This window comes from Solanum dulcamara, chromosome 4 (assembly GCF_947179165.1).
Source record: "Solanum dulcamara chromosome 4, daSolDulc1.2, whole genome shotgun sequence".
In the NCBI taxonomy this organism is placed as follows: domain Eukaryota; kingdom Viridiplantae; phylum Streptophyta; class Magnoliopsida; order Solanales; family Solanaceae; genus Solanum; species Solanum dulcamara.
This window is the reverse complement of record NC_077240.1, coordinates 27,655,036-27,727,124: the sequence shown is the minus strand read 5'-3', so window position 1 is coordinate 27,727,124 and position 72,089 is coordinate 27,655,036. Positions and strand designations below refer to the sequence as shown.

Here is a 72,089-nt window from a genome sequence, read left to right as displayed (position 1 = left end):
CCCCAACTGAGGATGTCACACTGATGCAAATGAGTAGTCTACATGTCCCACACAAAGGAGAAACAACTTTTCCATTCATGGAGTCAACCAATAAATCAATTGCAATCAACAGGAAAAAAACAAGCACCCTAAATTTTTGCCCCAAGATCATTTAGTTGGAGTGTAACATGTACCATCAACAAGGAGATGATGTTGATTACATAGCAAATGAATATGAAATGGAACAACTAGATGATTTTATTGATGAGTTCTAAGGTGTAGACTTGGGTGGCTTTGATTCGGATGTAGATGAGTTGCAAGGAATAGACTTTGATGATTTTAATTTGGATGTAGATGAGTTCCTAGACGTAGACTTAGGTGGCTTTGATGCGGATGTAGATGAGTATGACTACATGAATAAAGAATGCAAGATATTTTGGCTGTTGAGGTAAGGAGTGGCAAAGATATTCATGGGATCCTCTGGAAAAGGGTTACCATAACTAGGGAGACAACTAGGCAAAGACGATAGCAACACTATCAGAACTATGAAAATATTCCTCAATTTGGTCAGACATCATAAAAGGAGTATATGCAAACCCACAAAGAAAGACGGTATATACTATGATTTTTTTGTTTGCTGGTCTGTGCAGATACACCACACTACACATCCTGGAATTTTTCTACATCAGTAACAACAAGAGGAGCCACAAGGGAAGTGCTTCTTTGTTTTGGGGTTACAGAATTGTTTCCAGACTTTGCTTTTTGTTTTTGCTTCTGTGCAGGTTACAAACTACAGCAGGAACAACATTCCATCCTCTTCCAAGATTACAGCAGTTACAACAATCCAAAAGCCTTCATCAGGAACACCTCTCAACAACTCCTACCAACCTGAAATTGCACCTCTTGAGCCATCTGTGTTTGTTTGTTTATCATTACAGATTCACAACACACTCCAGCTGTGATAATTTGAACAACTTGCAGACATGCAGCTCTACAGATTCAGCAAGATCCCAAGATCAAAAACAAGAGGAGCTGTTCCTTGCAACAAGTTGTCCAAACTAAGGAGAAGCAGATGCCAGAAACAACACATCACCTCAGCAACAGCCATCAGCCCTCAACAACATGCATCATGCAACATCCAAAATCCTCCAAATTTTGTAGGATAATAGCATCCCCAAAGATGGTTGAGCCCAAGAAATTTCAGCTCAAACGGATAACCGGAGACGTTAGTCGAGCGACATTGAAAAAGACAGCCGATGTTGCAGGCAGAACAGTTACTTTCAAGAGGAACAACAGTATACATCATCAAAAATGCTCCAAATTTTGCAGGAATACAGCAACTCCAACAATTGTAGAGCCCAAGAAATTTCAGCCCGAACGGAGAATCGGAGACGTTAGTCGAGCGACCTTACCCCTTTGTTTCTTCTTCTTTGGCAAAATCCGAATTTTAACAACTTTCAACAACTTGTATGTTAGCTATTATATGGACCCAAGAATTTAAAGCCCGAATGGATTCTCGGAAACGTTAGTCGAGCATCACAGAAGATATGACCGATCTTGACCCATGCAAAGGAAATTGGGTATACTTGATTTTCTTCAATTTAGCTAGGTTCTGTACCTTAGTTGAATAGAACTAGTTTCCTATACTTGATCTTCCTAGTCGAGAGGAGTCCTCTCATTAGATATCTTCCATTTTATTTTCGGAGGTAAGGCCTTTCACGTCCCCCTCCTTGTACTTGTAAGCTTACTTTTATATATATAAGATGAAAATTTTGATTAAAAAAAAATAAAATATATACTATGATTTCAGATGGAATGTAAGATACGTTGCATTAACGTCCTCTCGCCCCCAACTGAGGAATTTGGTTTGGGCACCTTCTAGGCATGACGTGTACTTAATCTCTCATTTTTATTCTCAAGTGGTGCTAGATGCCTTGATAAATTGAGAATTTCAGTTTTTGCTCAGGTCAATGATGACCAATGAAGGACAAAAAAACGAGACATTAGGTACACGTCATGCTTAGAAGGTGCCCATACCAAATTCCTCAACCGGGGGCGAGAGGACGTTGACGTAACGGATCTTGCATTCCATCGGAAATCATAGTATATACCGTCTTTCTTTGTGGTTTTGCACTTCTTTTCTGATGTCTCACCAGATTGAGAAATATTTTCATAGTTCTGATAGTGTTGCTTCTTTGCTTAGTTGTCTCCCTGGTTATGGTGACCCTTTCCCAAGGGATCTCTTGAATATTTTTGCCACTCCTTACCTCAACAGCCGAAATATCTTGCATTCTTTTATTCATGTATCATACATCCGAACCAAGTCTATGCTTAGGAACTCATCAAAGTCGTCCAAGTCTATGCCTTGCAACTCATCTACATCCGAATCAAAGCCACCCAAGTCTACGGCTTGGAACTCACCAATAAAATCATCTAGTTCTTCATTTCATATTCATCTGTTATGTAATCAGCATCATCTCCTTGTTGATGGGACATGTTACACTCCAACTAACTAATTTAGGGTGCTTGTTTTTTTCCTTTTGATCGCGATAGGTTTTTTGGTTGACTCTAGGAATGAAAAGGTTGTTTCTCCTTTGTGTGGACTACTCATTTGCATCAGCGTGGCATCCTGATGGCCTAACGTTTGCAACTGGGAACCAGGATAAAGCATGCAGAATATGGGATATTCAAAACTTGTACAAGTCAGTCACTGCTTTGAAGGGTAACCTTGGAGCTATTTGGTCAATCCGCTACACATCTGATGGCAGATTTATGGCTATGGCATAGCCTGCAGATTTTGTCCACATTTTTTAATGTAAAAAGTGGATATGAGGTGGAGCAAAATGTTGATTTCTTCGGTGAGATATCAAGAGTGTCTTTTAGTCCCAATACGGAGTCCCTTATCATTGGTATGTGGAATCGCACATTTAGTAGCCTCCTTGAGTTTGGACGATGACACAACTATTCATAGCTTGATGTAGTAATATGAGTACTCTGAAGGTAGAAGTGGGTTATATTTAGGTTAATATTTGTTGTATCGTGCTATTTGTATGCTAGATGATCTCCGTTCATTTGAACGATAAAACTGAATGTGGTCTCTTTTATAGCACAGGCCAACCAGTCTAAGCTTGTAGGAACTTTCCATGTTGGTTGGTGGCCTATTTTGCATAGACATAAACTGTGTTACTAATTTTTGGACAGACCTGTGAAATTAATTCCAATTGTAGTGTGCAATCTTCTATATATTATGATGAGTTGTGGGGGTTTTAGTTGTAGAAGTTAGTATTTCTTATTTGCAAAACAAGGTGCAAGTCAATAGGACTATTCTTGTTCCTATTCCTATTCTAACAAATACAATGAAGATGTTACCTAAATGTTTACTCCTGAACATGGAAGATTTTGCTTACTGCTGTTTACAGATATCATTGCTAAACAAGGTGAAGATGAGGTCACAATTTGCATGGAGGACCAGTTAAGATCCTTAGGTATAATTAGAACTGATTATGATATCTCACCTAGCTAAATCTTTATCCTACATTTATTAAAGAAATAAGTGTTGATGCTAGTATGCCACCAAAGAAGGTCCGTACCTCTTGGATACTGAGGATACTTTTTAGTTTGATTTGGTCTATTTTTGTTACCATATGGAATAAATTTGTTTTGACTGCATTCATGTAATGCAAATCAAAGCAACTTTTTTTATCTATGGAACTGCCTTATTCTTTCAACGAAAGCCTTAGTGGTAGCATGGCAGTCCAGGTAAGCTTTTCAAACTTTGAAGGAGATTGCTTACTTTGACTCCGTTTTGTACCTCAAGAGTGGAGATGCACTTCATCCTCCCACTTAAGGAGAGAAAAGAAATACACTACAGATTGTTCTTGGACATTAACCATTTGAATTTTTGAGATTTTGAGACTACCTGAAAATAATACCAACAAGTAGCCCCAAGACATTGGTCTAGTGGTAAGAGCATGATGTTTAAGTTAGGCGCACATCACGTGTTTCAACCCTGCCGCAATAAAAAACCTGGTATTTAAATGGGGAAGGGTAGAGGGGGTGTATTTTTTGCCTACTATTGAATAGTACACCACTGGTCCTCAGGATATCTCAACAACAACATATCCACTACCCAATGTAATCTCACAAGTTGGGGCTGGGGAGGATAGTGTTTACGCATACCTTATCTCTGTCCAAGAAGGTGTAGAGGTTGTTTACGAAAAAGTAGAGTAGGATTTGGGAATTCATATTAGAAATTTTTCTCTCTCCTGTAACTCTTTGAAAAATATATTATTGAGGGAGTATCATTGAACACAATTTCGCAGAGCTAATCATTTCCCCAATTTGATATAGATTCTTAAATTCATATTAGAACTGCACACTCCCGTAACTCTGCAAAAAGGCTAGCTTTTGTAGGGAGGGAGTATCATTAAACACAATTTGGCAGAACGAATTTGGATGCTAATATATGCATATCTTAATTGTTTTTTGGTTTTACGTGTATTTTCTTTTTTCCAGATCAAGCATGGGAAGACATGTACTTTCATGGATATGTTGTATAATGATGTTCCACAACAAATTTGTCACATCGCAGGAACCACTGACGCCACTTCTGGATTCTTTAAACAAGGTAGGATATGCTGCTACATTGCTATTGTTGTTGACTTGTTGCACAATTATCATTTTTTGGGGTGCCAAGTTGTCTATGGTTTCATGTTTTCTATAATATCGTTTCTGATAGACTTTTTTGATAAGCTACATGTTTGTTTATGCACACTACTCTTTTCTGATGTATCTTTTCTGTAAGTTTCGTTTTCTGAACTTCATGGGATGAGTGTTACTGCGTTACATTTCAAAGATACATTTTTCCTGATGGTATGTTACGAAGGAGGAAGGTTTCAGAGCTATGCTGAGTTATGAACAAAATTTTTCAATGAAGAAGATAATAACTAATCTTTCATTGGGAGGTTGAATGACCATTCCTTGCCAATAATCATAGTATACATATATCTATACAAAGAGTATTGTGTGTATGGCAATAGTAAGTACTGTGATGATGACGAGATCATGTTGTTCTTCATCTATTTTACATGTCTTGGGGATGAGTATTGGATTCAGTTATAGATCTAACAGAGGCATGTTAACTTCCTGCAAGAATTTACTATTTAGTATGTTTTGAAGGATCGAAATGCTCACACCCAGCACTCAAGGGTGTGAATTATTTGTCGTTGAAGTGGGTGCAAACCAGGAGACTAGGTCCAAATCTTAGCAGGGACCAAAAACACTAAGTGGCTTCTTGCCATCTACCTAAGCATGGGTAGATAGAGTTATCCGGTACCGCTAGAGGTAGCGGGTACTCAGTGGTATAGTTATGTGCGCAAGCTGATCCAAATCCACCATTATTTTTAGAAAAGAAAAGCAAAGTGCTCACACCCATGTGACCTATCAGTATATCTAGGCAAAAAGTCCATGTAATACGCTTCCTTTTGTAGTGCCATTTTTTCCAAATACTGCATTTTATTGTTGCAAGGAACCATATTCTCTCCATTGAATAATCGAGAAAGTGTCTTTTGTAAATCACTTATTTCACCCATATTTTGTTACTTAAGTCGAAGTCATTTTTGCAGTAATCTTAAAAAGTTCCCTCTCTCCTTTCTCCAAGGAGATTACTGAGCTCTGGCTTCTGGAACAACGGGTCTGAAATACCTGTTTTACGACTATTCTGAAGAATTTGTCACCACAATTAGTTGTCTGTCGATAGTTGAAGATATTCTACTTTTTTGGGATAAGTGAAGATTTTCTTGTTTGTTCGTGATGGTTTTCTTCACTGTTGTTCTGTTCATAAAAAAGTTTTAACTATTGCTCTGTTGTTAGACTGTGAAAACCATGAATGGTGTTAAGATTTTTATTTCTTCAGCTTATAGCAGGTTAAAGGTGGCAGCCCTTAGCAGTTTGTTGCAGTTATCTGGTCGTTTGCAACTTGTATGGCATAGGTTGTTTACTTCAATCGTATAAGAAACTCGGCAGTCCTCTCAGTTATTTCTTTTTGACAGATCAACAAGGCTGACAATAAAAGAAAGGCCCTGCATTGACACTCGAGGTGCAGATGGATGAAAGTGAGAATGACGAGGTGTTGTGGGGCTGACTGAATTCATTAATCTCTTGTTGCACACACACATAATGTTTTTTGCAGATTCTGTTTGATCCTTCTGCTTACACTTGATTGTAGTTATCCATAAACTATCTTGCTCGGACGAAGCCACGTGTCGGATCAAAAAATATACTATTTTTAAAAGAGTCCAAACAACATAGATCATAATCACATAGTCATCATCGGTGCAAGCGGTTACTTGAATGTTTGTTAATTTGAAATTTCTTTTTTCCACTGATGACAGTAGTGTACAAGCTAGCTTGCGAACACCTCAACTATTCCACTGGATACGTGTTATCTCTGACCAACATGGTTATTTTGAGATATTATATTAATCCAAGTATCAGTTTACGGGGGAGTATCAGCTGCCAGGTGTGGCTGGTTGGATTTGTATCTATGTGAGCTATTCATAATTATGGTTCAAACTATAACTATTTATGAAAAAAAAAAACCTATTTTTTTTAATCAATCACGTGATTATATTTTGGTGATTTCAATTCAATAGAAAAAATAATAATTTTGAAACCAAAAAAAAAAAATCGATTTTGAAACAATTCATCCCATTTCTTGTAGATTTTCTAGATAAATCCACTTTATTATTCAATAACAATCTACTCGTCACTATGTAATAAAATATTTATATATTTTATCTAAAAATTATTATCTTTATACAAAATACAAATTAAACGACTCTGAAAGGATTAAATGGCTGATGGACAATGACAAAAGTGGACTAAATACTCCTGTATTATAATGGAAGGATTCTTAGTGGGAAGATTATGGACAATTACTTATTATATGCTGTTGGGTGTGGAAATTGTAAGTGGGAAGGGTAATAAAATTAAAATAAATTTTGTTAGGTCAGTGAATTAGATGTGAAGTTGTGTGGAAGATTCATTTTTGACAACTATATAAATTCAATTGAAAACAAAAGTGAAATAAAAAAGGTAAATTTTTTCAAGGATGTTATTAGACTAATAGAGGATTATGGACGTAGTGATTGGCGGGGAGCCTTTGTCCTTTTTATCATCACCAATATAATGTTGTTAAAATTATATAATATACCAGAATTAATAAAATATAATAATATAGAATAATATTAAATATTGTATTGCCAAGTGGAATGAAAATCAGGTGGGACAAAAATTTAAATTTCAGCAGGATACAGAATTAGAGATTTTTTCCCTCTAAATTCTGTCGTACAAGAAACTACTATGTTGATGAAGAAATAGCAAGTACTGATATAATAATGTCAAAGGAGATTACAATTGCCTAATATCATTTCTATTTATACTTGTCTATAAGACTGTTCAAATTGAACCATAATTAATAAGCCAATCGCAAAAATGATATATTGGCTTATTCATATTGAATTATCGAGTTAATGGATTAAAAATTTATAATTAACGACTTATTGGTGCAGGACGGATTGCTCAATTCTCTTATTGGGTATAGTGTTAATTTATTAACAATTATCATAGTTACAATTTTATCATAAGTATATTTGTTAAATAAATGCATGCGCTCTCAAAATTTAGACTTTCATGTATTTCTCATTGTGATTTACAATTTCAGAATTACCAGCTTAAGTAGGGTAGAAAAATTATTTTGTTTGATAGGAGATCAATATATTGGTGAATGAAAGCGTGAAAGAATGGAGTATGAAATGATTGAGCCAATATACTAACTGATAATCGTCCGTTAATTACTAATTTGATACTGAACCAACCGATAGCTTATTGGTTGGCTTGCGAATTAGTATGTTTAAAAATTCGATATCCGATAAATTAAATTATTAAGCATAATTATCTGCTCGATCCATTCAATGAGCAACCCAACTTGTCTAGGGATGCTTCTAGAAATTATTCTCAGAATGTCCATATAGGCTAAGACCTTATTCACACGGCGAAGAAAGGTCGAGTGGAAAGCGACAGTCAGCTGGCTACTTCTTTGCCATGCGTTTCGCTTCATTTTATTTTATAGAATAGATGTGACCCTCAGATGTAAATAGTGAATTGAGGCTAAGTCATGTGGTAAAAACAGGCTTAAGATGTGTATCTGAGATAGTATAAAATTATATGAGGCTCTAATTTTATGAGTTGCTTTGGGTGACTAGTTAATATCCTTTAGTTGCTAATGTGGAGAAGGCTAGATGTGAGTATGTCTTTCTATTTACTATCCATAAGAATTGTGTCAAAGGGAGTTGTATATAGATAATGATGAGTCTCCTGTTATAGTTCAAGTTTCCTTCAACTAAGTTAGGAATATGTGAACTTAGAAGGTAAGTGTTAGCAGGCTAAAGAAAAGAGGTTAGATCAAAAGAGTTAGAGAAAGTGGATGTGTATGCAAATAAGAGCATCAAGTATAGAAGGATGCCTAAAAAATACAAGGAAGTTAAGGGAAATATCTTAGAATGAGGCCTTAGTAGCAGTTTGGTATCTTCGGATATAGTATAACCGGAGAGTTTAAGTGTTCTTATGAATAATGATACTCTATCGTGTGGAGTAGTGTGCTTATAACTAAGTGTAGAGAATCGATTCGCAGACTTAAGGAGGTGACCTTTGAGCTAAGGGAGAGATGATAAGGTAATGAACCAAAGTAAGTCTTGATCTTTCGATAGTGATGAGTTGATCAGGATGAGACATCGATGTTTTTCCATCTCGCATATTCCTAACACTTCAGTGAGGTGATAGTCTATTTCTGCCGAGTGTATGAGCACCATGCCCATGGCCTAGACCCATGCACCCCCCATGTTGATGCATATCTATGATGAGTTCGAGGATGAGAATTGATAATTTCATTCAGCAATCCTAATTTATCTCATGAATCTAAGACTTTTTAACCCTATGTTACATGAGATATGACTTGAGTTTCACAATATGTACAGTTCCATGAACTCATGATAAGCCCTGAATGACTAGAGAGATCATATTAGTTATGGATGTTCCCAGATCAGACTTTCTTGAATGAATCGTGCTTATGACTTTTTGTTCTAAACTTTTTCAGTGATTCTTCCTTTCCAGTCCTAATAGCAATATTAATGATAGTAGACTGAGTTGAGTGAGAGTAGATGGGGGAGAGTAATTGTTTCCTGATTGTGATAGTTGTGTTATACTTGTTTAGTTAAGGATAGAGGTGTGGAAGATGAGCGAGATGAGACCCTATGATGTGCAATAGATAAGTAAGAGTATGTTAGTGTGTCTTTGGGTAAGAGCTCATGCAATAATGGAGGTAGAAGTGTTAAAGTAGGCTTGCCAATTCTTAGATGTGGTTGAGGTGGTTAAAATGATAGGCTTGAGTGTATGGTTGTCACTATGAGAGTAATGGTAGTAGGCTATTGATGACTTTTGGATGATGATTGTGAGTGTTTGTATGAGGTGGTGAGGAGGAGGAGTATTATATAAGTAAAAGGACCATATGAAGGTATAGAGTAAGAATTCAAAAGTTAGATTTGTATAACTATGATCATCTTAGGACTAGGACCCTTGGGACTTAGAGTTAGGATTGAACTTGGTAAGAGGAATGTTGATGGGAGTATTCGAGGTTGTAGCTCTTCTCTCATCCCTGGTATGATGTCTTCTAGCGAGTGAGTTCCCTATCTTTGAGTGGATTGGACTAGACTTAGTTCACCAAGTTATAGGAAAAGTGAAAACCATTCCAGAGAGTGAAAATTGAGGTGATGGGAAAAGACTTAGAGTTTGAGGTGAATGATTAGATGTACGTGAAGGGTGTTATGAGGCTTAGAAAGAAGGAAAAGCTTGGGCACTGATATATTGGCCTTACCAAATTGTGAAGAGGATTGGATATGCACTCATGAATTGGAGTTACCTTTTGAGTTAGCCGACATTCGTCCGGTGCTTCATGTCTCGATGATCGAAGGAGTGCTTAGGTGATCCTTTGTTAGTAATTTCCATTGATAGTGCTGAAATCAAGGATAGTCTGCCATATGAGGATGATGTGAATACCAAATATTCACTTCTATTCGTGACATCAACGATGATATTGAAAGTAACTTCCTATTATTGATTCGAGTTGATGTCTTCTTTCTTGAGTTCGAGGTTGATGATCTAAATATTTGAATGATCGATTGATAGAGTTTTGATGTTCTATTCGTGCCTAATAATGAGAATGTTGAAGGAAATATCTTTATTCTTAACTTGAACCGAACTATTCTTGAGTCTGAATAGTTGATTGTCTAGATTGCTTGATTTGGTTGATTGGTTGATTTAATTGAGTTTCGATTGTTACTCATGCCTCGAGTCAACCCCTAGTTGCTCTTCATTTGAGGATGATTGATTCCAAGAAAGAGATAATATTACACCCGGTAAAATTATCAAAATACCCCTAGACGAAATAATGTTCGCACAATGCATCATCCTAACTTTTTTGGAAAATTTGAGGTAGGAATATCAATCAAAGAAAAAATCATATGGAAAAGTGGTCTCAATTGAATTTTAGGCTAATCGGATCAAAAGATAATTTTTCAAAAAAAAACAGTCTAACTAGAAGAGTGTGCGATAGGTCTGCCCCCACTTAGCTCATTTTCTCACTTTGTTCATAAAACGCATTTGACAAGTGTGTTTTATGTGTTGCGCAACTTTTGTATATAAATCGCATTTGACGAATGCGATTTATTTGTAATTTTTTCGTACGTTTTTCAACTTCAGTGGGGGCATTCTGATCTTTTCTCTACTCCTCATATACTTAACCTACAACTGATATAGGCCATTTTCAATCTTATAAGGGTTTTAAAACCCATTTCTTAGACTTTTAACGCATTCAAGCAAAAGAAACTAGGGCTAAGGAGAGGAGAAAGGGCTAGGGTTCAAGGATTTCAAGTCAGAATCTTGTCAGATTGATTGTGTTGTACTCACTCCAGTTATGTAACTCTAAACTAAAGCTTGGATATTGTTCTTCCATGTGTCCCATGATTGTGATAGGTTGATTTGCGAATGAATTGAGTCCCCATGATTGTGTTTCTTGAGAATTTCCTTAAATTTAACATATTTTTGCATAATATTGCGTAATTGATGATTTCTATGAACTTGTTCTTGAACAAATGATTTTTGACTATTTACTTCATAAACACTCATGATATTTTGACTAATATTGAATGAATATGATTAAGGATTGAGTCTAAAGTCTTGAACTTGTGAATGTATGATTGTGATTGAGATGTAAGTATACTTCATGAAACTTATAGTCTTTGCATTTTCCTTATTGAACTCAATTGAATAGTCTCAACTAAATGTTGTCATAAATGATTGTCTCAACTGCTCATAAATGAATAATTTGGGAATGATTGGAAGATTGATTATCCGAAAGGACTGATTGGATAGAACCGATGAACTGATAAAAGTCCATCTAAGACTTGTTCATTGTTTGATTGGGATTGATTGTCTTATAAGCATTGAGTCTTGGGAGGAGTATCAAGCATCAAATTGGGTAAGAGTAAGTAATAACTCAAACCTAATAACTACGTAGCCAGTGTAGGAGAGGATTGAACTGTTAAAGTCACATGTTTCCCTTTATTTTAATGCCCTGAAAAGACAAGACTTGATTGCTTAATTGGATCCTGATTGGATGATTTTTTCTTTACCCATGCAAAGTACTAGACGGTTGTGGCAACAACAACGGGCTTATTGTATGGTCACTCCTCATAAGAGATTATTCTCTGATAAGAGAAACTTTCATATAGGTCTTGATAGGACTCTGATTTGATTGGATTGGATTAGATCGGATTATATTGGAGTGGATCAGATTGGATTGGATTGGATGGTATATGATTGAGCTTTGTCTAAACCTTACTCTTGCTTTAGACTTATGACATCCTGATTGAATTTCTTGTCTTTTTGATTGAGATATCTTAACTAGTAATATTCTACCTTATACATGCTTCATTCTGCCATATTATATACTCGTATATTCCACGTACTGACTTCCATTGGGCTTGCATCATTTTATGAAGTAGAGATAGGTACTAGAGATCATGAACAGGCTCGTCGTTGAGAATCTAATCGTATCCAGCTGATTGGTGAGTCCTCCCTACTTTCGTAGGATGCTACTCTTTTATCATCTAGATTTAGAGTTTAGAATTTTACCATTATTTGATTTGAGGTAGCCATGAATCAGTCATTGGCACCACTTAGACAGTTGATTGAGGCTTCATAGACTAGATTGTTGACTTGTTGAGTAGAAATTATCTTTTGGCTAGTTTCATTCATACTAGTCTTGTTGATTAGATTAGACAGATTGTTGTTCTTTGGCCTTATTCCATAAGTATTTATTTGATCATCTTGATGAGTTAAGTCTTTCGCTGATATAGAGTTGATTGAATAATTGTGTGAATAGGCCAAGTGGTTCGTTTGGGGATTAGCAATAGTTTCTAAGTGCCGGCCAAGTCTAGGATACCCTCCCGGAGCGTGATAAAATGAGAGTAAAAGGCAAGGGCAAGTGATATAAAGGATATACATCTACAAGAAATATCTAAATACCTTTATCTCATACTCTTAACAAGAATTTAGAACTTCTAAATCTATCTTTAAGATAAATATATAAGATTTTTTATTTTAAAAAAATAAAAAAGTATTTTGTAGTTTTAAAAAATAACTTTAGTTTTTTTCACACTCCCCCTTAAAGTTATTTTTTTAGAAGCTATCCTAAACTTATCGCAAAATTTTTTTCTAACTCCTCTTATTTCTTCAAATGCTGAAGACTTTCTGTTATCGATTAGTCCTACAAAGAAACAAGAATACGTATTAACACAATCTTCATCTCTATAGCAGACTGACTTGATAATATTTATGTCTGGCCTTTTTCGAATCATGTAAATTATTTTCTTGTTGAGTTCTTGAACCCTCCTTTTTCTTAGCTTTCCCATAGTTGTACTATCTGAAAAATATTTATGACGAACAAGTTTGAAATTCAATGTTCAGAAATTTAGAGCATGATCCTTCCAATGCAACTCCATAACACAATGAAATTTCAATAGGATTAGTCTCTTTATTTGAGTTGGTGACGAACTAATCATCAATATCCTTCAAAACCCAGGACCAATGCACATTAACCATCAATTTTCTTTTTCAACTCTTCAATAAATTTTTTGGCAGCTTTATAGCTTTCGAACATTATGTTGTTTGTCTCTCACTTAAAATTTGCACTCCAAGGTCGGCTTTTTAATTTATCTGATCTTCATCTTTTTCATTTGCTTCAAAAATTTGCTCTAAGTCAGTGACATTGACTAGAGGATGATAGATCGCAGATTTCAGCTTTTACTATATCTCCTTCAATGCTTTCTTCAAAAAGATCATTATTGGTATATATATAGTTTCATACCCTGCATGTTCAAAATCTACTGCAAGATTCTTCATGTTCAAATTTTTTTGTCAGTTTCAGAATCTACTTCTTTGATTTTCTTCAAAAGCAGCTATCATGTCACCCATCTGAATATCTTGAGAATTTTCTTGCTTCTTGTTAATGACATTAGTGCCTTCCTTCTCCATATGATCGATTATATTACATCCTGAATTCACGATCTAGTCTCTTTTCAAAATTGATGAAAGTCATAATATATGTTGCTCGAGTTTAGGCTATGAAGAATCTTTCCAAATTATGTCTTCTTTTTTAGTAGCTTTCTCAATTTAAACCATATTACTCTCTTTTGCTGAATAATATTTTTTGTGTTCTATTTTATCAAACAGTAGTATTTGAGAGACTTCTTATTATAATTGTTAGAAGACTCTTTTTCTTTTCAGGCAACTTTGAACCACCCGAGGATCTAGAGTGATGTATATTTCTTATTTTTCCTTTAAAGTTCTTCTTGTCAGCTAAAGAGTATTTTCTTTCCCTTCTTTAAAAAATACATCAATTATTTTTTTTGGCTAGAAACTCATGTGATGATAACAAATTCTCAAATGGTTGTAGAGCCCATCTTTGAATTGATGTCACAAATGTAATATATTTAGGTTTAAAGTTATGAATAATATTTTCTTATTTGTGCTTCATATTCTCGTCCAGTTCAATAAAAATATATTAGAACATATATTTTTAATCTTCAAAAGATATTTGACAATAGAAAGATTATCTTGAGTGGTGTTAGCCAATTCATTCTCTAATATTTGTAGTCGAGCTTCATTCTTTTTGTTGAAAAATTGATCTAGTGTCATCCATATTTCATGAGAGGAGATGGACCTCTCCAGGATGAACTCCGCCTTTGCATTAATCTGCTTCCACTTTTTGTATGCGATACAATTTTCTGACCCATCGACAAGAGCATTTGTGTTACTCCCGTTAACAACATCCCATAAATTATCATCCTAAGATATGATTTCATACATGTCTTTCATACCTTGTAATTGGATTGGCTCAACTACTCCATTTCTAGTCCATTAGCACGATCGTTGATATCCATATAGAGAAATCGGTTGAATTTACCACTAACTCAATTTTGCAATAAAATTCAGAAGCTAACGTATGGTTATGGCTTGAAACCATTTAGAAATAGCAGAAGAAAAGTATAATTGAGAGACATACTGCTAGCCCAAAATCATTAACGAAAATCGAATAATTCAACTAAAGAATAGAAAGGTATGAAATAAAAATTGATTATGGAAAGAAGAGTTCTTGAATTGGAATGATTTAGGTTGATTAAAATTGCATTATGTCACCCCTGTTAGTACTTGTCTATAGATACTTCTAGAAATTATTCTAGATATAATTACAAGAAAAATCTAGATAACTTTGTTCTAGCTAACAAGAACCAAAACTTCTAGATCTATCTTTAAGATAAATATCTAAGATATACAATAGATTATTCTAGAAGCTTTCCTAAAAAATCTAAGTTTTTTATAGTTTCAAAAAATTAACTTTATTTTATTTACAATATCATTGCTAATAAAATAGAGTATTAAAATCTAAAATATAGAGACTTTGGATGTGTTTGGTATGGAGGAAGATATTTTCTCCAATTTTTTCATATTTGAATAGTTAAAAAAATTAAAATAAATTCTTTAAAAATAAAAAAAATGACCGTTGTAGTGATAGTAGAAAAAAATAAGTTCTAAAAGTAATATTTCGCATTGATTGTGTCCCCTCCCCCCCCCCCCCCCCCCTTCCCTCCTCCCTCCTCCCTCCTCCCTCCTCCCTCCTCACAAACCACTCTTCAACACACCTCATCTTCGCCTTAGCTCATGTAGCCCCAATTTTCATCAACCCACATCTCTATCCCCACCACCCATAGTATTTTTTTAGATAATATACAAATATTTTTTAAGATAATATATTTTACTTACATACAAAATATAAATAAATAAATAAATAATTTATATTTTTGAGCTAAAATGTTCATGAAAAATAATTTCCTTCACATAGAACACACTCTTTGTTCTACATATTTTGTTTGCAACAGCCAACAAGATTGTATTTTTATGATTCAATTTTAACCGTATAATTCAATTTTACAGTTAATAAGGCATTTTGGTCGGTCGAAGGCATTATAGAGTTGATAAAATCTGTATTGTTGTGAAACTGGATGTCCACTTTGTGGACGTCCCTTTCCTTTTTTGCTTTTCTTTCTTTTCTCCTCATTTCTTCCTTCTTCTTTTTCCTCCACTTATCTTTGTCTTTCTATGTTTTCTCTCCCCTTTGGCTATAAATTGTCATAGTTTTGCAATAAAAATTGCACACACGAATTCATTGAAAAATTCTCTCTTTCTCTTATTGTTTTTTACTATTTCTCATTCTTATTAAATTGCTAAGTTAGTTTATTTAATAATACGTTATCAGTACGAGCCTCCATCACTTTGAGCAATTTTAACAAGGTAACAAAAGGGTAAGAATTTTATTTTTTTAAAATGTCGAATATCTCTAAACTTGAATTTGTTACTCTTGATATATCTGGAAAAGGCTACTCATCATGGGCACTAGATGCCGAAATACACCTAAAACCGATGGATCTGGCAAATACTATCAAAGATAACAATATGATATCTAGTCAAGACCGTGCCAATGCCATAAAATTTCTCCGTCACCATTTTGACGAAGGTTAAATTTATATTACTTCACATTAAAAGACCCTCTTAAACTGTGAAAGAATCTAAAACAAAGATATGACCACCTGAAGTTGGTCATCCTTCCACAGGTACGTCATGATTGGCTTAATCTGCAATTAATAGATTTTAAAAATATAACTGAATATACTTTTACCTTGTTTAGATTTTATAGCACAGTTAAATTTATGTGGAAAGAAATCACTGATCAAGACAAACTTGAAAAAATATACTTCACATTTCCACCCTCGAATATGCTCCTGCAGCAGCAATATCGCTAAAATGAGTTTAAAAATATTCTGAATTACTTTCTCACTTTCTTATTGTTGAACGCTACAACGAACTATTAATGAAAAATCATGATAGTAGGCTTATTAGTTTTTTGCCACTCTCTGAAGTAAATCAGGCAAACTATAATCAATGAAAAAAAAGTCATGGCCACAGTCATGGTCAAAAAAAAAATTATAATCATGATGCTCGGTTGGAATCGAGAAATGATCAGCAATATAAAAAGAAGGGTGAAAAGCCAAAAGCTATACCAAAAAAGAATTCAAAAAGTATATGTCACAGATGTGGAGGTATGGACACTGATCACGGATCTGCCTATCATCAAAATATCTGATTCAGCTATATCATGCATCCTTGAAGAGGGCAGAAAATAATTCAGAGATAAATTTTATCTCTGAAGATAATATTGAGCCTATACAGCTGGATGTAGCCGATTTCTTTAATTTTTCAGAAGAAAATATGAATATTGATAAGCCTAATAATATTTAAATATTTTCTTTTTATTTGTCTATACTAAATAATATGTCTGTATTTTTCTAATACATGTAAATAAATAAAATTTGTATAATGAGTCATGTATTAATTATAATGTTTACTTTATTTTTTTGAAGAAAAATATGGATATGCCTCAAATTTTATTTAGATCAATGATCAATTACGAGGATATTTGTGTAATTGATAGTGGAATGGCTCATGCCATTTTTAAAGACGAAAAATATTTTTCTAACTAGTTTAGAAGAAAAGCAAATGTTACTACACTTTCTGGTAATTCAAAAATTATTGAAAACTCCGGAAGAACTACTATATTTCTGCCTAAGGGACAAAGATTGTTATAGAAGATGCACTATTCTCTTCTAAATTCCTAAGAAACTTGTTAAGTTTAAAAGATATTTACAGAAATGGATATCATATTGAGACACTAAATAAAATGAATATTGAATACCTTGGTATAACCAAAAGTGTCTTAGGCCAAAAATATATTTTGAAAAAATTACCAACTTTATCGTCTGGCCTATATTATGCAAAAATTAGTGCAATTGAAGAACATTTGATCGTAAACCAAAAGTTTACTGATCTAAATACATTTGTGTTATGGCATGATCAAATAGGTCATCCTAGAACAATAATAATGAGACGAATTCTTGAAAATTCAACTGGACATCCGTTAAAGAACCTAAAGATTCTTACGAATAATGAATTTTCATGTCTTGTTTGTTATCAAGATAAATTAATTACTACACCATCAATTCTGAAGATTGACATCAAATTTCCTGGCTTTTTAGAGCGTATACATGGGGATATATGTGGACATATTCACCCACCTAGTGGATTGTTTAGATATTTTAAATTCCTAATAGATGTATCATTAAGATGATCTCATGTGTTCCACTTATCATCTAACAACCTGGCGTTTGCGAAGTTGTTGGCATAAATAATAAGATTAAGGGCGCAATTCCTAGATTATCCAATTAAGGTTATTCGCCTTGATAATGCTGGAGAATTTACATCTCAAGCTTTTGATAATTATTGCTTATCAATTGGGATAAAAATTGAACATCATGTTTCTCATGTTCACACTCAAAATGGCCTTGCATAATCATTTATTAAGCGCCTACAATTGATAACAAGACCTCTACTAATGAAAATAAAATTGTTGATTACTGTTTGGGGTCATGTTATATTACATGCAGCAGTACTTGTACGTCTCAGACCGACAAATTATAATAAATACTCTCCTTCACAATTAGTATTTGATCATGAGCTAAATATTGCCCATCTACAAATTTTTGGTTGTGCGATATACGTGCCTGTAGCACCACCACAATGTACAAAGATGGTCCCTCAATGAAGGTTGGGCATATATGTTGGATTTGACTCACCCTTCATAATTCGCTACCTTGAATCATTGACGGAAGACTTATTTACTACTCGATTTGCAGATTATTTGTTTGATGAAATAACTTTTTTGCAATTAAGGAGAGAGAAAAAGGAACCTAAAAGAGAAATTACGTGGAAAGTTTTATCACTATCTTATTTTGATCCACGTACCCGCACATATGAACAGGAGGTCCAGAAGATCATCCATTTACAGAAAATAGCAAATCAAATGCCAGATGCATTTACTGATTTGCAAAAGATAACTAAGTCACATATCCCTACAGTGAATGTGCCTATCCAGATTGATGTCCCAAAAGGACTATCTACTAGTATCATAACTTCTGAATCTCAAATACGCCTAAAGTGTGGTAGACCATTGGGTTCAAAGGATAAAAATCCTAGAAAGAAAAGCGTGAGGATTAATAAAGATGATACTATAAACTCCTGAAGAAGGTCAAGATTTGAGTAATCTTGATATTCCTAAAGAAATCAGTAAACCCGAGACTCAAGTGAATGAAGAACTTTCAATAAGTTTTATCGGTGATGAGATAAATTTAAATTGATCGAAAATTATGATTGATAATGTTTTTACATATAATGGTGCACTTAACCTTATGCAAGATAGTGAAAGTCTTGAGACTAAATCCGTCGAAACATGTCGACGTAGATGTGATGGTCATAATGAAAAAAAGCAATTCAATTAGAATTAGACTCACTTACTAAACGTGAGGTTTTTGGACCTGTAGTTCAAACCCTTGAAGGTGTAAAATCAGTTGGCTATAAATGGGTTTTTGTGCGAAAACAAAATGAGAGAAATGAAATTGTAAGATACAAGGCACGCCTTGTTGCACAAAGATTCTCTCAAAATCCCGGGGTCCATTATGAAGAAACTTATTCACCTGTTATGGATGAAATAACTTTTTGATATCTCATCAGATTAGCTGTACATAAAAATCTTGAAATACATCTAATGGATGTAGTTACAACTTACTTTTATGGTTTACTTGATAATGAAATTTACATGAAAATCCCAAAAGGATTAGAATTGTCTGAAGCATGTACTAAGTCTTGGGAGATATACTCAATGAAACTGCAAAAATCATTATATGTTCTGAAACAATCAGGGCGTATGTGGTATAATCGTCTTAGTGAGTACTTGAAAAATTAATGTTATATAAATAATGTCATTTGTCCATGTGTTTTTATTAAGAAAATAAAATTAGAGTTTGTTATACTCGTTGTTTATGTTGATGACATAAATCTCATTGGAACCCCTGAAGAAGTCCAAAAGACGATTGAATATCTAAAGAAAGAATTTGAGATGAAAGACCTTGGAAAGACAAAACTTTGTTTAGGTCTGCAAATTGAACATTTAGCAAATGGGGTCTTTGTCCACTAATCTGCCTACACTGAAAAAAAATTAAAACGATTTTACATGGACAAAGCACATCCATTAAGTACTCTAATGGTTGTTCGTTCACTTAAAGTGGATAAAGATCTATTTCAACCTTCAGAAGAGAATGAAGAACTTCTTGGTCCTGAAGTACTATATCTCAGTGCTATTGGTGCACTTATGTATCTTGCTAATGCAACCATACCTGATATAATATTTTCTGTTAATTTGCTGGCAAGGTATAGGTCATCCCCAACGCGAAGGCATTGGAACGGTATCAAATATATTTTACGATACCTAAAGGGTACTATTGATATGTGTTTGTTTAATACTAACAAAGGTTGTGCAAACCTTATTGATTATGCAGATGCATGTTATTTATCAGATTCATATTAAGCTCGATCGCAAACAAGCTCTCTATTTACATACGGAGGAACTATTATATCATGACGATCTACAAAGTAGTCTATTGTTTCTACTTTTTCAAATCATGCTAAAATAATAGCAATTTATGAAGCAAGTAGAGAGTGTGTGTGGTTGAGATCGATGATACAGTTCATCAAAGAAAGATACAGTCTGAAAAATGATGTCAAAGAACCCACAGTGATATTCGAAGACAATGTTGCATGCATAGCACAATTGAAAGGTGGCTTCACAAAAGGAGACAAAACAAAATATATTTCACCAAAATTATTTTTCACGCATGATCTCCATAAGAATGATGATATTGATGTACAACAAGTTCGTTTGAGTGATAATCTTGCAGATTTATTCACAAATGCATTACCAACATCAATTTTTGAGAAGCTAAGATATAAGATCGGAATGCGTCGTCTTCAAAATATCAAATGAAGTTTTCATCGGGGGGAGTAAAATACGCGTTGCACTTTTTTCTCCTTAACCAAAGTTTTGTTCCACTGAGTTTTCCTGATAAGTTTTTTAATGAGGCAACACTCAAGGCATATTACCAGAGGTGTGTCTCTTTTTTCTTCACTAGACTTTTTTTCACTGGGTTTTTTCTAGTAAGATTTTGACGAGGCACAATATCTATGGATGTTTAGGATAACTATGTATATTGTTTATTGTAAAGTTTTTAATGAGGCACACTACAGATGAATATTCAAGGGGGAGTGTTGTGAAAGTGGATGTCCACTTTGTGGACGTCCCTTTCCCTTTTTGCTTTTCTTTCTTTTCTCCTCATTTTTCCTTCTCCTTTTTCCTCCACTTATCTTTGTCTTCTTATGTTTTCTCCCTCCTTTCGCTATAAATTGTCATAGTTTTGCAATGAAAATCGCACACATGAATTCACTAAAAAATTCTCTCTTTCTCTTATTGTTTCTTACTATTTTTCTTTTTTATTAAATTGCTAAATTAGTTTATTTAATAACATGTATCACTAATATTATTTTTTCTTTGATAATTGAACAATAGAAAATATATACTGCTACTCCATTAATAACAATATATAATACCCTCTATTCTGAAATATTTGTGTTTAGAACAAAGGTCAAAAGTGAATTTTTGCGTCCATTTCACAGATCCCAATAACTAAAAGTGGATGAATTATGTGTGATGTGAGGAAGTGATATCTCACCCACTATACTACAGTACTTCGTTTTGGTGATGACATTAAATGCAAATGTCAAAAATAGTTGCAAAGAATTCATGTATAATTATTTGCATTCCCAAAAATTCACAAACCACTACCTACATTGCTCTATCTTTTCGTCTCAATCTTATCCTTTATCAATACCTCTAACGTCAACTTCCAACCAGCTCAACATAAATGTATTTATGTGAACTTATAATCATTAAATGATTTAATAAAAATATATTCATTTAAATTTTTTATATATAAACAAATATCATATCATTTTAGATTTGAAGAAAATATTAAATGTGATTTATTTTTTTCAAACTAGCTCTTCCCTTTTTGACGTTGCGTATTGTTGTGTATCCGTAAATTTGTGACCTAGAATAGCAATTGAATTTGTTTATATAGTTTAAAGATACATAAATTATAGTGACTAGGAATAAAATTGTTAACGCTAAATTACTTGTTTAAACATGATCAAAGTAACGAATAAAAGAAAAATAATGTACAAGATAAAAGTGATGAATATTATGAACAACAACACAGTGAAAGAAGAAGATTAATGAACTTTCGAGCTTGAGAGTTTATGCTACCATGCTTGTGAGTAATGAAAATTGTGATGGGATACAAGCCAGGAGAAGGGGGTATATTTAAGTAAATCTTAAGAAAAATCTTGTTTGAATTTTGCCTCCATACTGATTCATATATATATATATAACAGCTAATTAAAGAGGATCTCACTTTGAGGGATCATGACATTTTATAGGCAGAGACAACACATCTAGCTGTCAAATTCGAATTTTGACCCGTACAAATATCCATGTTTGAATTCAATAGCTACTTAAAATAAAATTTATATTAAGAAATTACATTTAAAAAAATCAATCATAAATCACAATCTTTTGTCAAATGTATTTGAGAGGTTGTTATAAAAAGAGTATATAACAAAAGAAAAGGAGTTTAATTCCTCGAATAGTAACATTGCTATATAAGATAGGATGAAGAGTACCCGTAGTAGCAGTTACAATTTTGTGGGAACCATAACACTATTTGAAGTATTTGGTACTAAGGTCAATTAAATAGTTGTTCACCCTTTAATTTAATGTGGTATTATTTTGTACCAATATTTATGTGCTAGTTGAAACATATACCATAAAATTAAGAATTCAGACAGTTATAAGTAAAAAGATTTTCATCCATGAATAACGTCTCTTGAAGCGGGAAGAAACTTTCATATGTACAAATAAATATTTAAATTATCATAAAATTAAATAAATAGATGCATATCAATTTTGGCAGCTTTTTAAATTATTTTTCTGCGTTTTGATAGCACCGAATTTATTGTGTGACCAAGTAGAGAAATATATATTTACTTGGTGTTATGAAAGTGGAAGGTGGATTGTCCACCTTATAAGTGGATTACCCACTAAACTACAACCACCAATAATTTACCATTTTTTCTTTTCATATTGTTCTACTTTCCATGCCTATATAAAGGCACGATACAAAGAAGGAAATTGACACACAGATACAAAAACATTAATACACGGCAATTTCTCTCTGCCTTTCTTCTGTCTCTCTTTTCTCATTTCAATATATGTCCTTTTAATTATTTTGCTATTTACTAAGTTAAGTTATTTCATAACACGTTATCAGCACGAGGCTCCGGCTAATTTTCAAGGTAACAAAAGTGGTAAGAGTTTTATTTAATTTTATTTTTATAAAATGGCAAATATTTCCAAAATTGAATTTGTTGCTTTGGATATCTCTGGAAAAGATTACTCCTCATGGGCACTAGATGCCGAAATTCATCTTGAATCAATGGGTCTGGCAGACACCATCAAAGATGATAACACGGCATCTAGTCAAGACCGTGCAAAAGCTATGATTTTCCTCCGCCACCATCTCGACGAGGGTCTTAAATTACAATATCTTACATTAAAAGATCCCTTGAAATTGTGGAAAAATTTAAAAGAAAGGTATGACCACCTGAAGTTGGTCATGCTTCCACAAGCACGTTATGACTGGTTAAATCTGAGACTGATGGATTTTAAAAATATAACTGAATATAATTCTGCTTTATTTAGAATTATAGCTCAGTTAACTTTATGCGGAGATGAAATCACGGAACAAGATAAACTTGAAAAAACGTACTCCACATTTCCACCCGCGAATATGCTCCTGCAGCAGCAATATCGCGAAAAAGGCTTTAAAAAATATTCTGAATTACTTTCTCACCTTCTTATTGCTGAAAGACATAATGAACTATTAATGAAAAATCATGATAGTCGGCCAGTTGGTTCTTTGCCACTCCCTGAAGTGAATCAGGCAAATTCTAACCAACGAGAAAGAGGCCATGGCCCCAGTCGTGGTCGTGGTCAAAGAAGAAATTTTAATCATGATGCTCGGCTGGCACCGAGAAATAACCAGCAATATAAAAGGCAGGGTAAAAAGCCAGAAGCTTTACCGAAGAATAATTCAGAAACAATATGTCATAGATGTGGAGGTGTGGGGCACTGGTCGCGGATTTGCCGGTCATCAAAACGCTTGGTTCAGCTATATCAGGCATCGTTAAAGAGGGCAGAAAATAATCCAGAGACAAATTTTATCTCTGAGGACAATATTGAGCCCATGCATCTGGATGTAGCTGATTTCTTTAATTTTCCAGAAGTAAATATGAATGTTGATAAGCCCGATAATATTTAAATAATTCTCTTTGTTGTTATATGTATTAAATATTATGTTTGTATTTTTCTAGATTCATGTAATAAAATAAAATTTTGTATAATAAATTCTGTATTAATTATAATATTTATTTTTTTTTCCTTTTGAAGAAAATATGGAAATGCCTCAAATTTTATTTGGATCATGATCAATCAAGAAGATATTTGTGTAATTGATAGTGGAACAACTCATGCTATTTTTAAAGACGAGAAATATTTTTCCAACTTGCTTAGAAGAAAAGCTAATGTTACTACGATATCTGGCAATTCCAAAATGATTGAAGGCTCCGGAAGAGCTACTATAATTCTGCCTAAAGGGACAAAAATTGTTATAGAAGATGCATTATTTTCTTCTAAATCTCCAAGAAATTTGTTAAGTTTTAAAGATATCCGCAAAAATGGATATCATGTTGAGACACTAACTGAAATAAATACTGAATATCTTGGTATAACCAAGAGTGTCTCAGGCCAGAAATATATTTTGGAAAAATTACCAACTCTGTCATCTGGCCTATATTATGCAAAAATTAGTGTAATTGAAGCACATATGATCGTAAACCAGAAGTTTACTGATCCAAATATATTTGTGCTATGGCATGATCGAATAGGTCATCCTGGATCAATAATGATGAGACGAATTCTTGAAAATTCAACTGGACATCCGTTAAAGAACCAGAAGATTCTTACAAATAATGAATTTTCATGTGCTGCTTGTTATCAAGACAAATTAATTGCCAGACCATCGACCCTGAAGGTCAGCATCGAATCTCCTGGATTTTTAGAGCGTATACATGGAGATATATGTGGCCCTATTCATCCACCTAGTGGGTTGTTTAGATATTTTATGGTCCTAATAGATGCATCATCTAGATGGTCTCATGTGTGCCTGTTATCATCTCGCAACCTGGCGTTTGCGAAGTTGTTAGCACAAATAATAAGATTGAGAGCGCAATTCCCAGATTATCCAATTAAGGCCATTCGCCTTGATAATGCTGGAGAATTTACATCCCAAGCATTTAATGATTATTGCTTATCAATTGGGATAAAAATTGAACATCCTGTTGCACATGTTCATACTCAAAATGGCCTTGCAGAGTCATTTATAAAGCGTCTACAATTGATAGCAAGACCTCTACTAATGAAAACAAAATTGCCAATTACTGTTTGGGGTCATGCTATTTTACATGCAGCAGCACTTGTACGTCTCAGACCGACACATTATAATAAATACTCTCCGTCACAATTAGTATTTGGTCATGAACCAAATATAGCCCATTTAAGAATTTTTGGTTGTGCAGTATACGTGCCTGTAGCACCACCACAACGTACAAAAATGGGCCCTCAACGAAGGTTGGGCATATATGTTGGGTTTGACTCACCCTCCATAATTCGATACCTTGAACCGTTGACTGGAGATTTATTCACTGCTCGATTTGCAGATTGTCGGTTTGATGAAATAATTTTCCCGCCATTAGGGGGAGAGAAAAAAGAACCCGAAAAAGAAAAAGAAATTGCGTGGAAAGTTTCATCACTATCACATTTTGATTCACGCACCCGCACATGTGAGCAGGAGGTGCAGAAGATCATCCACTTACAGAAAATAGCAAATCAAATGCCAGATGCATTTACTGATTTGAAACGGATAACTAAGTCACATATCCCTGCAGTGAATGTACCTATCCGAATTGATGTCCCAAAAGGACCATCTACAAGTATCATAGCTTCTGAATCTCAAACACGCCAGAAGCGTGGTAGACCGTTGGGTTCAAAGGATAAAAATCCTAGAAAAAGAAGCGTAAGAAATAATAAAGATGATACTACACACGAACTTCCTGAAGAAGGTCAAGGTTTGAGTAATCCTGATATTCCTGAAGAAATCAGTGAACCCGATACTCAAGTGAATGAAGAACTTTCAATAAGTTCTACCGGTGATGAGATAAATTTAGATCGATCAAAAATTACGGTGGATAATGTTTTTGCGTATAATGTTGCAATTAACCTCATGCAAGATAGTGAAAGTCTTGAACCTAAATCCGTCGAAGATTGTCGACGTAGATGTGATTGGCCAGAATGGCAAAAGGCAATTCAATCAGAATTAGACTCACTTGCTAAACGTGAGGTTTTTGGACCAGTAGTCCAAACCCATGAAGGTGTAAAACCAGTTGGCTATAAATGGGTTTTTGTTAGAAAACGAAATGAGAGAAATGAAATTGTAAGATATAAGGCACGCCTTGTTGCACAAGGATTCTCTCAAAGACCCGGAGTCAACTATGAAGAAACATATTCACCGGTTATGGATGGAATAACATTTCGATATCTCATCAGTTTAGCTGTACATAAAAATCTTGAAATACACCTAATGGATGTGGTTACAGCTTACCTTTATGGTTCACTTGATAATGAAATTTACATGAAAATCCCAGAAGGATTAAAATTACCTGAAGCATGTAAAAAATCTCGGGAAGTATACTCAATAAAATTACAAAGATCATTATATGGTCTGAAACAATCAGGGCGCATGTGGTATAATCGCCTAAGTGAGTACTTAATAAATGAAGGCTATATTAATGATGTTATTTGTCCATGTGTTTTTATTAAGAAAACAAAATCAGAGTTTGTTATACTCGCCGTTTATGTTGATGACATAAATCTCATTGGAACCCCTGAAGAAGTCCAAAAGGCAATTGAATATCTAAAGAAAGAATTTGAAATGAAAGACCTTGGAAAGACAAAACTTTGTCTAGGTCTGCAAATTGAACATTTAGCAGACGGAGTTTTTGTCCATCAATCTGCCTACACTGAGAAAATCTTAAAAAGATTTTACATGGACAAAGCACATTCATTAAGTACTCCTATGGTTGTTCGATCACTTGAAGTAGAAAAAGATCAATTTCGACCTCCAGAAGAGGATGAAGAAATTCTTGGTCCTGAAGTACCATATCTCAGTGCTATTGGTGCACTTATGTATCTTGCTAACGCAACTAGGCCGGATATAACATTTTCTGTTAATTTGCTAGCAAGATGCAGGTTATTTATCGGACCCACATAAAGCCCGATCTCAAACAGGCTATCTATTTACACACGGAGGAACTGCTATATCATGGCGATCTACAAAGCAGTCCATTGTTGCTACTTCTTCAAACCATGCTGAAATAATAGCAATTCACGAAGCAAGTAGAGAATGTGTGTGGTTGAGATCGATGATACGGTTCATCAAAGAAAGATGTGGCCTGAAAAATGATGTCAAAGTACCCACAATTATATTCGAAGACAATGCCGCGTGCATAGCTCAATTGAAAGGTGGCTTCATAAAAGGAGACAGAACGAAACATATTTCACCAAAATTATTCTTCACACATGATCTTCAGAAGAATGGTGATATTGATGTACAACAAATTCGTTCAAGTGATAATCTTGCAGATTTATTCACAAAGGCATTACCTACATCAACTTTTGAGAAATTAAGATATAAAGTTGGAATGCGCCGTCTCCAAAATATCAAATGACGCTTTCATCAGGGGGAGTAAAATACGCGCTGCACTCTTTTTTCCTTAACCAAGGTTTTGTCCCACTGGGTTTTCCTGGTAAGGTTTTTAATGAGGCAGCAATCAAGACGTATTATCAGATATGTAAACACAAGCTTTATGGATATTCATGATAAATATGTATATTATGTTTTGTAATTTTTTTTTTATACGTGGACATCCAAGGGGGAGTGTTATGAAAGTGAAAGGTGGATTGTCCACCTTATAAGTGGATTACCCACTAAACTACAACCACCAATAATTTACCATTTTTTTCTTTTCATATTGTTCTACTTTCCATGCCTATATAAAGGCACGATACAAAGAAGGAAATTGACACACAGATACAAAAACATTAATACACGGCAATTTCTCTCTGCCTTTCTTCTGTCTCTCTTTTCTCATTTCAATATATGTCCTTTTAATTATTTTGCTATTTACTAAATTAAGTTATTTCATAACACTTGGGTCCTTTTTGATGGTCCTCAATAATTAGCCACTAATATATAGCTCTAGAGTACAAAACTTCAATTTTCTATTATATCAACTAAAGACAAAAGCTACAAAAAAATAAAAAAAAATGAGACATTTCAATTATATTTGACCCTATCCCTACTCCCAAAACAGGTACAACTAATCCATCAATACCAATCAAACTAAAGTATCTTAAAAGACAAGAGCACATGCATTTGGCTCGTCCACGTGATTACCAATAATATATCTCCAACTTTTTTTATTCTATTAACACTTCAACAAACTCAATTCTCTTTTGAATAGTATAATCCAACATTCTTCCAAAAAAAAAAAAACTATTTCATTGATGAAAATAAAAAAATTATTTAAAATACATGGCACATCATAACTCTACAAAACTCATGTACAGGTCGTATCTGCCCCCTCACGTCGGGGCACGATGAACAATATAAAAAAGTACACACGATAACAAAATCTGACCCGGGCTCGGTGAAGGAAGCATTGAGGCATCTACGAGTGGAGTAGTGAGAAACTATATGCAATTTAAAATATAAAACATTTTCAGAGACTCGATAGTGTAACTCCGATGCCAAGTCATATAAGAGAAATTGAGCGATAATCATAATGCATGTCTTTCAGATGTCACAATGGTCTATGTCAAAATAGTCTCTCTGAAATCGTTTCCATATTTCCAGATATATTATGGGGCTCAATGGAATAATTAAAATATGCTATCGTTCAAAATCAAGACAAGAATCATATTAAGTACCTTTTGAAAGTCACTATGGATTACATCAAAATGGAACTTCTGAAATTATATACTCATATCAAAGCGCAATAATTAAATTCAAAATAATTCAATTACAAAATAAATTATAATAATAGATCGATACTATATACATAAAATTTCATGTATGCCACGTTTGTAACGACGCTAGCTGCATGATGAGGAATGCAAATTAATAATGCATGCACGTTTTCGCACATAACATTAAAAAAAAAAATGGTAAGAGGAACATACATTCGTTTCATGTACAGACTGAAACAAGAAGGCATGTTTTCACGTACTGTCACGTCGTATCTTTTCTGTTTGATGACTTAATTAAGTATTACTTTTTTCTTTTCAATTCAAAATTTAGAAGTCAACATATAATTTGGTGTTTAAAATTGCAACTAGGAAAAAAATTTGAAGGATAGTGGGAAAACATTTGTGATTAATGTGAAAAGATCTTTGTAGAATCACAAAACTAATTCCATGAGGATATATTTCAAACTCAAACTTCACTACAACAAAGAAAATATTTAGCGGTAATAATATAATTGTCCTTAGATTATATTTATAAGTAGTAATAACAAATATAAGTATTTATAATTAACACTGTATATAAATATTATTAACGGCTTTAGCGATTCTAAATAAAATGATATTAACTCAATAACTGCTAAATATTTTTGCAGCAAAAAATATTATTGCTAAAAATTTTTATTGTCAATAAATATCTTTTTTATTGTCGTGGTTATTTACAAAGTAGAATTATCACAATAAGTCAAACACTCCAAAGTCAAAAATTGGAAGTCAAACATATATATTTTGGTGTTGACAATTGCAACTAGCTGGACGAAAAATATGGAGGATAGTGGGAAAAGGTTATTGATAATTCAATATGGCGGACTAATATTATCCCTTTTCACTAAAATCACATTAAAATGAGTACTTGGCAATTAAAACACTCCCTCCATTTTATATTAAGTGATTTTTTGAGGAATTTTTTGTTGTTTAAAGTAATTGAATTGTTCAAAATTCAAAATAGATGTTTAAAACTTTTTCCATATTTGCCCTTTTATTTATTGAAGTTTTATATTTTTTAGGAGATAAATCACATTACTTGCAAAGTTATATTTTTGTGATTTTACAAAGGCCAATAGTGGAAAGTATGGTTCAAATTATGTCCTTAAATATTTTTATTAATATGTGTGTATTGTCTCACAAATTCACTTAATATGGAATGAAGTTAATAGTAATTATATATGAAAAAAACTCAAAATATACTGTTCATTTGGGAATGAGTTAAAGGAAAACGGAAGAGGAGGTTGTTGTAAATAAGAGTAGGGGTACATGGACTAGTTGGTTTGAGTTATTCAAATATCAAATCAAATCATTTATCTCAATTTTTTAAATTTATAAACCAAATCAAATAATAAAAAAGTCGAATTTGTCAACGTAACCTCTGAATTTTTCGAACACAAAATTGATCAATATGTTCCACAATTCAAATTTTGTGTGAACAAGATTCATTACAACTTAATTCGTTTTGTGTTTTTTTTGGCGTGTACTTGTTAAACTTGTTTGAAATTATGACATAATTTTTTCGTGTAAATAATTTTTTCTAGTTTTTCTATAATTGATTATTTTTTGTGACATCAAAATCATTCAACATTATTGAAGTATCATAAAATTCATTGATCAAAATTGTATAACAAACAAATCATTCAACATTGTCTAGGAATCAGAATAAATCACTAAACAATACTTTCATAATAAAAAATAAACCATTTAATTTTGCCCTAGTATATCATAAAATATCTCTTTAATTTTGTCTTCTCCTAATGACTTTATCTGACACTTTTTTTTCGTTCTTTTTAATTAATTGGAGGAGGACAAATTGGGGAAGGGAGGGAGATAATTTACGGCAATCGAATTCTCGCTAAGAAGATGAATTTTCATATAACTAATCAATGAAACTGTTAAGATTCTCTGACTTTATGTTCATAACACCTAAAGTAAAAAATGAGCTATATTTTTATTATAAAATAATAATTTAATAACTTTATTGCAGTAAAATTAACGTTGAATGATCTTAAATAAAATCAAACCTCATAATAAAAAAAGAAGAAGAAAATAAGTTCAATACAAAAAAATTATTAAAGGCGAAATTAAATTTTAATTGCCATTTGGCAGTGGCACCATATTCTATACAAGTATTAATTCAAAATTAACAACTTTGTGGGATAATGATGGTAATTGTCAAATGTATTGATCGTAGTCAAAAAGAAGGTGAAATATGTTTGTTTATTTTGGTGTCTTTTAAGCAAATAATATTTGTTTGTGACATTAAGCTTCCACTGTTTCATTAAATTATTTTCAAAGGAATCCACATACGGTATATCTTTTTTCCAAAAGTTAGTCTATTTATATAAAGTTATGATCGAATACATGCCTTTATTAAGAACAAGATTACCAAATGATGATTTTATATAATTAATATCATTAACATACTCATTGATTTACGGTAGGAAATAAATTAAGAATATAAGAGCCCGTTTGGATGAGCTTAAAAAAGTAACTTTTATGTATGAAGTGCTGAAAGTTATTTTTATAAATAAGCAGTTGAGTGTTTGGATAAAAGTGCTTAAATGAAGAAAATGATGTGAATTTTAGGGTTAAAAGAATAAAAAGGATAGTTTGGGAATTTAGTTAAAATATAAGGGATATAAAAGTAATTTCCATGGTCAAAGAAAATGACTTTAAGAACTTAGGAAAAAAAAGTTAGGAATCCTAACTTTTCATTTTTGATTGACTTTAAGAACTTTATGGCTTAAAGTTAGCATTAGACAAACACGTTCAAAAGATAAAAAGGGACTTTAAGTTGGTTTTGACCAACTTAAAGCCCATTCAAACGGGCTCTAAATCCTAAGTTATATAGGATTTGGTATTGATATTAATTTAATTCATGTATAGTGTTATCAGTTATGATTTGTTTGTCCTAATTCATATTGAAATATGTTTTCTAGTTATAATTTAATTTGATTTATTTGTATTATAAATAGGAGTGTTGTATTTTTTTATAATGAGATTCAAGAATTTTTAAGTTATTGAGTAAAGTTCCTACCTCTTCTCTCTGGCTTAGGTACTTTTATTTTTTTCTTCACCTTTTTATTTATCAATTTATTTGTGCATAGTATATGAATGAAGTAAATATAATATGGGATGTGTATTAGGTAGGGTTTATAAGAATAATATTGTAATTAATATGAGGTACTAATCCTTTTCTAATACATGCCTATTCATTTAATACGATAAACTAAATAGTAATTAAAAAAATGTCAGACATAATTAAATCTTAGCATTATCAATTTCAACATTATTAATATATCATATTTAATATTTTTTTTATACAACTTATCAAAAGCGCTACCCATAAAGATTTTGTCTTTCAAAATAATATAGCTACTAGTAATGTGATTATACTAAGAACTCTCTTTTTGCATTCTTTTCATGGTTCATATCATATACTATGAATCATACGGGGTGAAAAATATTGATTTAGTTATTCAAAATAAGAAAATAATCTATTCTATCTTTATAAATATTTGTTTATGTTAGCGATTTTAACCTATAAGGATAGAGCACACGGTAAGTGTCAATAAAGTCAAATTAATTAATTTATACTCACAAACTAACTATGAATAATATAGAGTCTAAAAATAGCTATTAGATTCATATAACCAACTCAACTAATTTTAGAAAATAGTTTGATTCCGACTCAAATTGAAAAGGTGAATTTTGTATAGTTAACATAAAGAAAAAATGAAATTAAAATGATTGACACGTGGCAACTTATCATTGAACCAGCGTGGCCAATAATTTCAAGAAGACAGAAATGCCCCGGTAAGGGCGGTGGGATAAAAATCCCATGTTCCGCGGCTCAATATTCCATTTCCGTGTCTGTCGGTGATGTCTCAATAATAGTAATTCTACACAACTCCAAGGGCATTATCGACGAATTCAGAATATCAATTACAATCGTCAATCAACAGCTCTTTTAAATTATTATTAGTATTATTGTTTTGTACCATTGTTAGAATCTTCCTCCTCCTCATTTTTCATTCTTATCATTTTCCTCCTTATATTTTTGTCTCTGTTTCTGCAGTAAACAAGTGAAGCTCATTCAGCTGCCTAAAAAGCTTCTTTTTTTTTATTAAAGCTTTTAAAGTAAGTTTCACTACATTTCTTTAGCTTTTTCACTACATTTTATTGGAAAAAAAAAAGTCCATAGTCGTACTTATTTTCTTGTTTAAAGAATTGGGTATTTCTGTTTTCAGAAACTTAATTTGAAAAAAATTGATCTTTTTGACTAGTAGGTGAGGCTTTTCAAGATTCTTAGTGGGTTTGTACGGTTCTGCTAGCTGTTGGTCTGATATTCAAAGATTTGGGGGAAAGTCATCATTTTTATGGTTCTTGGTTGGGTGGTACTTGTACAGCTGCATTGCTGTTGGAGTTTGGTGGGTTGGTGTCAACATTGACAATATGTTTTCTTCTCAGATGCCTGAGAAAGCTGGAAATTTTGGGTGGGTTATGAGGTCTAATAACCCCAAGGTTCAATGGTGGTTTAAGCTATTGACAATGGGTGTTTTTCTTGGAATCTTGATTGTTTGGGGGATTGATGGTGTCAGCGTCGGTAGTTTTCAGAGAGATTTTGTTTTGTTGAAGGTGAATAGTTCAGGAAAGTTTAGTCCTACTTTTAAAGATATCAACTTTACCAATATTTCTCTCAGACCCCATTCTGTAAATACTCAACAGAATCTGAACCAAGATTTTACCCGAAAAAATCTTGCTCCTAAAGTCGAACCTCAACCAGTTAATGTGACTGAAAATCAAGGTAATTCCCCTGATTTCAGTCTTGAAATGGTGTCAAATTTGTCCCATAAGGAACAGGAATGGGTTGAGGGTTCAAGACCAAGAGTTCTTAGGTGGATTTCAGCTGAATTAGAGGCAAACTATTCGTCGAATCTTCTTACTAAGTGGTTGGCTCCTGGTGGCGAACCGTGTAGGGATTCAAGAACTGTGGATGTAAAAATCCCTGCTTTGGATGGTCGTGAGAACATTGAGTTGTCAACTGGGGAAATTCATGAGTTTGTTTTTCATGCATTGGATGATTCTGGGAAACCCCATTGTTTGGGTGGTGATTATTTTGAAACTGATATTGCTGGTGAAACATGGAAGTCTAGGCCTCCTATTAAAGATTTAGGCAATGGTACTTACCAGTTTTCCCTACAAGTCCACCCTGGTTTTTCTGGGGATTATAATCTCACAATCATCCTACTATTTCGACATCATGAAGGCTTGAAGTTCTCTCCTGCAAGATTTGCATTTGACAAGGTTCTGCGCGTGATCCCAATCAAATTCTCCAAGTCCTCCGTTGATTTACCTGACATATCTCGATGCAAGAAGTCAGATCTTGTTAGAGATGTTTGGTCTGGTCGATGGACTCGTCATGCCAAGAATGATACCTGCCCAATTAGCAGAGATGGGAGATACAGATGCCAAGAACCAAATTTTCCATGCCAAAAACCATGGTGTGATGGTCCACTGGGATCCTTGGAGAGCAATGGTTGGGTATATTCAACACATTGTTCATTCAAGATGTTCTCAAGTGAAGAAGCATGGGATTGTTTGAAGGATCGCTGGATTTTCTGGTGGGGCGATTCGAATCACTGTGACACAGTGAGAAACATCCTTAATTTCATTTTAGATGTGAATGATATAAAGGACGTCCCAAGAAGAGTTGATTTGAACGTCAGCAACCCGAGGAATCCGTCACAAACCGTTCGATTTACTAACATTTTCAATGGGCATCATAACCAGACAGGCAATTATCAAGGCTTGAATTCATTGAGAGATGCTGACTATAGAGAACTTCTGAAAGGGTACTTCTCTGGACATGTTGTTCCAGACGCTATAATCATGAATTCGGGCTTACATGATGGAGTGTATTGGCCTAATATTAGGCATTTCATTGAAGGTGCCGATTATGCTGCATCATTCTGGGCTGAGGTACTTAATGGGGTAAGGCAGAGAGGGTTGAGACCACCCGAAGTCATATATAGGACCACAATTACCACCGGTGGCTATGCTAGACAATTAGCATTCAATCCAAGTAAAATGGAGGCCTTCAATGGGGTAGTCTTGGATAAGTTTAGGGCATATGGTTTAGTTGATCGCGTCATTGATGATTTCGACATGACCTATCCATGGCACTACGACAACAGATGCAATGACGGGGTGCATTATGGCCGTGCTCCGTCCAAGATGAAGTGGAGGGATGGCCAGATTGGTCACCAATACTTTGTGGACGTTATGCTTGGTCACGTGCTAATCAATGCGTTATGTGCAAGATAGAAGGTCGTGAGTTACCTTCTGAGACGCAGCTAACTTCAAGCAATTGATGGTGCATTTCAAGCTTGGCTGCTAGAATTTTGCAAGTGATATTCTTAATCTATTTTTATGTACTATACTATGTCATTATGTTTTCTGGATTTTCTTCCACGTTGTAGGCCAATACTATAGGTTGTATAGGGGGTTTATTATTCATTTTTTTAGCTTCTTGTAGTCCCATTTGCTTGGACTATAGTGTAGATTTAATGAATATTAGTATTACCATTTACTCCATTCATTTTATTTACTTCTTTCTTTTGCATCTTTTTTCCTTTCTCCTTTATGAATTAATGTCTGCATTCTCAGAAATTTACAAAGCTGCAAAAGCATTCTGAGTAATGACTTACATCTTTCTTCTGACTTTTCATGTGTGTACTTCTTTAGTCTATGGGGTTTAGTTTCTCTGCTCCTCTTGTCTTTCATGAGTGTTTGCCTTTTAATAAGAGGAGAAAGAGGACATTATTATTCATTTCTTGAGCTTCTTGTAGTCCCATTTATTATTCATGTGTGTTTGCCTTTTAATAGGTGCGTGTTAATTTGTTTTGTGAATTTCTATTCACATACAAATCGAGTTCGACAATAACACATTTGGTCCGACAAGGCCAAGCCTAAATAAACAAACAAACAACTCTCTTGAATTAAGCTCGCAATAATCTTCAAAAGGAATAAATAGACAACCTCAAACCCACGGAGTGTTACATGTTTTAGTATGCAAGTGGAAACATCTCGATTATCATATACTTTTTATTGCATGATGAATTATTGATTGACGTTGATAAAATTTTGGTTTATCATATGTGCTAACTTCATCGCATTAGGTAATATTTGAGTTTCTTTTTCTCTTGATCTATAAAAGTTAAGGTGAAGCTCTTTTTAAAATTAATGAATTATTAATTGTATCTATTTTGCTACTCATGTGCCGTGTTAATTTATATTGTTATTTCGTATTTTGAGGATAATTAGTTCTATAAATGCTCTAAATTATAAAGAGATCAAATCACATATTTGAATTAATTAAAGGCTAAATATGCTTAACAAAATATTACAAGGATTAAAATCAAAATTCATCAGTAAAGTGTTACCTCCACCCCACCCCACCCCACACACAAAAAAAAATTAAAAAAAATAAAGCCAAATTGAATTTGCATATTCTAAAAGTGTTGATTCAAAACTAACAAACTTATGTTGTGTCGGAAAAAAGTGATTTTGAAGTAGTAGTTGCAATTTGCAAACACAATAATCATATTTAGTATTAAATAAAAGAAAAAAAGAAGGTAAGTTTTGTTTTCTTTTGAAGTAAACAATATTTGATTGTGACATCACGTTAATGAAAGTTTCTGCTCTTTTACTAAATAATTTTTCAAGATATATATATATATATGACTCTATTAATTTTAATTATGATTGATAACACACTTTTATTCGGAATAACAAAGACGATCAAATGATGATTTTGTATAAAAACATTAACGGATTAATTGATTTACCTTTTTATTTATCAATTTATTTGTGCGTAGTACGTTGAATGAAACAAATATAACGAAGGTATTATATCTTCCAAACACTTGACCTAGACTATGAACTTTGCTCATTAACTTTTTATCATCTCTATGAACTTGGAAAAATTTGAATGTGTATAAATGAGATAAATAAACTTGTATTTTTTAAGTCTCATATATGTAGAACAAGTTATATAATATTGAAATATAAATAAAATATAATTAGAGAATTTCCATTCATGTTCTCTAAGCAAATACGTTTAACCAAATAAAAAAAATACTAAAATCAAAATAAAACTCAAATTAAAATAGTTATGTAAGTAAGATCAAGATACATGTTCTCCAATCGAGTGCATTTAATTAAATAAGATGTATAAATAGGAATATATTAAAACAATTCTCTAAGCACCATCAAGAATTCAAGATACATCATGAACAATACGAGCAAGAAAAAAAGAAGTTTTATTTCCTTTAGTTTGATGATAATTGCTAAACGTATTGTACAAAAATAATTATGTCTAAATAAGTTTGCATATATGATCAATTTTAAGTAATAAAGAAATGCAGGTGATGAATTGAAGAATAAAGTAAAAAGTAATCAATTTGTAAGCATTTTCCTATAAAAGTTATGCATAGAAGGAGTGATGCTCAACTATAGCATGATTTCTTTTGCACCATTTTTGAAGCTGTAATGTAAGTTTCACTACATTTCTTTAGTTTTTTCACTACTTTTTGATTGCAAAATAGTCACTAGTACTTTAATTTTGTTATTCTTCATAAGCTTAAATGTAAAAAAATTCATCTTGTTTAGCCAATAGGTCAAGATTTTCAAAATTCTTGGTGGGTTTGTACAGTTTTGTTATTGGCTTTTCTGATATTTTCTGAGTTTCTGCTAATTATCAAAGATTGTGGAGAAAAAAATTGAAGCTTTTCAAGATTCTTGGCTGGTTATATTGTTCTGTGGTTTCCTTTTGGTAGATTGGTGTCAGCATTGGCAATATGTCTGAGAAATATGCAAATTTTGGGTGGGTTATGAGGTCAAATAGCCCCAAGATTCAATGGTGGTTTAAACTATTGACAATGGGTGTTTTTCTTGGAATCTTGATTGTGTGGGAGATTGATAGTGTCAACGTGGGTAGTTTTTCTAGAAATTTTGTTATGTTAAAGGTGAATAGTTCAGGAAAGTTAAGTCCTACCTTTAAAGATTTCAGCTTTACCAATATTATCCAATATTACAAGTTTTGGTTAACTACTTACCAAAAACTGAACCAAGATTTCCCCCCCCAAAATCAAAGTAATGCCCCTGATTTCAGTCTTGAAATGGTGAGAAATTTGTCCCATAAGGAACCAGCTTCAAGACCAAGAGTTTTTAGGTGGATTTCAGCTGAATTAGAGGCAAACTATTCATCATATCTTCTTAAAAAGTGGTTGGCTCCGGGTGGTGAATCGTGTAGGGGATCAATAACTGTGGATGTAAAAATCCCTGCTTTGGATGGTCGTAAGAACGTTGAGTTGTCAACTGGGGATATTCATCAGTTTGTTTTCCATGTAGTGGATGATTCTGGGAAGCCCCATTGTTTAGGTGGTGATTATTTTGAAACTGATATTGCTGGTGAAACATGGAAGTCTAGGCCTCCTATTAAAGATTTAGGCAATGGTACTTACCAGTTTTCCCTACAAGTCCACCCTGATTTTTCAGGGGATTATAATCTCACAATCATCCTACTATTTCGGCATTATGAAGGCTTGAGGTTTTGGCCTGAAAGATTTGCATTTGACAAGGTTTTACGCGTGATCCCAATCAAATTCTCCAAGTCCTCCATTGAATTACCTGAAATATCTCAATGCAAGAAGTTAGATCTTGTTAGAAATGTATGGTCTGGTCGATGGACTCTTCATGCCAAGAATGATAGCTGCCTAATTAGCGATGATGGCCGATACAGATGCCAAGAGCCAAATTTTCCATGCCAAAAACCATGGTGTGATGGTCCACTAGGGTCCTTGGAGAGTAATGGTTGGGTATATTCAGCACATTGTTCATTTAAGATGTTCTCAAGTGAAGAAGCATGGAATTGTTTGAAAGATCGCTGGATTTTCTGGTGGGGTGATTCGAATCATTGTGACACAGTGAGAAACATTCTTAATTTCATTTTAGATGTGAATGATATAAAGGAGGTTCCAAGAAGAATTGATTTGAACATCAGCAACCCGAGGAATCCATCACAGAGAGTTCGATTTACTAATATTTTCAATGGGCATCCTAATGAGACAGGTAATAATCAAGGGTTGAATTCGTTGGCGGATGCAGACTACAGAGAACTTTTGAAAGGGTACTTCTCTAGACATGTTGTTCCAGACACTATAATCATGAATTCAGGCTTACATGATGGACTGCATTGGTCTAATATTAGGCATTTCATTGAAGTTGCCGACTATGCTGCATCATTCTGGGTTGAGGTACTTAATGGGGTAAGGCAGAGAGGGTTGAGACCTCCCCGAGTCATATATAGAACCACAATAGCCACTGGTGGATATGCTAGAATATTAGGATTCAATCCAAATAAAATGGAGGCCTTCAATGGGGTAGTCTTGGATAAGTTTAGGGCATATGGTTTAGTTGATCATGTCATTGATGATTTCGACATGACTTATCCATGGCATTATGACAATCGATGCAATGATGGGATGCATTATGGTCGTGTTCCTGCCAAACGAAAGTGGATAGATGGTCAAATTGGGCACCAATACTTCGTGGACGTTATGCTTGGTCACGTGCTGCTCAATGCGTTATGTGCAAGATAGAAGGTGGAAAATGGTGACGCTAAGTGCTCACATTGGCTCTGGTTTTTGCTGGGAGAATTTGCAAGATCCTTCTGAGATGCAGCCAACTTCAAGCAATTGATGGTGCAGCAAATTTGGTGATATTTTTGCATTTTATGTCATTAGAGATCTAATGTCAAAACTAAAGGTTGTAAAGGGCCAATATCTTTGCCTTTTGGTGTAAAGGACTTAAAAGACGTTATTTAATAAGTACAAAAAGCTTATGCTCATTATTTTCTCTAGTTTATGAATTACCAAGAAGTTGGTAGAATAAAACAAGGAATTGAAAAGGAGAAGTTGTTCTCTCCCATAAATAAATGTGCATATCATTTTATTTTACTTCACTAATTATATTCTAATATTAATAAGGGAGAATGAGAGGAGCTTAGGGTCGGAATTGACCAATTCACCCTCCTCATTCTCCCTTATTAATATTATATTATAGTTATGTATTTTACACTTGTGTGTCGCATCAATCAATAAAATTATTGATTGATATGAGAGGAGTTGATGTCTCCCTTATTAATATTTGTAAGTTCCGTGTTTTGCATTGTCTCGCATCAATTAATAATAATATATACAAGAAGAACAAAATTACAAAAATAGCAATTGACGTTTAATAAATGTTATTTATTTAAATGATAAGAATTTCATATAGAAAAGTTTTATTTAAAACCTTTTTCTTTAATATTTCTAATTTATTTATTCATCATAATTTAAGTAAGATTTATATAAGATAAAAATATTGATTTTAAAGTCTTAAATAGTAGGATTTTTAATATAGTTCAAATAAGGAAAGATTTAAGAAGCAAAATGTTAGTAAATTTTAAAGTATTAAATATTAGAAGTTCTTACCTATTATAAATAAGTAAAGATTTAATAACTATAATTTTAATGAATTTCAAAGTCCTAAATGTTATAATGATAATAAATAATAATTTGAGAAAAATAGTAAATGACAATTTTGTCTTTTAATAAAGTGCAAAAATTCAATCAACATTTTTAAGGACCTTAATTCATGCTTTTAAAATAATATAGATAGATAAATTAGCCCCTTTCTAAAATTTCTTTATATGTATATAAAAAAAATACTACAACAAAGATAGATGGACTGAATCAGTTTAGTCTTACATGCAGAATAAACTTATAAATCACATTCACGAAATGCGTTTTATGCTTCTATCTATTATGAGCCTTCAAAAGTTGTATCCATATTCTAGTACTCTAATAAAAATAACATATCAATGTAGTTTCACACATTAGACTTTGAGAAGAGTAGTGTGTACGCAAACTTTACTTCCACCTCAAAGGTGATATAGAGAGGCTGTTTCCAATAGACATCCGGCTCAATGCAAAAAGAGTCTAGGACAAGGCATAATGAAACTACAATAAATAATTGTAACAAAAACAAAAAATAGTAATTAATATAACAATACTATACAAACAAACTACATAAAATAATAGATGGTCACAGAAATCGAAGAATAATAAACTATAAGAGTAATCCTGCGACTATTAGTATGGGCACAAGACAAAGCACTCCTACCTACTAGTGCGCATGCATTCTTACATATTAACCTTTTACCTGCTATCCTAATTCATATCCTCTCCACCTTCTTATCTAAGGTCATGTTTTTGGTAAGCTGCAACTGCGTCATGTCTTGTCTAATCACATTTCCCTAATAGTTTCTTGGTCTACCTCTGTCTCTCCTAAATCCAACCATAACCAACCTCTCATACCTCCGTACTAAGGTATCCGTGTGTTTTCTCATCAAATTACCGAATCATCTCAACCTCACTTCCTGTATCTTATCCTCCACAGAAGTCATTGTACACTATCAAACAATAGAGGCGTGTAATTCACACACACGCACTACAAAAAAAATAGTCAAAAAGCGAAGGAATGTGTCGTTTATAAGAGACGTAGTCCATCTCTATTATATTTTTTTTAAAAAAAATAATTGTTAAAATTGCGACTGACTACGTCACTTTGTTCTCCAGCATGATGAACATAATGACGCAATCCATCGCAATTTTGAAAACGAAACTTTTTAGAAAAGTGATGGACAGCGTTGTTATGTCCATTGCTATGTTCTTCATTGTTGTTAATTACAAGGAACAAAGCAACGGACTAAGCGACCCTGTCCGTCGCAATTTTTGATTTTTTTTTAAAAAAAATACAGAAAAAGCGACAGACAATAGGGTCCTGTCCATCGCTTTTTCTGCATTTTTTTATAGTAGAACCCTATAATTTCCTGCTGCCTAACCTGCTCAATCAATTCAAATCAATAATAGCCTAAATAACACAATCAACAACAAGCTCAGACAACACAATCAATTTAATATATCTTCCACAACTTTAAAAAACATTCAAAGATGTAAAATTAATAGACTAAACACTTGTAAAAGTCTTACTTAACAAAAATATTCAAAAACATAGGAGTAATGTAGCTAAGGAGGAGCGGGGGCTATGTATTCTTCATCCTCTGATGAGTCATCGCCAGAAGTGGATGCTCTTGAAGAGCGGGATGGCCTACGAGCGAGGTTGAGCACTTATTTTTTTATTTTCTCGATGGTTTGATCCGTTCTTTTTTGTTCAAAAAGTCTTCTTTCCTCAGACGTTGTCAATGCACATATAAGGTCTAAGATTTTCCTCGACATCTCAGCTATCTGAACACCATCAAGTGCCTTGGCTTGGCGTGATGACTCAATACCTTATAGACCTGATTGGAGTCGTCGAACGTCGTTTTGAGAGCCTATCCCATAGATTCTTCCCTTATGCGTTCCTTCTACCATCTTTCAGTCCAAATTCTAGTGGACTCTTTTGGCGTGAGCTGCATCGAATTTCTCATCTCATCAATGCACCGCTTATATATTCTGCATTTGAAAATAAAAGTTATCATCATAAAATTTTAATTCATATATATACACTATATATTTTATGTCACGACCTAGCCCCGTGGGCCGTGACTAGTGTCCAAATTGGACACTCGTATACACACCTATTACCTATAGTCAATCGGCAGTTAAATATGATATAGGATTTATATGGACTGCACGTCGTCTCAAACTGTCACTTATATATATATACCAAAATCACCTGTTTCTTGGAGAGTCTTAATTGTCAAAAATAAGATAACATAATACGTAAGCCGACAAGGCTTTCACTCCGAATGTAAACGTCCAAAAACATAAGCCATACTAGTACACCAGACAACATCTACATACAACTCACTCATGTGTCTACAGACCTCTAAGAGGATTAACAATAGCATATGACGGGACAGGGCCCCGCCGTACCCCTAAATACACAAATATATACATTATAAGGATTAATACCAAAAGTTTAGGCTCCGAGACAATGGAGCACTTCAAACCCGTTGAGTAGAATCCTAAGCTGGCGGCTCTCCAAAATGAGTATATGTACCTACGGGCACAAAACGCAGCCCCCCGAAGAAGGGGGTCAGTACAAAATATGTACCGAGTATATAAAGCATAAAATATCGTAAAGGAGCTCACATCTGAAATAAAGATTCAGGAGTCAAGTATCATAATCAATAAATCACTGTACCTGTGTCTTATAAAATGAAGACATGCATATCATCATCATATATCGTACCTGGCCCGTTATGGGACTTGGTGTCACAATTATATCAATATATCGTCATATGTATATATATACCATACCCGGCCCTCTAGCAAGGGACTCGATGAATAGAGTAGTGTACACTGATACCGTACTCGGCCCATTATGGAACTCGGTGCCATAATCATATCGTCATATCATCATAATATCATATTATCATATCACGTACCCGGCCCTCTAGTAAGGGACTCGGTGAATAATGTAGTGGAATCCATACATGATAACATACCCAGCCTATCGTAGGACTCGGTGAATAATACCATAACAATATGCACGAATAAGGTATCATTAGCAACCTTGTGAAATTTGATCATTATCGGAGACTTAATAGAATAAGCAAAACAGTCCATCATTTGAAAACCAAGACAATAGTCATTATGAATCACACCAATTATGGATTATACTAAAATATGAATTATACCACAACATGAGTTATACCAACTAGGATGGCTGGAATCATACACATGAGTCAAGACATAACAATATAAATTTTGAAAATCAAGAACGGTAGCCATCCGAGTATATCTACGAATAAGAGTTTCTTTGGAATTTAAGCATACGTCATTCGTTCGTTTTATATGGATCATGCCAAAAGAAGAAAATGTTAACTTTACATACCTTTAGCGTTTATACGTATATGCTGTCCAATATTGTCTCAACTTATATTAAAACGTTAAGCACTATGGTTAAGCTATGGACAAGAATAAAACGTAGTCTATCGTTAGTAGGTTATTTCTAAAAAAAATTGGACAACACCTCCCCTATACCGCTCACTTTTCCCACTTTTAAACCAGCCATATAATCATCAAAAAACATCAACAATCCAAAATATTGACACAAAATAAGATTTATTATTGACAATAAGCCTAGAATGTTTCCACCCGACTCATGTTACTAAAGCAGTAAATTCGGAAAGCTGAGTACCTCAAGTTGTATCTAAATGTTGAAAATGAAAACGGCAAAACTGGACTTTATGACCTTCATAAAACATTTATATCTCTGCCTTAAGTTTCCAATGCAAAAGAATCCACTCAAAACTCATTTTCTACAAAGAGATATCATCAAAACACTAACAGGTATACATGAGGGAATTTTGCAATTCAGAATTTGGACAGAATTTGTCTTATGATTCATCCTCATTTTTTGATATAATAACAACAGATATAGACTACAACATAAACATAAGAGTTGTAGGTATGTGTATTATCTTTCCAAAATATGTTTAATATCTAAAATCGAAGGTCTACACAATGAGATATTCCAGAATTACTACCAACTACTCAATTCCAAAAACGGGTTTGAACATTCACAATCTTCATACACCTTTTTCCTCAAAATTCAAGAACAATAACTCATCAACAACATCAAAACAATATCAACCATTATTATACATCATCACTAAGCTAATTCCATCCATTTAAGCTACCTAAAACAACCCTTTAACTCATAAATCTCAACAAATCACCAAACTAGTTTATAACACTATTTTCTCCGTTCTAATCCGTTAAAACTCTAACTAAACTTGTTAACAATGAAAAGGAGACTTTAATATTACCTTAAATTTGCAGCACCATATTAAATCTTCTCCTTATTGGATGATATCTAGTTCAAATTGAAGCCAATACGACGTACAACAATTTTCTCTTCAAGAGCTTTGAGATTCGGGGCTTTAATTGTGGTAGATGTTGGTGTTTCTCTCTAGCTTTCCCTTCTCTTACTCTCTCTGAAAATTTCCATATATTTCTTGGTCTAAAGTATGAAGGAAGAGATAAAAATTAGATTAATTTCGTGGGTATTGGGCCTGACCCGAATTAGAATTGGGTTGGGCCGAATTCACTATTTAGTTTGGCCTGTCAAACTTAAAACATCTATATCTTATTACTCCGATATTACATTTTGTCCCACGACCTATGGTTGGAAAGATATTTCAATTACCTACAACTTTCATTTTGAGAGCTTTCCCAAATTCCCAAATTCTAAAGAGGTTATGGCCTCCCAAAGTTGGCTTACCTGAAACGTGACTTTAAGAAAAAAAAACATTTGATGGCTTCTACTTTGATTTGGCTCAAGGGTCCTTCTTGAGATGTATTTTACTTCACATAAATTATTCAAATAACTTGGCATCTATAACAAATCATGTCCTTTTAAAATTCAAAATTAAAAGTCCTTGAATTTATAACCGTTAGCTTACGAATAATCCAGATGCAAAAATACAGAATGTAACATTTTAAATAACTTACATAACTTTTTGCGGCCCTTTCCTCCATCCACTCATCCGGATCTAACTCATTGATCTTTTTCTTGACACGAGTCTTCTTGAATACCTCGCAACGAAAGGGAGGGCGCCCCAATTCTTTTTCCTATAAATAAGAATACAATTTTAGATGATATAAATCAAATAATATTTAAGGAACTAAATTTATATGAATTAAAATTTCAAATTTTAAAAACTTACCATCTCACTTGTAATAGTCCCAACATCTTTGGACCTCCGATGTAGCGAGCCACCCTTTAAACTACCTTTAGTTTTTTTGACTTGCTCGGACATAACCTTGAATTCATCGGTATCCCAATAACGACACAACTCCTCAAAAATATATGGTAACATCCAACTAGGAGGTATCATGGAATTCCGGGCTGCCTTAAGCCAGCTAGACAATCTAGCGCTCGCTTTCTTCTCAAATGTGGTCGCAATGACTATATTGCAATTCGGCTGCCAAGTACACGAAGTCTGAAAAAAGAATTAGTAGTGTTAGATAATTAAAGTATACTAAAAATAGATAAGTTAATTAACTAAAACATATATACCTTAAATTCATTAAACATGGCATGTCGTATCCTATTTGGAATCACGCTCCAAGAGTAATAAGACTCTATATAGAGCCTACGAACACTCTCCTGTAGAGCCCTGGCAGCTGGTTTAGAAGGATGTCACCTACAAGACAAACATGTTAGTTCAAGTATTATAAATTAACAACAAAGAAATAAATAAAATAAAGAAACTTACGATAATCCATTGGACTTAATCATGACTCTCTCGAGCCTGTCCTTCTGCCCAGGTGCTAGCTCAAACGGCTAATCGGGTCTAGCATCCGGAGGAGGTGGAGGTGAGAAACTCTCTCCCAAATTTGATGCCCTATCAGGGATGGAGGTGGAGAATTATTTTCAACCCTGTTTTTTTAATGCATGTTTCATTTTTCTAAACTCGTGGTCTATCGGCAAGAACTGACGATGACAATCAAATCATGTATTTTTTCTTCCATGATTTAAGGTGAATGCCTTACTATTTTTCATTCAATGATGACAAGCAAGCTTTCTAGCAGTCATCCAACCAGACAATATTTCGTATACAGGAAAATCATTAATAGTCCATATTAAAGAAGCATGCTTAATAAAATTTTGCTTAGTTGATATATCATAAGTCAGTACGCCTTCAAACCACAATAGTTTTAGCTCATCTATCAATGGTTGTAGAAAGACATCAATTAAACTTTTAGAATTACGAGGACCCAAAATAACACAACTTAGAAAGATGTACGAACTTGTCATGCATATTTTAGGAGGAAGATTGTACAAAGTAAGAAATATAGGCCAGCAAGAATAAGATGAGGCAACATTAGAGAATGGTGTGAAGCCATTTGCACACAACCCCAATCTTACATTTCATGGTTCACTAGAAAAATTTGGATACATTTTATCAAAATGTTTCCATACTTTTCCATCAGATGGATGAGACAAGACACCCGGCGGCCTTCTATATTCACGATGTTATCTCATATGTGGAGTAGACCTCATCAATGCATACAACCTCTTTAATCTAGGAATAAGAGGTAAATAATGCATCGCCTTTGACCATCTTTCCAGCATGAGTCCTCTTATAATGAGCATGTCCACAAAACTTATAATTTTCTAATTCACTATGAGTCTTGTAGAACAACATGCAACCATTAGCACACAATGAATTCTATCATACGACAATCCTAACTTGTAAACCAATCTCTTCGCTTGATAGAATTTCTTAGGTATGTTAAACTTTAGATTAATCAGTTCACCCAAAAGATCAACCATTAAGTCCATAGCCGTATGAGGAACACTCCAATCTAATTTAATATTCATTAACCTAACTGCAACTAACAAAGCAGAATGCAGACTCCCTTTACATAGTGGACGACTAGCCTCTTCTAATTGTTAATAGAAGCATCTTGCTTCTTCATTTGGAGCTTCATCAAAAATATTGTTCGGATTTTATCCCATCTTGAACCCCGAAAGCATCATTGACCATTTCATAAACTCTATCATATTGAAATGTATCATGTTGAACTCTATCACGTGGAACCCTATCATGTTCAACCCTAATTTGACCATGTAGTGCAAGCATATTATATTCATCCACGGGCACCAAATTATAAAATATATTATTCAATCTATCTATTTCTCCATGATCAACTCATACAAAATATCTAGGCTTAAATCCATTACCATACAAATGAACCATAACTATATCTAGATTTAAAAAAATTCTAGCACCTACATTCACTTCAAGGACACCTAACCAATTCATTTCTCTTAAAAATATCAAGTGTCATTGCATGATTGATAAAACTTCTTACACCGTCAATAAATTTAGGTTTCAAACCACCGCCAACTTCATAATGCATGTTATACATCCACAAACGATGATCAATCTACAAAATTATATATATTCAAGCTTAATTAGTTCTTAAAGACTACAATTCATCGAGACTACAAGTGTCATTAATTCAAGTTATAATTAATTAATTCATATAATAATTAAGTTTAAGTTATAATTAATTCAAGTTATAATTAATTAATCCATATAATAATTAAGTTCAAGTTCTAATTAATTCAAGTTATAATTAAGTTCAAGTTCTAATTAATTCAAGTTATAATTAAGTTCAAGTTATAATTAATTCAAGTTCTAATTAAGTTCAAGTTCTAATTAATTCAAGTTATTATTAAGTTCATGTACTAATTAATTCAAGTAATAATTAAGTTCAAAGCTCATGACATTCAAGTTGAAGTTCTAAATTTAAATATCCTAAAATTCAAGTATCTAAGTTATTCAAATTAGTTCTAAAGTCTAAAGAGTTCAAAATTTATACAAACCTAAAAAATTTCTAAGTTTAACTTCAAAAGTCCTAAAGTTCAACTTCATGACTTTGAATATCTAACTCTAATTAGCTTAATTAGTTCAAAAGGAATACAATCAACAACATTTCTAAAGTTAACAAAAAATTCAAGTTCGAAATTCAAGTTCTAAATTTAAGTATCCTAATATTCAAGTATATAAATTATTCTAATTATAAGTTTTAAAGTCCTAAAATTCAAGCCTCTAGGTTTCAATATTTTTCTCTAAGTTTCAAACTTCAAAACTTCCTAAGTTACAATCCAATATACAAACAAACTACAACAAACTAAATGGAATAAACTAATTAACTAACAAATCACAAATTACTATCCAATTTACAATCTAATTCAAAAATTCCAAATCTAACTTAAAGCCTAAAATTAAAACTATAACTACATTCACTAATTTTACAATCCAATATACAAATAAACCACAACAAACTAAATGGAATAAACTAATTAACTAACTCACAAATTACTATCCAATTTACAATCTAATTCAACAACCCCAAATCTAACTTAAGCCCTAAAATCAAAACTATAACTACATTTACTAATTTTACAATCCAATATATACAAATAAACTACAACAAACTAAAATACTCAATTCATAGTCTAATTCAAAAAAACTCAATTCAAAGTAAAGCCCTAAATCAAAACTATAACCTATTCACCAATTCACAATCAAATATACAAATTAACTATTTTAATAGCATAAATTAAACAAACTAACAAATCAAAAAATTCATAAATTACAAAAAAATAAAAACCCTAACTAACCTTAACAATGAAAGAGGAAGAGAGAGACTGCCGGAGTGAAAAGGACAGCGTCGGGGTGGGGAGCTTGATAGCGAGGTTGCACCGGCGTGAGAAATTTGGCCGGCGTTGGGGTGGTCGGGGTCGGGGGCGGGAGATGAGAGAAGAGAGATAGAGAGAGAAAGAAAATTGGGGAAATGAGAGAAATCCCGCTACTACATTCAGATATTTTAAAAGAAGCAACGGATTGCGTCGTTCAGTCCATGTTTTTTTAAAAAATATTTGACCAGACTTTGACCAAAAAATGCGACGGACTAAGCGACGTAGTCCGTCGCTATTTTAAATTTGTTGACCAGGAGCGACAGACTAAGCGACGCAGTCCGTCACTCTTTTTTAAAAAAATTAATAAATTAAAATTATTATTTTTCGATGGATGGAGTCGTAATATTTATTTTATAAATAATTATTTTTTATAAAAATATATAAAATAATTATATATAAATAAAATTTATTTTTGAAGCAAAAATCCGCCAAAATAAGCGACGGACTAAGTGTCTCTATCAGTTGCTTTTAATTAAAAATAAATTAAAAAAATAAAAATGACGGACAGTATCGTATTATCCGTCGCATTTTTATAGCGACGCTGTCTGATAATGAGGTAAAGTGACAAATAACATAAAGACTATCATTTGGGCCCAAATAATATAATAGTAAAATTATTTTCACCTCACCCCATCCCAACCCCAAATTTTTATCTTGACCCAATTCTCAGTTCTCACTGATGTTCCATCTCTTCCCAATTCAAACCACCGTCTATATGGAGTATAGTGGCATACACTTGACTTTAAGTTCTAGATGTGAGTTGAGTTTTCAATTTAGTTGAAATATTTTGGTCCCAAAGATCACTTTTGTTGGAAAAAACAAACCATGATTGTCTAATACATATTGTCCAAATCAAAAACATATTTCCCCACATATTATGACTTATGAGTGTGTTTAGTGGGTCCACTTTCAAAAATTTCAATATTGATGTTACTTATTCAAAAAAGTTGAATTCAAACAACTTCAGAGTTTCATATGAATCTTTTCTGAAATTTTCAAATTTAATTTCTTTATAGCATCATTATAGGTTTCTTAAATATTTATAGGAGTAATAAATTGTACAAAATTTTGAACAAGTTCAAATATTTTTAAAATATATAATATCCTGTTAGTAAGTTTAATTTAAAGGGGCAATTTCAAATATAAACAATAAACTAATTAGTTTACAACAAATATAGCCATATTTTATTTACATAAAAAATAATTAAAATCATAGAAAATATATAGTGACTATACAGTATAACTTGCCAAAAGTCATAGAAAGAATACATTGACTATACGATATAGATTAGTTATATATGAGTTATACACCGAATATACATTATGATACATTCAAAAACTGACTATACATGAAATATACACTAACTATACATGTCTATACAACGAATGACCATTTTGTTGATAGTTATTTTTACCGAATGACCATGTAGCATAATTATCCCTAATTTAAATGTAGTATCATCAAAGAGCAAGGAACTAAAAGATTAGTACTACGCCTACTTGTAAAGGCAACAAGCCAACACACTTTTAGTTATCGGTATAGATGCACTCCTATCTACTGACATTTTACCCTAATTCATGTGCTTCATACCGCTTTATTTAAATTCATTTCCATGATAAGCTACATCATATCATGTCTAATCACCTCTCTTCTATACTTCTTTCGTCTACTTCTGCCTCTTTTGATCCATCCATAGCCAACTCAGTATAGATACACTCCTACCTACTAACTTTCTACTCTAATTCAGGTGCTTCATACTGTTTTATCTAAGGTTATGTCCCTGATAAGCTACGTCATGTTCTGTCTAATCAGCTCTCCATTATACTTTTTCGGTCTACTTTTGCCTCTTCTGATTCATCCATAGCCGACCTATCACACCTTTCGCACTGAGGCATCTGTGCATCTCCTCATCACATATCTGAACCATCTCAACATCGCTTCCTACATTTTTTCTTCCATCGAAGTCACTCCCACCTTGTCTCGAATATCCTCATTTTTAATCTCATCTCTCCTAGTATACCCATACACCCATCACAATATTTTCATCTCTGCAACTTTTATCTCCTGAATGTGAGAGTTCTTGGTTGGTCAATACTTTGCTTCATACAACATAGTTAATTTAATCAACACGCTATAGAACTTGCCTTTTAGTTTAGGTGCCACATTCTTATCCTACAAAACATCAGATGTGAGCCTCTATTTCATCCATGCACTAATACTCCCAACTCAATAATTTAGATTAATTCAACTTTATTTTCATACATAATCTCAAAATTAATACTTTATTTGATCAATACAAAAAAATTAAAAACGAATAATGGAAACTTACAACAAAAATTTAAGTAACAAATTCTTAAATGTATTAAAATTAGAATTTCTCTAAAAAAAAATGTCATATCTTTCTTTAGAAAATCACAAGTTAAATATCTACTAATCCTGTCAAAAATTCTTTATTTTATCCTAGAATTATATTTCATCTCGACATAAATTATTCTTGCTTTCCCATAAAATTGATAGAATACTTATACAATAACCAATTATTTTTTTAATTTATTTGTTTTGTTTGTGCTTGAGAAAAGTGTAAATATAGGAAAGTAGAAAGACTTTGGAGTTTTACTACGTTACGCGAATAGCATCTTCGTAGACGCAAAAGATAGCAGAAGGAAAGCAGCAAACAAAGCTTCGTTTAGCTTATAGATCCACCCCAAGATCAAAAAGTATTGTAATTGATCTTTTTTGTTCTTGGGAGATGAGGCATTATATAAATTTTCTCGGGGTTTTATCCTTATAATTTTAGGGGTGTTTGATTTTATCTTCAATTGGGAAAATCTGGCTAATTTAGGAGGATTAAGGCCTCGCTTGTCATTGAAGCAAGCAACTCCTGAAGACCAAGACGAAGAGGAGTGTAGGCCTTGGCGTAAGAGGTTATCAATGGCTTTTCATTGGTCTTCTCTTCTCAAATTCACTTTTCTTCTTCTCCTTCTCGCTGCCATTGCCACCGCTTGTTTCACTCTTCCGGTTGAAAAGGTTTCATTTTTTTTAATTTTATCCATATGGGTTTTCTTATTTTGTTATGTTTAAATCATTTTTGGTTGAGAATGATTTATTTGATCTGGTTTTTTCGTAGCAAAGTTTGTTCTTGGTTATTCTGTATTCTTGACTCACCTGGGTTATCCTTTTTTTTAAAAAAATTGCCCCCTTTTGGTTGGGAAACGGTTTCGTGATCTGGGATTTTGGTAATAATTACAGGTCTTGGTTATTCTTGAGTTTTTGCCTTTTTAGGATTGTGTAAGTATCTGCATTTGGCATTTGTATAAAGACTATTTATGGTGAGGAATCATTCATTTGCCAATTTGGGATTTCACTGTCTGTGAATTGTCATTCATTTGATAGGAGTCTGTTAGATTGGCCAGAGATTTGTATGTCAGTTCTAGGGATTAGTGTGAGATTAGAGAATAAACTAATTTGTCTTTAAACGTAGTTCGAATGAAACAAGCCCAAATAGAGCAGAATGGATATAGAACATTCATAAGCCAACCCCAACTAGTTTGGATTTGAGGTTTAGTTATTGTTTCTATTTGATTAAGATGGTTATTCTTTTCTGGCTGTGATTTATTTGGTTGCATGGATCATTTCAAGTAGAGGTCTCAGTGTTGGGTTTATGTCTACATTGTTATCTGTGACTTGGGAGTGGTGTTTGGTTCCAAGCAAATCTTATTAGCATCTTTCATAAATATGATTTACGCGAGCTGTGAGGAAAAAGTGAGCTTTTTCCAGAGTCTGGAAAACTAATGTGTAATTTGAACTTTCCATTGGAGTAATTGTTTTTTTTTTGTTGTAATTTATGTCTATTATGGACCTCTTGCCAATTTGTGCCAAATGGAGTGGACTGTATTATCCAGTGATATATGTTCAGAACTTCATAACGTGTGATCCACATGATGTAGCTTACTTCTGATTCATTTGTGATATTACCAGGTTGGATTCTTACATCCCAACTTTGGAACAATTTAAACTGGATAATGAATTAAGTGGAGCTCACTTTTTCAGTTGTCGTTCTGTGAAATTCTGTCAATAAACTGGATACATAGGCTGTATGATCAGGATAACTTAAGAGACATGTCTATGGAGCCTTGTTGATTAAGGTTATTTATCGCTCTCTATTGTGCTGTAAAATGTTTTTTTTTTCCAGATACTGAAAGATTTCTTGCAATGGATTGAGCAAGATCTTGGTCCTTGGGGTCCACTTGTCCTGTAAGTATGCTTTCATATATCAATATTATCTGTGCATTTTAAATCATATCCTATATTCCATTTACTTGAGTAATTTGAGTTAGTTGACAAGGTGGGAACGGATATGCATGCAAATTTGAGGTATTCTAGTTAATTTGTAAAGCAGTTTAAATGGACGCACTTCAACAAATGGCCATGCGCGAATTTTAGTAGTTTAGTTATAAATCGGAATAAGAGGTTGTTTAGGAAAAATGTGATCAGTACTATAGTACTGCAGACATTACGTTTCTGCTATATGAATGAGCTCTCAGAACGTGTACAGTCTCGGGTATATCCATGATCCAAAATCACATACTTGGGCTATGTTCGTGTTCCTTTTTCTTTTTTTTTGGCGGGGAAGACAATGGGGGAGTCAGCTAATTTTATAAGGTCTATGCCAATTTTGTCTCCTTATTAACCTGAAGCCTGTCCCTTGTTTAGACATTATAAACAACAAACAACAACAACATACCCACATACCCGAAATCCCACAAGTGGGGTTTGGGGAGGGTAGGATGTACGCAGCCTTACCACTACCTCATGGAGATAGAGAGGCTGTTTCCGAAAGACCCTCCCAAGTAGGAGAGAAAAACAATATATATAGCATAATGGCAAAAAAAAAACGAAAAGCGATGCAAATTTACAAGACAAGAACAATAACTATAACAAAGTAATGTGATAATCAAAGGCAATTTTGCTCTTTCAATGCTCATCCCGATTTATGTTGCTGTTCTTTCATCCATTTGCGCTTGAGTTAAATGGTGACTGTTATTCATGTTTATGCTGCTTAAGCTCCCCGCTTCTCCTTTTCTCTGTACACACTGTGAAATGTGAATGCATGGAGTAAAAGCATGAGAATATGTTAGACATTGTTCTTATTGTTGGGTACCATCTGGGAGGTTTTTCTTTTTGTGCAACCCTGCCAACATGTTTGTGCGCTTCTCCGAAAAGAAAAAAAAACAAAAGGAAATATTAAAGATATTCATGTCTAAATGATTCATGGAAGTCTAATCCAGAGACACGCCTTGAAAAATTTGGATGTGTGTCAGTATTCATTCTAATTAGAAGCATGATTACTGTGATTATCTTCACCTGAAAGGTCAGAAAACTCATCAATCCAATTCAAGGTCTTTCTGTTATTCCTGATATTTTCAGGTGCTCCTACTTTTATTGGTGGTTGCTGAATATATTTCTAAGCGTTGCTTTTATGTAGAATATCCTTTTGTTATATTGCACAAGGTTTCTTTTTCCGGTCTGCTCAAAATGTTTTTCCCTGAGTCGATGGTCTATCGGAAACAACCTCTCTACCCACCAAGTAGGGGTAAGGTCTGCGTACACTCTACCATCCCCAAACCCCACTTGTGGGAATACACTAGGTATTTGTTATTGTTGTATTATACAAGGGTTTTCGCTTGATTTAACCAAAAAGAAAACTATACAAGGGGTTTTCCTCAAATTAGTGAAATAAATTTCCTTACTTTAAGATGGTGCACTCAATACTGGAGATTTATGCTGATGTGCTTTTGGTCATGTTGTTTTCGGTGTCTTGCAGGGCTGTTGCATACATTCCTTTAACAGTATTGGCAGTTCCAGCATCAGTTCTTACGGTAAAACTTATGGCGTTTGTTGTTTAAGTCATGTCCCCCTCCTAAGTCCTTACCACCATTTTTTTAAAACATCTGTTCCAAATTCATTTATAGCACATATTTACCAGTCTGTCTCTGCTGCTCATGGAGCATGGACTTAGTTATCAATGATATTTGGACAAATGCACAAAGTAATAATTTAACGAATCTAGATTATGATTGAATTTGAACTCCACATGGCTCCTGTTTTCAGCTAGGTGGTGGTTATCTATTTGGCCTGCCTGTGGGTTTTGTTGCTGATTCCATTGGTGCTACCATTGGTGCTGCCGCAGCATTTCTTCTTGGTAGAACAGTAAGTTCTTTCATTCTACTTTGTTGAGTAGTTAAAAATGTATTTCACTGGAAGTATTGCTTAGAAGTTAGAACAACATGATTTCTTCCATAGTCCATCTCCCTGAGCTCTGATTGGTACTTTAATTATATTACCAAAACTGAACTACCTGAGGTACAAGGCTGTAGATTTGCCATTTTGGATAACTTTTTTTTTTCAGGATATGAGCTTCCATGTACAAATTGTGTATGGATAGGACACACTTTTTGTTACTTTTCCCTTCATTTTCCTTTCTGTTTATGTATTCTTGTGCCATACCCCTAAAACATTTGCTTATGAACTGATTATTTCCATTAATTGTTGTTTTTTCACTGAAATTTGACAGATCGGGAGGTCATTTGTCATTTCGAAGTTGAAAGATTATCCACAGTTTCGTGCAGTTGCAATTGCAATTCGGAAGTCTGGCTTTAAGGTTCATATGTCTTTCATGAAAGGCCCTTTTCATAATCATGTTATCTTCAAGTTGTCGTTTCAGCTTAGAAGTGCGTCAGTAATATGGATATTAATTTCCAAAAAGAGCAGAAGTAACCCTGCACGTTGATTTACTCTGATTTGACAGATTGTTTTGCTGCTCCGACTCGTTCCTCTGCTTCCGTTTAATATGCTGAACTACCTGTTATCAGTTACACCAGTTTCAATTTGGGAATACATGCTGGCTTCGTGGTTGGGAATGATGGTAAGTCTTACTCTCTTACTCTATCTGTCGTCAAAGATATGGTCGTGGTGTGCCCCCCCCCCCCTCTCCCCACCCTCTCTCTTTTCCCAATTCTCGACTTGCCATGTGACATAGATATGGTCGTAGACTGTGGTTGAGGTGTTTTTACAATGGGATTTAAAGAACTGTTTTCATATCCTTGTAAAAGTAAATGCTATTTCTTATTTCACTATACTAGGTAGAGAATTTTCTGAGCTCATCTGTCTCTCTCTCTTTCCCTTTCCTTCCCAGTTGCCTCAGGTCAAAATCACTCTCATGGCTTGCCATGACATAGATATGGTCATTGTGTTTGGTCAAGGTGTTTTTACAATGGAATTTGAAGAACTTTCATATATTTGTAAAAGTAGATGTCACTCTAGCTTCACTGTAGTAGTCAAAGACTTACCTGAGCTCTGCTTTTAGGAGTTGCAGATGTGTGATTCATTGCAACGTGTTTTTTCGAATGCTATGTCAAAAACGCTAGTGAGATGTAGTCAGCAACCTCATCCCATCCCTGCCCTACTCATATATTCAATGAAGTTGTTTAAAAACGCGTCTGTAGCTCCAGATTTAGAGAAACCAATCAAAACAGTTATCATAAACCTGATGGGGGACCTGTAAAGACCCATGTAGAATGAGATATTAACAAATTTGACTATGATATAAAGGTTTGTTTTGGTATACTCCTGCATATGTGCCATGTTTGATCTGGGGAGGCTCTGTCCAACCCCTTTATAATATATGCAGGGACAAAATAAAATCCTTGGTCCTTCCTCTTGGAAGAGAGATTTCCATTGGTTTATGTGGTTGACTTGCTGCTGGTGCTATCCATGTGAAATGACCTTGACCAAGAAGCCATTGTGGTATAGTAGGATCATCTGCATGCCTTGATCTTTTCAATAACCCTTGAAATTCCACCCAGACATCCTTCACCATCCATGTAGCTATGCTTATTGATTGATGTGTTAGAAAAATGGCCCTTCAGTTATGATTTCTTTTTTTTTTCATATTAATATCTACTAAATGATTTCACTACCCTCCTCAGACCCCACTTGCAGGATTTCACTGGGTTTGTTGTTGGTTTTGTTATTGATGAGTCTATTTTTTTCCCTGTTGCAGCCAATAACTTTTGCCCTGGTGTATGTCGGCACAACTTTGAAAGATCTTTCTGATGTTACTCATGGATGGGGTGAATTTTCAAAAACCCGTTGGGTAAGAGCTAAGTGAATGCCTGTGCTATATACATTTAACAAATCTTATACTAGTCTGATGGTAATTTTAGCCATGTTCACCCAATGGAAAATGATCTTTTGTGCTTCAAACTGAATAGTAGTATTGTACATGCATGTAGGACAAATGACTAGTTAATGTGACGAATTGCCGTTTTTTCTTTTACTTCCACCCTGGACAAACTTTGGAGGGCAATCCCCCAAGGGGGTGCTAGCAATCTAAGAGTTGGAGTGACAACCTTGAGTATGAAACTCGTTACCGTTCCACTAACCGAAGTGATGTATGTACTTGATAACATTAGATAATGTAAAATCAACAATGCATTTGGGCAATTCATTCTAAATTGAAAAACTTTTTGCTCAATCATTGAGATGAGAGTTGATTCTTTGTATTAGGGGAATATGTAGGGCCAACAACCACTTTTTCCTTATTGAGAAATTAAAGAGACAAGTTGCAGTAGATAAATGAAAAACTGAAGTCCATTGTTGTTGTGGTGAACTATGAATTTAAAGTATTTCATTAGGGATGAAAAAGTATTCTATAATGGTACTGACCCTAGGGCTTAGTTCAAATTTCAAAGATTGAGGGACTTGTGACTTAGGCATAGGCTCGAGCCCTGCGCTATACGGAGCTGCGCTAATATGTAAGTGGAGAAGAGTAGAGGGAGGACCCATTATCCACGAGTGAAGGCTGCATTGGTCCTAAGGTTGGCCCTAGACAAATTTTTCGGTCATAAAAAATAAATATTCTATTACGGTAATTTGATGATTGTCATAGAGATACAAATCTTAAGGTGGATATACACTTATACTCCCTCCGTTCACTTTTACTTGTCCACAATGGCTTTTTTTGCACTCCCCTTAATAAATAATGAATGAATTACATATTTTACCATAATACCCATGTTAATGTCGTATAGTTTCAATGGATTTGGAAAAATAATTTCGGGAATGAGTAGTTAATGTTAAGGGTAAAATAGGAAAATAAATTGTTTTCTTCTCGATACGCTAAAGTGGCAAGTAAAAGTGAATATTTTATTTTTAGTATAATGAACTAGTAAAAGTGAATGGAGTAAGTACAGGATTAGACAAAATTAGAAATTTAAACATTTAGTTGAGTGCAAGTAGCACACATAGATAATAAAACGTAAGAATGCCACTTGAGATTATATGACTGCGCTAGTAGATAGTCAAATGCACCGATCTGTAGGCGTGACACTGTGATGATCGTTGAGCTAAAATGGGACGAAATAGACGTAAGATCATATGAAATAAAGTTGTCTTTCTCCAGGATTACATGCAATTTTTGCTAAGAACGAAAGAATGTCGCTTGATATTATATGATTGTCCCAGTAGATATTCAGATGCACCGATCTGTAGGCGTGACACTGTGATGATTGTTGTGCTAAAATGCGGCAAAACAGACATAAAATCATATGAAATAAAGTTTTCTTTCTCCAGGATTGTGCAATTTTAGCTAAGAACAGAACAAATGGAAGTAAAGGATCCATATGAAGGATAAAACAACTTTGTGATTAAGACTTAACCTTATTTAGGTTTGGTATTTGTCAAGAACCTGTCTAGTTTCATTAGAGATCAGTACGTGACTATTGGGGTAAGTGTGAAATTCGGAGAATCTCTAGTCCGAAAGAGCACTAAGTATGTCTTTGTTGAGTATTGGGTGATATGTGTCAAAACTGAGGGGAATAGAGATAGAGGATTCATATATCTGTCCCCAACTAGTTTTATAGACATAGTTGATTGATTGTTGATTTTTTTAGTATTCATTCAAACACACACATAGAAAAAGGAGAAATATAAATGGAAATGTTGAACAGAGAACCAATTTTGATTTAAGTTTGATAGGTCTACAATAGAGGCTATATTTTTACTAAGAAGAATGATGAGAAATTATAAGGAGAAAAAGAATCTAGATATGATATTTCATTGACTTATACATAACATAGTCCCAACTCCCAAGAAATGTCCTTTCCTAGTATTCTAGATCATTTGTGATGTAGCAGTAGTTTTCTATTCCTTGTATTTTTGCTGTAAGTATTACTGGAATACTTCCTGAGTATTCCTTTGTTCATAATACAAGTTACCTTTCTCAAAAAAAAGAAATGTCCTTTGGTCGATATTGGAAAAGGAAAGAATTCATGTCAAATATATGAATATCATAAATGATATGTATGAAGGAGCTGTTACAAGTGTGAGAACAGTGGTAGGAACAGAGGAGTTCCCCTGACCGTGGGTTTGCACCAGGGCTCTACGTTAAGCCCGTACCTGTTTATGCTTGTTAGGAAAAATTAACCAACAGGATGAGGTACCATGAAGCGAAAAGTGCAAAAAGTCAGTGTTTTAAAAGCGAAAAGTGCAAAAAAAAAAACGAGGCTCATGATGCTTAAAGCAAAAAGTGAGAAGTATAAAGCGCACACTTCGTTGAAGTGAAGGACACAACTTATCAAATATTAAAAATATCAAACATATATGAAATTAGTATTATAATAATGAATTTGCTAGTAAAATAACTAATTTTAGCATCCAATATGTGTCAATATTACATCTAACTTCTCAAAGTTGCAATTCAAATAACTAGCTGTTCCTTTTTTGGATCACCTTGAACGTCATTGTTTGAAGCACATCTATCTGAAGCACATGACTTCACCTATTAAGCACTAGCACCTCACTTCACATTGTGCCATCCCTCTAAGCAATGAGTCAATGACTTTTAACAACAATGGTAGGAGTAAGACGATACATGCATGAGAAGTTTAGACGGTGAGATAGGAGTGGAGTTGAGGTGAGATTAGATGAACTTGAGGTGCCTAAATATAGACAATTCAGATATAGGCTCAATAATCTAGGAGAATGAAATGATAGATTAAGATGTTACACATTGGATTAATGTAGGATGGTTGAAATGGACGAGTGCCACAAGAGTGTATCCAAGTGAATGTTAGGCTTCTGAAGCCCAATATATCCACAAGATGAGCGTCTAGAGATGCAAATGTTGAGATGGATGGATGCTCATACAAGATTAGATAAAATCATAAATGATCACATATGTTAGAAGGTGCAAGTAGCTTATTTAAAGGATAAAATAAGAGAATGACGCTTGACCTAGTATTACGTAGTCCTCCAGAATTCCAGATTCACCGATTCTTAGATGTGAAAACAATGTTTGAAGGTGCTAAAAGAGGAAAAGGTAGACCTAAAATTACATGGGAAAAGTTATCTCAATAGATTTAGAATATGTCGGAATCAAGGCAGATCTAGCAAAAGATAGAAAACAATGAAAATTGAAAATCCGTATATGTGATACCAATTAGAAGGTCTAGCTTACTCAAAGACTCTTAGGGGTTGTTTGGTTCAAAAAAGGTTATCCTAGGATTAACCCTGGGATTATAACCATGACAGATAATCCCACCTTCCATGTGGGTAGATACTAGATTTTGGTATGAATTTTATTCTGGTTTTCTGTAATACGTACAACCAAACATTGAGGATTCGCAAAGCCACTCCCGACTTGAGGTTGAGTCATAGCAGTAGTTGTTGAAATGTTGCAAAGAAAAAATGGATCAAGTCATGACAGTTAACAGAGAATGGCTAATTGTTGTACTTATTCATGGGGTCTTTTGTTTTTAGCCTCAGCTTTGACACCCACTCAAATTGGCAAAAATTTCATGTACTGGGTTAGTATGGATTGAAATCTTGCTCCTCCACTGAAATGACTTTGCTGGGTTCCGTTACCATTTTTAGGTTTATTTCACAAAATGGAAAGTTCTGAGCTTCAAGTGAGCAATAAGTGTTCAATTTCTACATTCATAGTGTTTATTCAAATAATATTTTGCCTTTATTTTTGGATTCTTTGTTTCATTCATTGTTCAGTATTTCTAAAATTGTCCTAATAGTTTCTTGCATATGGATGCCACACTACATTCATTGCAGTATTCACAAATTTTAAATTTCATATGAAGGCAACCAGTATGTGGCATATTATATATTCAGCTTAACTTAATGATACCTCACTAATTGAACTCTAACCTACAGTTACTAAATTATTAGTGGGTCATGTTTTGTTTTCTCAATATGAATAAATAGGTCATATAAATGGCAATATTTACTTGATCACCCAAAAAAAAATAGAAGATCACAAATGCCAAAACCAAGTGCTTTGCTGGTAACTACTAATGAAAAATTCGTAAGTTGGTAATCATTTCTACCTGTGCAAATTTAGCCCAACCCAGCCCTAATAATCATTCTAGCCCTACTTTGCTGTGGACTTCTGATCCAATAAAATGAATGATTGTATCAACTCCACTTTCACCATGCAGACCAAATTAATCCTTCTCGCTGTTTGTTACTATTGATTATTTGACGATCCTTTTTTTCTTTTTGTTTTTCTATGTGGCCAGGCTATGATAATATTGGGCCTTTTGGTGTCTGGTGAGTCTCTAATACTAATAAGTTGCATTAATTTTTTGTTATTGATCAGAAAAGATTTGTACATTTGAAATTACTGTAAGTAATTAATATTTTCTCAAGATGTTCATATGTTGTTAGAAAGTGAAAATCACTAGTCAATTTTTTTTCTAAGAGGCTCTTTAATTTGAACTCTGGCATTATAATGTAACTTGTATTTTGACTCGAATTGAATTAATTGGGGAATGCATAAGACCTTGACTTATAGCTCTCTTAAAACTTGAGCATACTCCTGTTAGCATTTAGGGAAGCCTAGTTTTGTCAAACATAGACTAACACTCAAGTAAATGCTATTCATAACTATTTATCCAAAAAAAGATTATGATACGTAACTACCAACAATAAAAAATATAGTGAATGGAGTTCCATATTCATGAAAACCAGGTTGTAATGATCCATGTCGTGGAACCAAGACAAGCTGTCTTACTTATAATAAGGGTTATGCTTGTAAATAGAAGCTTTCTTCAGTCTCTATTTGGCAAAGATGTATATCTTCTCTTCTTTTTCTTTTTTTTGGTGCAACATGGCTATTGCAAATGACATAAATGCCATGATTGACTTCTTGAGCTCATTACACAATTTGTAATGTAGCCTCCTCTTGTACCTATTTTCCTATTTTACAGCATTCTCTTATTGCTGAAGCTAATATACTTACCTTTAACAATAAAAAAAAGGAAGATGGAGAGGGACTTAGAAGTCGGCAAACTAAATAAATAAAAAGCTTTAAATGTAGCCATGGGTTCTTTTATAACAACATACCCAATGTATTCCCACAAGTGCGGTCTGGGGAGGGCCATAGATTCTTTTATAAGACATCAAGAAATTTTGCAAGAAATCTCTTCATGTAGAAGAGGAGAAGCTAAAGAACTATATGTAACAACCTTACCAGTTATTCTAAAAGTATTCATGAACTGCAAATCTTTTCACACCAAACATCTTTTGCTCCTCCAGCTTTTCCATTGTGAAAGTCTCTTGGAGTATTAATGTGTAGTTATATATTTTAGTTTTACCTGTGTATAACCTGTTTGTATTATTTGAGAACGATGTTGTTAGTATAGAGTGTTCTCTAATCTTGCAATTCTAAAAGTATTCACCCTTCTCATGAATGGAAAATTTTCTCTCCAAACATTCTTTTTTGCTCCCCCCAGCTTGTTTCATTGTGCAAGTCTCTCAGAATATTAACATATATTTGAGTATTATGTGTTTTTTTTTTTTTTTTTGATGAAGTAAGGTATTTCATTAAAAAGCATCAAGCAGATGCAAAATTACAGGATAGGCAAAAGGGCTCACAGGGAGCATAAGCAGAAGTTGTTAGCTCCTTTACAATCTTCAAACTAGTACTAGAGAGCTAATTATGTGTGAATTATTTGCGAATGATGTTAGGATTTGGCTATATTGCATCTTGGATGAAATGCCAACACATTTGAACATAGAATTTCAATAACACCGAAAATAACCACCTTGGTTGTGTGTATTGCAGTGTTCTTGATTATTTGTGTCATGAGAGTTGCAAAGGCCGCTTTAGAAAAAGCACTGGCTGAAAATGAAGACATTGATGATATATTGTCAATACCAGAGCTACCAACTGTGGCTGATTCAGCTACTCGTCTTGACCAGCCACTTATAATAAAGATAGATTCTGCTCAAGACAATCATGAAAAATAGGACTGTTGTTATCTTTGTAAATTTCATACTTGTGCTACGGCTATAGGTATCATTTCTTATTGATGATTTTGGCATCCCTTTGGTGATGCTTTTTCATAGTCTTCCTTTGTACAGGCAGATTATACAAATGCATGTAGTTTGGACAGAAATTGAATTATTTAGTTTCTTTTTTGGGCTACTTTTAAGTCTACGAGTGTTAGATTGCCATTAACACCAGTGTAATAAACTCGGGAAATAATTTTCTTCCTTTATGTGTACCCTTGTCTACTTCTCAAACCCAAGAGAAAGAACCCTTTATCATGTTCTTGGATTAAACTTGATAAAGCAGTTGTTTTCTCATATTCTCAACAGAAAACTAAGGCAACTAATTGAACTGAACCCTCAGGGTTGCATTGAATTCATGGGTACTGGCTTTGTTTGTGACAATCATTTTATTGGAACTGAAACTTATGTGTGTTTCTTTTTGGATGGATGGCCATTCATTTTGGAACGAAAGGATCACTCAACTTTGCCTAAGTATCACGCGAAGTTACCCAATGCACCAGCTACAATTGCCCTTGAATTGCCTTCAACTTAAAAACCACTGTCTCCTTCCTTAGGAACATTAACATATGAATTTCAAAAAAGCATTTCGTGTTCTTGCATTAGGCATGTTGCATTATATCAATAGAACCATGTGGGAATACAAGAAGATACTTTAACTACAAGCACTACAATATTTTTTTTCCTCTGTGTACATCAACAAACATCATAACAAGGGCACTAAAGTTTTTGGTGTGGCCTAACTTTTGTTAGTACTTTTCACCAAATGGCTGGTGGGTCAGGACCACAGTCAAGTCAAGTTCTGCCATCCTAAAAAAAGAAAAGAAATGGCAATTCTTTGCCTGCCGCTGAAGTTTCACCAGAAAGAGGCTAAAGGTGCTCTTGTTGGAAATTATAATTATTAAAGTTAAATAAAAGATTAAAAAGCACAAGCATAATCATGACAGATAAAGCAAAATTGTTTGAAGCCTAATCCATAATCCTTTATCAAATAATTACTGATGTACCCAACATTTTCTTTTTCTTGCTTTTCTGACCCCAAGAAAGTTGCTTCCAAGAATGTCCATTATCTTGTTATAGTCCAAATTATGTGGTACCATATGGACATTGTTGTCAAGAAAATGGACATTTTTCTCAAACCTCCTAAGATTTTTGGCCTAAACTATATCATCCTAATAAGCCTAACATACAGCTTAAATTTTGTTTAAATTTCTGTAATTTCAAAGTTTTAGGAGACACTTCTTAATCACTGAAAGATACAGGTGTCTTTATGATATATCATATTTTATAAAAATCATATCACTCCTTAAAATAGAAAAAATGTGTCATAGTCTCACAGCTAATAAACTTAACTTGTAGTAATTTACAACCACTACTCTATTAGCCTAAGAAATTTGCTAGTTTTTTCCCAATCTTTTTTTCTGAATAGGTCGGGGCTCGGAGGTACATATGGACGGCCCTTCGAGTGTCTTGGATGATACACATAAAGAAATGATGATGGATAATTCGAAGGTTATGCAAAATTCTTTTAAGTTCGTCCGCGTGTTAGCTTGTTGTAATATTTCTGGCCTGTCTGATTGACCAGCTTTGTAGCTAAACTTCTTTGAGCCGGCTAACTCTTTGAAGGCCTCTAATGCTTTTTAAATATTCTATTTGGTATTAAGGTATGTATAATTACTACATAGAAATTCATTGTATTAGTAATGCAAAGAGTTTAATGCATGCATTAACATGATTAAAGACATAATTGCCCCTCAAAACTTTTTTCACAACCATATTTGTGGAGAGTATTTTTGTAAACAAATATTATTTTTAGAAATTATGCAAAGCATGTTATTTTTACTGCATCAAACCAAATATTGCATAAGAAATAATCTCATCATAACTAATACAAACATTATTAATGCATCTATGCAAGCATTACTAATACACCTTATTCAACATTATTCTAATAAACCCTACCAAACGACTCTATTAGTTTTACCATAACCGCTGAAAAATAAAGATGTCATTAAGAAATATCATATATTATATATAAATCATGTCACTCCTTAAAATTGGAGAAAAAAGTGTCACAGTCTCACAGCTAATAAATATAATTTTTTCTCATTGCCTAACCAAATGAGTAACATTTTCAATGGCCCATAAATCCAAGAATATCAGAATCACTTAGTAGGCAAAGCTTGGAATATATAGCAATTGGCTGAAAGTTACACATATATGATTACTACTTGTTTTTCTCTAGACCCTTTAAAAAGCTAGCCTTGGTGACCCAAAAAAAAAAAACACTCAACTTGTTGCACATAATGAAATGGAGAGTGGTGGTAATTTTAGCCTTGTCTCATTTGTGAAATGCTTCAATGGGTGCAAAGATCAAGCTCAAGTCTCTAGTTTTGGGACAAGGATTTGGAATTTCAGTGATAAATCAATTGAATTGCAAATAAGGGTTGGTTCAATCTTGAAGAAAGTTCACACATTGAAGCCAGGATCATCAAAAAGGCTAAATTCCAAGAAAATTTACAAGGCTTATATGCCTAGTAATTATTATAAAGGTGGAGTTAAGAGTTTACTTTATTATTATGATGAATCTTGCCACCCTTATATTTGGATTAATGATACTGGTTGTGATTTCTCAAGAATGGTCAAACAACAATACATAAGTCTTGAAGATTTGAGAGATTGTTCTGAGATAAGAATATTTAGAGATCATCAAAGAGGTTGCATTTCTGTTAGGAAGAAACCAAGAACAGAACTTTGTTGATTCGTTTCTTTCTACTATCCTTTTTGCTTTGTAAGACAACTTCTTTCATGTTTAAAGATTTGTGATTTGAATGCTTTAAGTGCTAAGGTTGATTTATGTACTTCTAAAAAAAACTAAGACATGTAGATTGTTGAGTGAAGTTTTATTGGTTTTTTGTTGTTTGTATTTGTAATTGTTGATTAGCATACTTATTAGAATGGATTAGTTGACATGTAATTGTTTTATAGTCTAGTAATACCAATGTTAATCTTTCACATAATTGTGAGTGATTTGTATGGTCTTTTTTGTTTTCCTTCTCTTCTCCATGAGAGAATTTTGTCAACAAATTAAAAGAAAGAGGAAAGACAAACAAACATTTTTAATTGTAAATTATGATCCTAATGCTTATTTTATATTGATCTAATCAAATTTAAATAGATTGAGTCATAGCTAAATACACAAACAATCTCTTTTGATTTCAATTTTCATTTTGACACCTTATTTTAGCGCTACTTCATTTGAACACTTCACCCTCATTCCTTTTTTTTTTGTTAATAAAGAATTTTATTTATTGATCAAATTAAAAGGTCATTATAAAGGGAGACTAGTCTAGGCAACATAGTGCATATTCCATCCCTTTCAAAAACAAACATAACAAAAGTGGGGAGATTTGGGTACAACATTAAATTTCCAAGAGTATCAAGCTCGTATTCTTTTTTTTGCTAATTGGTCCGTTACTCCATTAACTTCTCACTTCATCCTCATTCCTAATATGTTATTTAAACACAAAAAGTTGATTCGTCATATTGAAGTGAGTTCTTCACAAGGTACACATGGAAAGACATAATTTATATTTGATTAGTAGTATTATTTTTGGTTTTAATGATGATAAATTACCGGTTGAAGATCCATTTAAATCCATGAATTATCTCTTTTTTCTTTCATTCTCTCTTCCAAAAATTCTTTAATTCATCTGATGGTACCGATCTCCATTTCTGTGAAGCTTTAAAGTTTGCCATTTTTAATTCCTTCATTGTTTAGCTTATGTTTAGTTGAATGTGAATTCAAATTTAGGAGTTGGATCACATTTCATCTCAATTTTCTACTTATTAAAATGTATTTTTATTTGAAGCTTGAAGTTTGAAGTGAATTTTTTCTGTCAAAGAATATTGATTTCCAACAAAGGATATTGAATTGTAACGACTCAAAATGTAGGGGTGTACTGTCACGATCCCGATCCGTCGTGATTGGCACCCACTCTAACTTTTCGGTGGGAGAACCATTCTAAATAGTTCAACAATAATAATCGCAAAGTCTACACAACTTAATGATGTAGAAGCAAGTTTAAATCAAAGATAAATGTTGAGTTCCATAAACTCATAAACCAACTAGTTATAAACTCAAAATATGTGAAAGTAAACACATCCTAGTAACTGAAAGTCATCATACCAAAACTCTAAAACTAACAAGTCTAGAACAGGAGTACGACTCCAAATAGAAACCAGTAACAATAAACCATTGTCTGAACATCTAAGTCCTCGAAAAGAAAAGGATTAGAAATAACGATAGAGTCCACGGCAACCTGAAAGAACAGCTCACCCTTGAACTCGAAAACACAATCACTCCTCTAGATGAGGTCTCTCCGCAGCCGGTTGAATATGCCCTGTACTCAATAAAAGGCAGAGCAAGAGTAGTATCAGTACACAAAACACTAGTGTACTGGTAGGATCACGCGGTTAGCCAGTAAGCGGATCATAGACAAGTAAACTCAACATAATATGCATGTACATATATGGAATCTCAAGTTCAACCATATTCATCAATATCACAATTTAATGTCGTCAACATGCTATAACTTCACAGAAGGGTCCTCCTAAGGGACCTACAAACAATCAACGTTATGTCGAAATGTGACACCCGATCCAATTATGTGTCAAAATATGACACTCGATCCAATTATGTGTCGAAACGCCAATTATATGTTGGAACGTTACACCCGATACAAAGATATCACAATCACAAATACATTCAGTATTTACAACATTTATATCACCAAGAACAGATTCATCATAAAAATAGGCTATCAAGTGATCATTTCACACATAATCTAGCATGTTTCCCTATTCATATACAAACATGCATATCATGAAATAATTTATCAAGTATATAAAATACATATGGGAAACTAGACAATCACCTACCTCAAATTCACACGTCAACAACCTTACAATGCAAGAGTGTTCCCTTTCCAGGGTCGTTCTTCTCGTTTTTGGTTTAGAAAACAGTAAATACATATAAAGGATCAGCATAATGGCCTAACTATCATGAAATACAATACAATTCACACCCTAGATCAAACCCATGATCCTAACCCCACCCTAGGGCTATTTTCCACCATTAGTTTTCAGTTCAAACTCTCTCTCAATGATTACCAACTATACTTTCTAGGTTCTAGGAATCAAAGTATGAATTTAGGGAGTAAAATCCTTACCTTATAGGAAAATCCATAAAAAAATTGATAGAATTCACCCTACGTCGCCTCTCAAAGTCCTAGAAACTGATTTTGCAGAAAAAGACCATTTCTGGACTTTGTCACAACTTAAGTCGCAACTGTCCCGCTCTAGCGAGACCCACCTCGCTCTGGCGAGACCCACCCTACTCTGGCGGGATATGCAGAAATAGTGAGCTTGAATTTTGTGCTCTAAGCCTCCACTTCACAACACACCCCCTTCTAAGGACATATTAAAATATACCCTTCACGCAAACTTCGATTTTAAGAGTTTTACTCGCTCGAATGCGATTCCGCGAAGTCGTAAATGCTTTATATTGTCTTGGCTATCAGCCTGTCTGATCAATTTAGAGATTTGACCCCCCATCATTCACATGATCACCCTAGACTTCACCTGACTCAGAATTCGTCCAAGTCTGGCCTAGGCTAAGTTTTTCTAAAGTTTCTACCCAAAATTTTCTGGCTCGAAATTCTTTTCCATTGGCCTATTGCTAATGATAGGATCAGGTCGTTACAATAGATACCAATTTACCCAGCTTCAAACCACCCTATAGGAGACCTGCATCCCCTCTCATATAAGGGTTCGAATGGTGCCATGTCAATACTGAAGTGGTAGTTATTGTTGTAGGAGAACTCACACAAGGGGGAAAAATTGCCCAAATATCCCCCAAAGTCTATAACATATGCCCTCAACATATCTTCTAGCACTTGGATAGTCCTTTTCGACTGTCGGTTTGTCTGTAGATGGATAATCGTGATGAAAGTGAGTTGAGTGCCCAACTCTTTATACAAATTCCCCTAAAATTTGGAAGTGAACTATGTAACACGATCTGAAATAATGGAAAGGGGCACCCTGTGCAGCCTTACTATCTCCTTCACATAAATCCTGGCCAGTTGTTGTGCATTGTAGTCTACTCTAACTTGGATAAAGTGTACTGACTTTGTTAACCTGTCAACCACCACCCAAATGGAGTCATACTTTTCCAAAGTCTTAGAAAGTCCCACCACGAAGTCCATGACTATTCTCTCCTACTTCCATTTAGGAATGGACATTATTTAAAGAAAACCTGCAGGTCTTTAGTGCTCATATTTCACCTGTTGGCAGTTTTGACACTTGGCTACATATTCAGCTATGTCTTTCTTCATACCAGGCCACCAATATAAACGTTTCAAGTCTTGATACATCTTAGTCACTCCCGGGTGAATAGAGTATCGTGAACTGTGAGATTCAGACAGAATCTTCTGAATTAGTCCATCTACCCGGGGAACACAAATCCTTCTCCTAAAGTGAAGCACACCACCTGCATCAAGTGTTGAGTCTTGAGCCTTGCCCATCAATATTTTTCCTCTGATTTCATTTAAGTTCACATCTTCAAACTGCTTGGTCTTAATCTCTTCTATAAAAGTGGATCTTAGATCACCTCCGACCATTATCCCACCTTTGTCTGAGATGTCTAGCCTCATTAACTTGGTATCTAAGTCCTGAATCTCTTTAGACAGGGGCCTCTTAAGAGCCCCTAAATAAGCTAAACTGTCCATGCTCACGGTTTTTGACTCAATGCGTCTGCTACCACATTCGCCTTACCTGGATGGTACTAAATAGTGACATCATAGTTCTTAAGCAACTCCATCCACCTTCGATGTATCAAATTCAATTCTTTCTAGGTGAACACGTGTTATAAGCTGCGGTGATCAGTCAACACCTCACACTTGACACCGTACAAATAATGCCTTCAGATTTTTAGTGCAAACACTACCGCTGCCAACTCCAAGTCATGAGTTGGGTAGTTACTCTCATGCGCCTTCAATTCTCGCGAGGCATATGCTACAACATTCTTATCTTGCATCAACATAGCACCCAAATCAGAATGTGAAGCATCACAATAAACAATGAAGTCTTTATCTTCGACCGATAGGGTTAGAATTGGTGTTGTGGTCAGAAGAGTCTTGAGATTTTGGAAGCACTCTTCATACTTGTCAGTCCACTCGAATGGCACTTCCTTTTTAGTCAATCTGGTCAAGTGAACAGCAATAGAAGAAAAGTTTTTCACGAACCGACAATAGTAACTGGTCACCCCACAAAACTTCTAACCTTGGACACAAAACTAGGCCTAGCCCAATTCTTAACTGCCTCAATATTTTGTAGGTCCACCATTACCTCTTTTTTTGAAACAACATGGCCTATAAAGGCAACTGAAGACAGCCAAAATTCACACTTAGAAAATTTTATATACAACCTTTGTCTTCCCAAAACACCCAACACAATTCGAAGATGATCTGCATGTTCCTATTCATTCTTTGAATATACTAATATATCATCTATAAACATTATTACGAATGAATCCTGGAACGGTTTTAACACCACATTCATCAAACTCATGAAGGTTGTAGGTGTATTGGTCAACCCAAAAGACATTATCAAAAATTCTATCTGGTCCTAAAAGCTGTTTTGGGCACATCCTCAGGCCTAATTTTCAGCTGATGATACGCAAACCTGAGATCAATCTTTGAGAAGACTGAAACATCTTATAACTGGTCAAAAAGGTCATCAATACGAGGCAAAGGGTATTTATTTCTGATGGTGACCTTATTCAGTTGTCAGTAGTCAATGCATATTTTCATACTGCTATTTTTTTCTTGACAAACAACATCGGAGCACCCAAAGAGAAAGCACTAGGACGAATGAACTCTTTACCAAGAAGCTCCTGGATTTGAGCCTTAAGCTCTCTCAACTCTGACAAAGCCATACGGTATGGAGAAATGAAAATTGGATGGGTACCTGACTCTAGGTCAATGCAGAAATCTATATCTCAGTCAGGAGGCATATCAGGAAAGTCTAACGGGAAAACTTCCAAAAATTCATATACTACTGGAATAGACTCAATAGTAGAAGACTCTATATCCACATCTCAGATATGGTCCAAATAGTCCAAACAACCCTTCCCTACCATTTTTCTAGCTTGGAGAAAGGATATGACCTTAGCTGGCTTAGGCTGGTACACCCATTTCCACTCTAACCTTTCCCTCCCCAGGAGCTTTAGAGCCATAGTTTTTGCATTGCAATTAAGTATAATAAAGTAATGGGACAACCAAGTCATGCCTAAGATCACATCAAAATCTGTCATATCTAAAATCACTAAGTCAACCCAAGTCAAGTATTCCATAAACACAACAGAACATGCACGATACACATGGGTGACTATGACTGACTCTCCAACAGGTGTAGAAACATGAATGGGTC

The 72,089-nt window shown here is 33.9% G+C and overlaps 5 protein-coding genes across 14 annotated transcripts in view; all 5 read left to right on the top strand.

Moving 5' to 3' along the window:
- Positions 1–6,168, top strand: part of LOC129887170 (uncharacterized) — a 15,964-nt gene extending 9,796 nt beyond the window's left edge. For 4 of the 9 annotated variants that reach the window (XR_008766301.1, XR_008766299.1, XR_008766300.1 and 1 more), the window contains 4 exons: positions 3,399–3,738; positions 4,495–4,606; positions 5,894–5,969; positions 6,030–6,168. Coding sequence is in view for 5 of the 9 variants with exons in the window: in XM_055962153.1 (XP_055818128.1) it covers positions 4,495–4,606; positions 5,894–5,969; positions 6,030–6,090 (249 nt within the window). In the remaining 4 variants the exon portion in view is untranslated. The remainder of the gene's footprint in view (positions 1–3,398; positions 3,739–4,494; positions 4,607–5,893; positions 5,970–6,029) is intronic. The other 5 variants (XM_055962153.1, XM_055962149.1, XM_055962152.1 and 2 more) reach the window with 2 other exon arrangements.
- Positions 6,169–32,911: 26,743 nt separating this feature from the next.
- LOC129887169 (uncharacterized) lies at positions 32,912–35,497 on the top strand. 2 transcript variants are annotated; one of them, XM_055962148.1, is made up of 2 exons: positions 32,912–33,040; positions 33,190–35,497. In XM_055962148.1, the coding sequence occupies exon 2, from the start codon at positions 33,356–33,358 to the stop codon at positions 35,225–35,227; it is 1,872 nt and encodes a 623-aa protein (XP_055818123.1). In that variant the 5' UTR covers positions 32,912–33,040; positions 33,190–33,355; the 3' UTR covers positions 35,228–35,497. The 2 variants fall into 2 exon arrangements, with proteins under 2 accessions (XP_055818123.1, XP_055818122.1); XM_055962147.1 differs by having other exon boundaries at positions 33,187–35,497.
- A 2,109-nt stretch (positions 35,498–37,606) lies between these two features.
- Positions 37,607–39,760, top strand: LOC129884923 (uncharacterized). The gene has a single exon (XM_055959188.1). It carries the CDS (start codon positions 37,762–37,764, stop codon positions 39,562–39,564), a length of 1,803 nt encoding a protein of 600 aa, XP_055815163.1. The 5' UTR covers positions 37,607–37,761; the 3' UTR covers positions 39,565–39,760.
- Positions 39,761–51,808: 12,048 nt separating this feature from the next.
- Positions 51,809–63,808, top strand: LOC129887168 (uncharacterized). Its single transcript, XM_055962146.1, has 9 exons — positions 51,809–52,262; positions 53,428–53,489; positions 55,060–55,114; positions 55,347–55,445; positions 55,810–55,896; positions 56,044–56,160; positions 57,298–57,390; positions 61,826–61,856; positions 63,373–63,808. Exons 1-9 carry the CDS (start codon positions 52,167–52,169, stop codon positions 63,555–63,557), a joined length of 825 nt encoding a protein of 274 aa, XP_055818121.1. The 5' UTR covers positions 51,809–52,166; the 3' UTR covers positions 63,558–63,808.
- Positions 63,809–65,678: 1,870 nt separating this feature from the next.
- LOC129887167 (uncharacterized) lies at positions 65,679–66,619 on the top strand. Its single transcript, XM_055962145.1, has one exon. The coding sequence runs from the start codon at positions 65,911–65,913 to the stop codon at positions 66,358–66,360; it is 450 nt and encodes a 149-aa protein (XP_055818120.1). The 5' UTR covers positions 65,679–65,910; the 3' UTR covers positions 66,361–66,619.
- Positions 66,620–72,089: the final 5,470 nt, after the last annotated feature.

Bases quoted from the DNA above. Each gene is read 5' to 3' on its own strand.
- LOC129884923 (XM_055959188.1), top strand. From the start codon at position 37,762: ATGTCTGAGAAATATGCAAATTTTGGGTGGGTTATGAGGTCAAATAGC.
- LOC129887169 (XM_055962148.1), top strand. From the start codon at position 33,356: ATGTTTTCTTCTCAGATGCCTGAGAAAGCTGGAAATTTTGGGTGGGTT.
- LOC129887167 (XM_055962145.1), top strand. From the start codon at position 65,911: ATGGAGAGTGGTGGTAATTTTAGCCTTGTCTCATTTGTGAAATGCTTC.
- LOC129887168 (XM_055962146.1), top strand. From the start codon at position 52,167: ATGGCTTTTCATTGGTCTTCTCTTCTCAAATTCACTTTTCTTCTTCTC. The intron at 52,263-53,427 runs GTTTCATTTTTT...TTTTTTTTCCAG, and splicing joins TCACTCTTCCGGTTGAAAAG to ATACTGAAAGATTTCTTGCA. The intron at 57,391-61,825 runs GTAAGAGCTAAG...CTATGTGGCCAG, and splicing joins AATTTTCAAAAACCCGTTGG to GCTATGATAATATTGGGCCT.